We start from the raw sequence: 72,089 nt of genomic DNA, 5'->3' as shown, positions 1-72,089 counted from the left end.
TCTATGTAGAATAATTTCTTCTCAGCACACTTATGACCTTTAGTGTATTTGCTATCACAACTGTAACAAAGCCCTTTTGCTCTTTTTTCTTCCAATTGTTGTGGTTTCAACCTTATAGGTTGTGGAAGACTAGGGGCAACAACACTTCCGTCTTTATAGTTGTGAGTGGTATGCTTCCTGGTTGCCATAATTTTGCTTTCCATTTTTCTTGCTAACCTGAATGCCTTCTCTAATGAATCAGGTTCCCAAAGGCGAACATCATGTTGGATATTATCCTTTAAAGACCCTATGAACACATCAATCCTATGCTCCTCTGGAATATCTTTTACCCTTATGTTCAATTTTTGGAATTCCTCAATGTGCTCCATTATTGAACCCTTTTGTTTGAGACTTATCAATTGGCTAAAAAAAGTGTTGCTTTTTGTATCCTCATAATGTGCTATCAATTCTTCCGTAAAAATTGCCCAAGCGATGAATTGTTTACGAGAGCAAAGCCATTGATACCATACAAACTGATTTGGTTCCAAATATAAAGTTGCCATACGTACCTTTTGTGTGTTTTGCACATTATTGAGATCGAAGAATTGCTCCATCTGTAGTATCCATGTGGCGGGATCCTTGCCATCAAACTTCCTCATATCGATTTTTGGAATATGGTGGGTCTTCGATCCAACATTAGAGTCTATGGAATCATGATTAACATTTATTTTGTTCACATCATGAGTTTCCTTTACAACCTTTTCACCATTAGTAAGTATTTCTTGTAGAAAATTTGTCAAATTTGTCTTCAAATCTGCCATGTCTCTCTTCAAATCTGTCTTCGAATCATCCATCTTATCTTCCATGCCCTTTATCTTAGATTCCATGCCATTTATCTTAGCTTCCGTTAGCTTTTGTGAGCGTGACATTTGTTGCACTTGTTCTTGTAATTTTGATATATCATGTAGCATTTCTTCCTCTTCTTCATGAGTCATGCTAGAGCTTTCAGGTTCCTTACTAGGTGTTTGCATTTTCTTTCCTCGGGGCATCAGTTATTGATAATAATGCTTTACTATGCCCTTTGAATTCCTTCAAACCAAGCTTACACAAAAATTAAAAAAAAAAAACTACACACCTTTTTTCACTTTGTAGAAGCCTGATATTGAATCTGATGTATCTCTGTAAATTCAGATCCTCCAGTTCTGAAATTGCGCCCTGTAGTAGCCTTCTGCGTCTTCTTTCCAATGCCATAAGTTTGACCCAAATTGGATTCTCCAAGGAAGAGTTATGTGAAATATCCCACAGTGACTTGATTATAGACTAGTTCAGTAGAGTGAACTTGTACGACGTGCCACGAGTCACTGTTTCGACCTTTTGATCTGAAAAATACATACAAGAAACTACAGTCCGTCCTCTTTCTATACCTTCTTACAAACTTTCAATCTGATCCCCAGAGAGAAAGTTATGACGATTTTCCCCAGGTCACCTGTTTGGAATGTAATTCAGGAGTCTGCAAAAAGACTAACTTCCTCAGATCATATCTCCGCAAATATAGCGCGAAAAGTTCTGAAATTTGGACCCGAGGTTCAGCGCGATTTCTTGTCAAATGGGTTTTTTTTGCAACTTCTGAAACGTTGCAGAAAAAATTTTATAGTGAAAATGCCACGATGACCTGTTTGGAGCAGCAAAACCCTAGAATCCAAAGCTCTGATGCCAAATGTTATGAAACCAGCTCAAGAAAAGATAGAAAAGATAGATCAACGCCTTAGAATTCAGCCTCTTTGAGGGGGAAAACTCCTTTACATTACATAAATGAACAATTCTTTGATGATTCAAATGACAAAACCTCCTTTCTATATATAGGAGTCTAAGGAGTCACAATATAATCCAGCCGACCTAACAATAATAATATAAAGCCACAAAAATAACAATAGAGGAATTCTATGGGGCACAGTAATAACAATATGGGGGCAATAGGGGCACAAAAATATTAATAAGGGGTATAACTACAATAGTAATGGGGTAATCACTAGTATTATAGGGACCCAACAATGACAAAGATCATTGCCCAGTCTTTGCGAATTATGTTATAGCAGGAGCACCAATGCCTTTGAGGCCCGAAGCTTAAGCAGGGTCCGCGCTATGGTGTGTTATCTGTCAGGTCGCTGGAAAACATGTGACAGATAATTGTCACCTGCTGCAAAAATTTGTACAGACACCGCAACATCTCTTCTGCAACTTCTATCAATAAATGGGTCATGATGAGCATAACTGTCATAGCTAAGAGCTAATGATGGATAGAAAACCTGCATATCGAGTGTAGTTAGAAAATTGGCCTTCAGATCAAGCCACTAGGGAGCGTGAGGAGGATTTCAGGGGCGAGGGTGAGGTCGAGGTGGAGGAGGACCTGGTAGAGGTCGAGGAAAAGTGAGTTTCGACAACTGTGGGGGACCAGGACACTACGCACGAGAATGCACAAAATCGACGTGCCTTTAGTTCATATATTACACTCAGTTTGACCATGCGACATAAGACTACCTTGTATTATTAGCTAAGATACGCAAAAAAAGGGCACAACCTCAGCAGCCTACTCAAAATCTGTAGGTGATGAGGGATGAACCCCATGAAGAGGATCCTAATGTGAACATCGTGCTGCAAAGTGGAATGACAATTGACGAAGACAAGGGAAAGAAGCTTGAAAAAGGTGAATGGGTCCACAGAACTCCAGAAAAGGAGGCTAGATTTGATTTGGAGTGCGCAAAGGAAACCTTCATGGAAGCAAAGAAAATCTTCGCTGAAGCTTCTACCTTAGGAAGTCAGGATAAGCCAGTTGAAGAGATGGACCCTTCTATGCTTACTACTTTCTTGGAGACCTGTATGAATCTATTGCATGATAGCTAGGCTGTGAAAGGGTTCCAAGAGCTGATAAATAAGTGTGCCGAGAAAGAAAATGCTTCTGATGGACCATGTGTAGTCAGGAAGATTGGTAAGCATACGACAAGAACAGGGCGGGAGATGAGACTCACTGCGTAGATAGGAGAATATGAAATGGACCAAGTCATTCTGGATCTAGGTTCCGACATGAAATTTTTGCCTAAACAGACGTGGGAGAGAATGGGGAGACCTACACTGCAATGGTCTCCTATTCAATTGAGGATGGCGAATCAGAAAAAGATTATCCCCATGGAAAGATTACAGGAGTGAGGGTCAATATCGAAGGCGCGAGTGCGTTGGCTGAATTTGAAGTGATAGAGATTGTGGATGACAGCAATTCCTACCCTGCGCTCGTTGGGATCGACTGGGCTATCGACATGGACGGGGTGATTAATTTGAAGAAGTGGATGATTTCATTTGAAAGAAAATCACTTCGCGTAGTATTATTATTGGACCTTGCAGAAGGTCTTCACAACTACCCTCTAGATACCGGGCAACTTACCTCTTTACATTGTACGCGCAAACCACCACTTGACTTTATCCAATGCCTTTTTGAGGGGGTAGGCTTTATTTGGCTGCCATGCATGTAGATCAGGATAGAAAGAAAGTCATAGGGCTGGCAAGTGGGATCACCCGCTCGTTGCTCCACCGCACTACACTAAACCAGTCTGTGATTACAAAAGTGATGACGATTTGGACCAGATTTATAAGATAACGGCACGAGATCAAGATTGGGTGGATCCAACAGCGGATGGACATCTTGCATGGGACTGCGAAAGCTCCTACACATCAGACTCATATGAGGAATTGGAACATTGGTAGAATAGATTGCACGAAGTATCTATGCTACGATGTAACATGATGAACAAATCACTACTTTTCATATCATCAGAGGTAAGAAGTCTACCTTACTATGATGGGTTAACTAACGTTGATAATTTTCTAGATATATTTGAAAGGGAAGTGTCAGAGAAGCATCGCTTCTAAGCCTTGGACTTGGCGCTGCGCGCTACGCCTGCAAGATGGTGGGGTACACATAAAGGAAACTTCGATAATGGTGTGAATATATAAGAATGACGAGGGTGCAGTTTGGTCACCCCGAGGTATGATTGACAGAGAAATATGATGGAAGGAGTGATCTGTGCGATCACTTAGCCAAATGGACTGATGCTTATGGAGAAGAACCACAAGAGGAGTGGGTGCATCTATTCTGTCATACCTTGGATGTGATACCTATGAATTGGTACCTAGACACAGAGCTTCTCCATGGCACTAACGAATGGGATATTTTGAGACAGGGATTCTTGATGACATTTAGCTTTGAATATGGATTTGAGTGCATTGATGAAATGCTACAGGAGGTCAAAGCAACGATCTTTAGAATACCGCAAGATCCCTTGTATTTGATTCAATCAGATTGGACCACCCAGCTGAGTGCTACAATGTGACTGTTGAAGAGGAAGATGAGGATTTGAGGAACATTAATATCCCAGAAAAAGAGGGACACCACGAAGTTGAGGGGCTATGGATAGAAAACACAGATATTACTAGGCCGCTAAAAACAAGACAATTGAACATTGGGACCGAGGCGGAATCAAAGTTTACAAAGATAGGGGACTACTGGGATGATGCTATGGTGGATAAAGTCGCTGAGTTGCTTTGTGAATACCAGGACTTGTTCTCTACAAAGTTCTCAAGCTTATAGGGGATAATAGGGGACCTAGGAATTATTAAAATTACGTTGAAACCGAACGTGAAGCCGATCAAGCAAAGGCCTTACCGCTTCAATCCAAAGTATAAAGAAAGGGTTCGCTTAGAGTTGGATAAAATTCTTGCGGCAGGTATTATTGAACTAGTGGAAGAGTCTGATTGGGTGATCCCAATAGTAGTTCTGGAAAAGAAGCAGAAGGATGAAATAAGGATATGCGTAGATCTTAGGAAGCTGAATGACGCTTGCGTACATGATCCTTTTCTGACTCCGTTCACCGTTGAAGTGTTGGATAATGTAGGGGGACAGGAAGCATATTTGTTGACTGATGAGTTCTCGGGGTACCATCAAATCAAGATCGCATCGGAGGATAGGAGTAAGATGACTTTTGCAACTGAGTGGGGATGCTTTCAGTGTGATGTAATGCCTTTTGGGCTGAAGAACACGCTGACAAGCTTTTTGCGCGTAGTCATCGCGGTGTTTAAGGATTTCATTCACAAGTTTCTAGAAGTATACGTTGATGATTGGAAGGTGCTTGGGCTGGTGAATGCCATGTAGCCATCCTACGCTTGATGCTGGATACATGCCAGAGATATTAGATCACACTCAATTTGAAGAAATGTTTGTTCTAAGCTCCTTTCGAAATCTTGCTAGGCCATGTGGTGTGAACACAAGGATTAATGGTGGACCCAACTAAGATAGCAGTTATAATTAATTTGGAGGTGCCAAGAAGTGTGAAGCAGCTGCGCGCAACGTTAGGGCATACAGGATACTATAGAAAGTTCATCAAGATTTATACCCAGATTACCGCGCTGATGGAGAAGCTTCTCAAGAAGGATGCTACATTCTGTTGGAATGAAGAGTGTCAACGAAGTTTGGATGTGTTAAAGGAAAAGATGGTCACCGCGTCGATCCTAGTCTTCCCGGATTGTACGAAGGAATTCCATGTGCATGTGGACGCGTCATGTATTGCGGTCAGGGAAGTACTGACACAGGCCGGTGAGGGAGAGTTGGATCACCCTATGAATTTTGCAAGTAGGAAGTTATCCAAAGCTGAGAAGAACTATTCAACGACATAGCGCGAAGGTTTGGCTATGGTGTATGTGCTCCAGAAGTTCAGACACTACTTGCTAAGCAGACACTTTAAGATGTATACAGACCATTCTGCATTAAAGTACTTGGTTAACAAGCCTATGTTTGGGGGGGATATGCAAATGGTTGTTGTTGTTTCAATAATATGATTTCGAAGTCATTGTGAAGCCAGGACGATTAAATGCAGGGCTAGATCATCTGTCACGCATTGAAACAGGAGAGGAGCCTACTAATTTGGAGGAAGGACTGCCTGATGTGTAGTTCTTTGCAATGCGTGTCGTAGACAATCACTTTGCAGATATTATACACTTCTTCATGATAGGGATGGCTCTAGAAGGGTATACTAGTAAAAAAAAAAGGAGTTGGTCGTGCATGCAGTAGAATTTTCTGTCATTGCAGGACATTTATATAAAATGGGTTCGGATGAAATTCTACGACATTACGTGCCTGAGTTTGAATGGAACAACATCCTTGCAAAGATCATGGAGGAGTTGCGGGAGGACATTATACAGGAAAAGAAACAACGCAAAGATTTTACGTGCTGGGTTGTGGTTGTCGACGCTGCATAAGGATTCCAAGGCTTATTGTAAGGAATGTGATGCATGCCATAGGATGGGTAGGACATCGTGAAGGGATGATCTGCCTCTGAATCCACAAATGTCATTACAACCATTTGAGAAGTGGGTGATTGATTTTGTAGGACCAATTCAACCTCTAGGAAAGAAGACGGGTGTGCTGGATATCATCACCGCGACGGAGTATTTGACCAGATGGGCGAAGGTGCAACCTGTGAAGGATTGTACATGTGAAACATCAACAAAGTTCCTCTTTGAATATGTGTTGACTGGGTTTGGTTGCCTGAATATTTTGATGAGCGATCATGGTACACATTTCCTTTAATAAACAATTAGCGTGCTGACGGAGGAATTCCAAGTTTATCATCAAAAGAGCACGCCATATCACCCATAGGATAATGCGATGGTCGAAGCATTTAATAAGATATTGGCGAAAGCAGTGATGAAGGTTTGCAATGCACAAAGGAACGATTGGGACGTGTGCGTACCTGCGGTGTTATGGGCTTACAGAACTACTTGCAAAAAGCTAATGGGACAAACACCTTTCATGCTAGTTGATGGTGTAGAAGTTGTGATGTTGATGGAGTACGTTGTACCTAGTCTACGCATAGCGAAGTTCATAGGAATGGTGGATCACGGAGCCCTGGAAGAGAGGCTCGTGCAACTGATAGAACTTGAAGAAGAAAATTTTTTGGATGGATTCCATCAACAAGTTCAGAAGGAGTGCGAAAAGGCATGGCACGATCGACACATCAAATTGCGCACCTTCAAGGTAAATGATTTGGTTTTATTATATGATAGAAAGTTTGAAAAATTTCCAGGAAAATTTCAGATGCATTGGCTGGGGCTCTATGTCATAAAGAAGATTACCGATGGTGGAATAGTGCAACTGGTGAAATTGAATGGAGATCCATTTCCTGAAAAGGTAAATGGCAGCTGATTGAAGCCATACACCGGGGATTCGACCAGATGACTATATGATGGAAGCACAATCTTAGTGCTCTAGGTAGCTGAAAGGAGGCATGGACTATAAACTAAACTTCCTGGGTTGTAGGGCTATGGGACTGGGGGACTGTGCGGGATGGAAGAATGTCACAACATTAGTAGAAGTGCGAAGGGAGTTGCGTTATAGGAGGAGAGACCACACAAAGCAGCCAAAAAGTGACCGTTATGGTCATTTCTCATGATTTGACAGTGAGAAAATGGCTAAGAGGAGTGGAGGGCAGCATTTAAGATGGAATTTAGATGCAAGATATTTGAAAATCTGCCGCCAATCTAGCATTTATGAATGGGTTTTGGGGGGAATGATCAGATTTGAATTCGAATTTTCCTATAAATTATAGATGGCCACCATACGAAAAACACTTTCCACTATGAGAATTGAGGTGTCGAGCTATCGATTGCACATGAACCCTGCGAGTTTTGAGGATTTGGGGGCCAGTTCAGTGTTTGACATGTTGCCTAAGGAAACCCAGGAGCTCCTTAATAGGTTGATGTCGGCGCCCACGAAAAATGCAAGTGTGGAGGATCGATGGTCTTTGAGGGAGCTGCCCCTGAGGTTGTAAGTGTGGAGGTTCCCGTAGACATGCCAAAGTTGTTGAGGTCGCCCAGGCTAAGGCCTATGCTGAAAAGAGAGGGGACTATGACGCAGAAAGATAGACAGAAAGCAACACAACTAATGCACGAGTTGCCAAGGAAGCACCAGAAGAAAAAGAAGCCCACCACGCAGGAGAAAGGCAAGGTGGTAAACCTAGAATCCGACGAGGGCATCGATGAAGGTGCAGAGGATATTGATATTGAAGGAGTAGACCCTATATCAAAGCTACCTGAATACATCCCTCTGCATCGGGGTAAGGTGAAGGTCCCAAAGGACTCAAATGAGGGAAAATTTCTACTTAGTACACCTATTCTACCCGATCAGATCACATTTGAAGGAAGTTAGAGGATTGGGACTTGGCAGATACTGAACGATTCCCCCACCTGGCTACTGATAGTTTCATCCAGAGGTTATTCTATAAGGATTCGAGTGTCACCGCGCTGGATTCATGGGGTGGAGAAGGTAGGATTGCTGAACCTACTATGGGTGTCGCATTACCACCACGCGCCCATAAATTTGATAGTGATCAAAAAGTTGTTGTGCCTGGTGCACGATGGGTGCATGTGGTTGGAAGAGCCAATCCCTATAACTGATATGCTAATCCATAGGATCACCCGACTACCCCATTTAGGACAAAATCCGGCCAAGGCATTTTGCAGAAAGGTGGGCAAGCGCGACCTCACCAAACGAATGAAGGACAAGTTTAAGCTTGTCAAAAAGCCACACGGATACTCAATTTCAAGCATAATTGACCCCGCGGTCAAGGTAGCCACCCAGATCTTGGCCGGGAAGATAATGCAGAAGTGTCGCATAAATGAGGTGCCGGCACTAGTAGTCTCATTAGCAGCCTAGTGCGCGGAGGGCGTACAATTTAATTGGGTGCGCTACCTCTGCAGTGAGTTCCTTACGAATTGCAGAGAAGTGCAGGATCAAAGAAAGACATTCCATTACGCATGGCTATTGTTATCAATTGTGTTGGTCGCATGGAAATTGCTTGGAGGACAATTAGTTTCCTCCAATCGCAACAAATTTTCCAGAAGCAACAAAGTTTTCTTTGCTATGGGCCATGAAGGACGCTGAGCGAGCTAGCGAGAGCAAGGTCTTCTGGGTTTTTATGGAAATGAGCATCAATATGGCCATCAACATAATCCAATACTATCACCAACTATTTATGAGCACTTGTTGGGATACGTGGTATTCAAGGTAGACTTCCAATGTATCTCCATCTAGGCTTCGAAAGACCCAGAACATAAATGGTATGATCTCCCATACCTTGCGACGGATGATGCGATAGCAGTGGTCCTCAATCGTTGGCCAGTAGAATGGCGCACAACCTCAGATTTGTCCTTAGATCCTGTAAGTTTACAGGAAAGAAAAAGAAGGAGGAGGCCCAGTTGAAAATGCAGCAGATGGCCGAAAGACGGAAAAAGGAAGTAGAGGAAAAAGCCAGAGTTCAAGCAGAGTGCATCACTAAGGAGCATGCATAAGAGAAAGAAGAGGAGGAAGAGCGTGACTCTAACATAAGTCAGAAGTCTCCTTTGCCACAGATGAATGATGAGAAACAATCTAAACACGGTGGTGGAGACCAAGAGAGCACCCTCTCCTGGAAAAAGCGGAATTGGGAGTAGGAGAAAGAAGGGTCGCAAAAGAAGTCCAAGGCCTCTAAGTCATCGCTTGACCCGATCACCTTGACAGAATGTGACTTAGATGACATTGGGGATAAGGTCAGGGACACATCCACGGAACTGCTGCAGCAATTCGAGTGGCATCAGAAAAAAGCCTTGGTGGCCATTTAGATGGGTCTGCGCAAGTTGCAGATCCAAACTACTCAATTGCAAATGAATGTAGCACAAAGCAGCGCGATGTTGATTAGTTTGGTTCCTGAAACTACTGAAGCAATGGAGATGGTTCGCTCGTTGGATCCTCGGGTCATCGCGCTATTAGATGGAGCTTTGACTGTAGAAGCGGAAGATGACAGGGCTACTATAAGTGCACTAAAGCATATTGGGTTGAACTTGGCCGCACTTCCTAGTGAAGCCCTTCACACCCTACAAGTAGGTGTGATTGCAGAACTTCGGGCTTAAGTGAAACGCTCGCTGAGTGTGATCAACAAACAAAAGGTCAATGATGTGTAGTTGTTTGTTGAGAAGACTTCATCAATTGACACATGGAAGAAAGTGCAATAGAAGAATGAGCACACTACGACAGTAGTCGCTGAAGCATGCAGAACGGTTATGGAGCTGCCCAGAAGAAGCACCGATGGAAGCCAAGATTCAGAAGTTGGCTGCCGGTGTGCGTGATGTAAAGACCGAGTTGGCCAAGGTTCATTTTGATATGAACCTTAAGATTACAGAGCTTGAGTTGAAGGCCCAGCCTTCAAATCCACCAGAGGTCAAAGAACAACATGAGGCAGCTGTCAAGGATGCAGGTGCTGCAGTAGATAACACAGTGACAGATTGCATTGTTCTCTTTGAGTAGTCGTTGGAGGTACTTACCAGTCTGCAGGAAGATCCTAATCTACAGAGGTTAAATACCGAGGTGAGGGAATTGCAACAACAGTACGACGAAGAAAGAGTGATGGCATGCACCATCGTTATCACGTAGAGATTGGAAAAGCTGCAGGAAGCAAAGGAACTAAAGGAACAGGTGGAAGCAGCGTAGCGCAAAGAGGCAGTACTCAAGGCCAGATTTGGGCCTTGGCTAAATGAGGCCTATGCACTCACCGCCACCATTGAAGGAAATTTGGCCAGCCTGCAGGCAGTACAGTAGAAGATCCAGGCAGATAGCGCAGAACCAGTGACAAAGCAGCTGGTAGAGCAGGTTAAGGAGGCAGTGACGCAGTGTACCGCTGAAGTTGCAGTAGTTCAAGTGGAGCTGAGAGGTCTTAGCAACAATATCTATGTGCCAGCAGAGTGACTCGAGGGTGAGTCAGCATATTTGTGTTGGGGGCCTGTTGGGAACAGGTCCCCTAGAGGCAATTTTGGGATTAAAAGCCCAATTTTTTGTGTAAAAATGTGAAGTCTCTGCATTTTGTGGTCGCGGAGTGCGAAGATGTAAAGTGTCATAAAGGTTTTCTGCCCTTCATTTATGTAAGTCTTGTCAGCTTTAGGATATCTAGCCATGGTCCGCAGACCATGGGATTGTATAAAAAGGGAAGCCTTAGAAGAGTCTAAGGAAGTTAAGTTAAGTTCAGATTAGATTTGGTAATGGGTTAGTAAGAGCTAAGAGCGAAGAGTCTTAGCGTAGGAAAAGAGGCTCTGCAGCTGTGTGCACAAAGGCATAAGGTAGAAGTCTGCAGCTCAGTGCACGGACCCCTGCAACTATGTGTGCAGGATAGTTAGAGTCTGTAAAGAAGAACTAAAGCATTAATAAAGAGGATTATTATGGAATTACATGTGTTGATCTATTTACTTCTGTTATGAATGCATGCGATTATGTTATGAAGCATACTGGGTTTATGATTTAATGCTATATTAATGTGTGAATCTATATATTTTACTTTGTTATATGAACACAAGTAATAATACATGTTTACGAGAAGAATATCTTAATGCATGTTGAAGTTATCAGATACTTAAGCCGACTGGGGTAAATACAGAAGTAATAACATTTACAAAAGAGTGTAAGTAGATAAATCACCTATTTAGGGTCCGAAAAGGACGATCGCAGACCTTCACGAAGGTCTAGAAGCTGGGTAAGATAAGTATATTGATAAGCCCTAAAAGGCTTATCGATCTGTGTGAAGGTAGAGTTAGGGTATAAAATGACATCACTACCATCTCAGGGTGCGAAAACTTGGTTCTTGCATTCCCCCCATACTTCTTTGGGTGTGACTTCAGTCCGTGCTCTACGGATTGATGCCGAAAGGGCCAATATGTAGGGATTTTCTTGGCTAATTAATGTTGAACCTGTCAGGGCCCACTAAGCCAACAACCTACTAGAAAGTGCTTTTGTGTCAGAATCTAAGAAGGATATTTTTTATGATCCCATGGAGCCTATGGACCCCTTGGATGCTCCTCCAAATGATCCCCCTGCTAGGAAGAGACCATTGTGGCTTCATGACACATTACGGGATGTCAAGAGACAATTTTCTGCTTAAGGGACCTTTAAAGAAAGCAAGAAGCCATGCTGACACCGAGGATATGTTGTAGTTATGTGAATTATCATCCAAGTTAAGCCTCCCACCTTTGAAGAAGTCGTGATAGAACATATTTGGAAGGATTCCATGACCGAAGAGTATGGATCGATTATGAAGAATGATGTATGGGATGTTGTTTCGAGACCTAAAGGAAAGTCTTTTGTAACTTCAAAATGGACATACAAGATCAAGCATGGAGTTTATGGAAGCATTGAGAAGTATAAAGAAAGGTTTGTGGCCTGAGGTTTCTTGGAGAAAGAGGGAGAAGACTATGATGATTTATTTTCTCTCGTTTCCCATTACACTACCATTAGATCGATTGTTTCCCTTGCTTCTAGTCAAGGATAGACCCTTCACTAGATGGATGTAAAGACAACATTATTTCATGGCATACTACAACAAGAAGTATATGTTGAGAAACCTTAGGGATTTGAATTGAAGTACAGGAAGAATCATGCTTTCATGTTGAAGAAAGAATTATGTGGTTTGAAGCAAGCCCCCAGAGCTTGGTATGCCGGCATTGACAATTACTTGGTGAAGCTTGGATTCATGAGAAGCAGTGTTCCTCTGCTTCAAAGTGGTCCAAGGTATTCCTTTACTTTTGGTTTTATATGTTGATGATATATTCTTGATAGGTAGTGAGCCCTTGATCCTCTAATGTAAGAGGGAGTTGGACTTTGAGTTTGAGATGAAGGATCTTGGTTTTATGCATTACTTCCTGGGACTAGAGGTGTGGAAAATGCCCGAAGATATTTTCATTTCTCAAGGAAAATATGTTGTGAAGCTGTTGGAAAGATTTGGAATGGTAGAATGCAAGTCCCTAGCCACACCGATGGAGATAAACCTGAAGAAGTTATGCATAGATGCTACTGGACCTGATTTGGAAAAACATTTTAAGTATCAAAAGTTGATTGAGGCATTGATGTTCCTTGTGAACACCCATCTGGACATATGATTTGCAATGAACACTTTGACTCAATTTATGACTGAGCCCTTTCATGCACACTGGATTGTTTCCAAGAACATACTGTGATATTTGCATGGGACGATTAACCTCAGTCTGAGATACACTGCCATAGATGTACAAATTCATGGGTACAATGATGTTGACTGGGCTAGAAATGCTATTGACAGGAAGCACAATTGGAAGTTGTTTTAGTTTGGGTTCCACCATGATATCTTTGATGAGTAGGAAATAAAAGTTTGTAGTTTTGAGCACGATTGAGGAAGAATATATTGTTGCTAGCATGGCCAACTGTGAGGCAATTTGTTTGAGGAAGCTCTTTGGAGATCTATTTGAGTAGACCCTTGATACAACCGTGATATAATTTGACACAAGAGTTGGATCCGATTAGCAGAGAATCATGTATTTCATCATAATTTCAAGCATATTGAGATCAAGTATCATTATATTCGAGATATGGTACAAAGAGGAGCAGTGAGGCTCCATTATATTTCGAATGATGAGAAAATAGTGGATATACTCACCAATGTTTTTTCGAAAGGGAAGTTCTTGGTCTTCATAGAGCAACTTGGACTCATGGATGTGACCCTCCTGGGTAAGGGTCCCAACTAATCAGGAACACTAAGTGTGATCTCCCTCCACCCCTCCTCCCTGCTCGTTGAGCTCCTAGGGTGGGAATGTAGCAGTAAGGGCTCCTGGGGTTGAGGGACCTCTAGAAAATAGGATAGGGTGTGAATCCTTACTCCCGTGGTAAATTTATTTCGTATATTTTGCTTTGACATAGTATTCCCCAAGTGGAATCCTTCCCATAAGTTGGGCTTGTTGGATTTAAACCTCCTCATTTGGCCAATGGGTTGAGGTGACTTGAGATAGGGTCTGTATCCCTACCCATGTGGTAATTCGATCTCACTCAAGTTTTTGATGAAAGTGTTCTACCACTTGACTCTTAAGGGTCTCAATGGAGGATCAACAGACAATAGGACAGAGTGTGATCCTCAAGTCGATCTTGCCTTTTATCACTAGACAATAGGATAGAGTGTGATCCTTGAGTAGATATCACCTATTGTCCCAGGTCAATAGGACAAAGTGTGATCCTTGCCCTTGCGGTAAGTATATCTTTCCTATTGATATAGGGTGGTAGATTTATCTCCTCTATGATGTCAAATTATTCTTCTTTTAGATTCAAGAGTGTTCAGCAGAGATGAACAAATATGAGTAGTGACGACATTTGACTTGATGATGATGAGATATTTGAGATGAGACATATGTTGCATTCAGTAACTTCTCCCCAGCTGAGAGGGAGTGTTAATTTGATAGCTCAGAGACAAATTCCCTCTTTTGGACAACCTTACTCATTAATAAAGTCTCCTCCTAGACCTTGGAAGAATTTAATTTGGTTAAGGATAAATGTGTTTCTTAAGGTGAAAATTCACATGTACACAAAAGTAAAAGTCAACTTTAAAAAAAAATTGGGCACCCCTTGGAAGCATATAAATACAAGACAATTCAATCTAATTTGGACACATCACTCAAACATTCATTTTTATTCTCTTGGAGGTTCAATCTCTCTTCTTTGGATTGGTTCATGCAGGTATGAAATTGCAGGGTTGAGCTCACACTTGTGAGGAGAAAAAATTAAGCTATAGACACAAGGTTGGATCGAAGAAAATTTGGCTACAATCGCTAGGTTGATAGGGTACTCCCTGCAGCTAGAGGGCTATAGCCATACTATCTGTCACTAAGTCCCTACGGCTATGACCTATAATATTTTTTATCGTTGACCACAAACTTTGATCATTTTTGGAGACTTTGACTTTGATCAAATTTGTCTATTGGGCTCATCTCTTAGATATTATTTGGTTGGTTTTGTTGGATAGTTAAAGGATTGACTTTGACTCTTGATCGATGAATTGGAACATTGTACTCTCTTTTTTGAACATTTTATTACAATCTAGTAAGAAGAATAATTTGAAAGGGTTTTCCCCCTTGCAGGGTTTTCCCCTAGTCTTTACCAATCCTGGTGTCTATCTTTATTACTCTTGATTGAATTCTATTGTACATTGCATTTATTGCTCTATATGCAATTCCTATTTATTACTGGAAGATTGATTTGATTTCTAATTGAAGTTGAGAATTGGGATAAAGTGATTATAACAACATGGAACAGTGGAAATTAACATTCATTTCCAATATTATAATGATAGAGGTTTAAAATTGGGTCATGGTCCCCATAAGGATTATGGAATTGTGATATCCCCTAACTTTAGGATTTTATGTAATTAAATGTGTATATGTGTGTTTCATTTTTGAATGTTTAAAGTTTGGAAAATCATGTGAAGATTTTAATTATCAATACTGATAATGAATGGTTGAAAATTTGTATTTATGATGTTTTTTTTTAGATAAATAAAGATGTTTGGAAAATTAATTTTGGAGTACATTTTGCCGAAAGAGATAAAACTGCAAATTGTTGGTGAATATTAATTACCCAATAATAAGTCTTGAGCATCTAATCTTGATGATTAGATTGATTGTGAAATTATGGAATTGTCCAATTAATTTTTCCCCTAAAAGACAGGGCGTTTTCTTTGGAAGTGGGAAACAAAAGATCATTAATGAGAAAGTAACTACCTACCACCTATTGGTGAGGTGGAAGTAGTTACCAACTACCAAAATGTGTGGTAGATGGGTAATGGAAAAATGATTTTGATTTTTAGTTTTTGTCTTCTTGATAGAGAGACTCAAGTTGTATGGTAGAGAAATTGTGAGAACAACAAGTGAATATGACAAACAAAAGGAATTTTGCAGACCTATTATGCTTGGGGTGGATACTTGCTGGATTCAATAGCAAGGTTGGGAGGAGCAAAGTACTCAATTATTAGTTTTCCAGACCAACAATTTTCGATTCAGTATCCTTACCTACTGTATTATATAGATAAAAAAAAAATAGTTATTTTATGTTCATAATTATGTACAATGTATTGCAAAGAATAGAGCTAGACATAGAAGATTTTTAAACAAATATGTTTTCTTTTATCAAGCATATGGATTTAATTTATGAATTGTATTTGTCACACTTTCGAAGGAGTAAATTTTATTGATGTCGGAATATATATAGATATATAGTTTTTCCATAGAGATAGATTTGTTATAAGTGTCTCATTTAAAGATTGACACTGTATGCATTGCTTCGCTAATGCGAAGAAGTACTGCTTAGCCACCTCCTCCTTGGGCCTAAAGTAAAAGGCCCTTCAGAAGAGATATAAAGCCCTTCAGGAGGGGCGGGGGGGAGAGTTTGAACCTAAAACATGTGTTGATCAGAACATTTTCTGATGCACGTAAGTTTTTACTACTAGTCTTATCATAGGTGATCATATTAGGTTATTAATGCACCAATTGCAGTGCAGTAAAGTTTCAATTCACTAGTTATTCTAGATTTTTGCCAAATCTGTAAGAACCTAGAGGTTATTTATATCCCTCGAAAACCTCCAACTATATCCCCATTCAACCTTGCGATATACCAGACTACTCCACTAAGCACCATTGATTTATATCATATCTAGAATGGGTACACACAACCAAATATATATGTTCTTCTTCCTCACAAGTACAAAATTGGTAACCTATTGTGTATGACGAACAATGAAGATTATTCGAGTTGCAAGAAGTTTGTTCAATTCAACCTTAATGGTATGTTCTAAACTAGGGTGCATCTTCCTTAATTTCTGTTGAAAGGGCTTGGTTCGTTGTTTCATTAGGATGACATGTTGCACAATATTAGGATTACAACTTTTCATATCATCATATGTCCAAGTGAATACATCCTTGTATTCCTTGAACAAATGAATAAAATTTAATCTTTCTTTTGGGGTGCAGTATGTCCCTAAATTGATGTTATGGGGGTTAGAATTGAGTTCCCAAGTTAATGATTTCATATCTCATGGAGAAACTATTAGTTTTTCAATTTAGCACCTTTTTAATTTTATCATGCAAATCATAAAATGTTTCCAATCTCACAATAGATTTTGAGGTCGAATTTATCAAATTGAAGACTTCTTCAACTGAGCAGCTGAAGGACCTTGGGAAGGGGGGGAAGGACGTATCTGTAATGGAAAAAGGGGGATGATCGATCGAACTGATTGATAACGAACATCAATTCAAATGGAAGTGAAGGAATTAGCGAATCAATTAATGAACCATCCCACATTGAAATGCAGAGCCATCTACCAGATTGGATATATGTGTGTGTGTGTGTGATAAGATAAGTATAATTCATATACAAATTAATTCTTTGTTGAAATAGATATCAAAATATTAAAGTAATAAATTGTAATTACATACATATACAAATCGCACAATAGAATTCAGATTTGCATGTGGTATGACTAATAAGAGAAAGACAATAGTAGAGATTATAGCCAATTTTTCTAACATGAAAAGGAAATAATTGTCTAATATTTATATTCATAGATTCCACAGTACATAACAATTGCATTTGATGCAAAAAGGAAAATTACTTCACACAAGTACATTGTTTAAGAAACAAAATGAATGAAACTTCAATTCTTAAAACATATATTTATGTATAGATTAATCCTTAAAAATAAACATTCATACCAGAAACTTGTAATTAAGGGAAACAAAGCCTAAGTAATATTACAGTTAGACATACTGAAAATACTACTGAATACTAATTGTTTAGGATAACCTCGATTAAAGTAACAAGAAGTGTAAACATTGTAATCAAGTGCAGTTTGACTGAATATACGCTAGAGAATAAAAGAGAAAATAATTTATTTCATTCAAATAGGTCATGTATTAAGTTATTAAAAGGAAAAAGTTGTTAAATAGAAGTTAGAGTAAGAAATATTGACCCTAATATAATTTACATTATGGAAAATTTCACAAATTAAATACAATTACAGGTGTGAGAACCGGAGGATTATTCTCTTCTGAAGAATTGGAAGTGTATGACCATAAATACACTCAGAAAATTTACAAAAACAAATGTAACAGAATTGTGGTAGCGAAGTCACAAACACATGAACCAAGTGCAAGAGCCTATGGCTTGATAATGGATCCAAATGTCCTGTGAGTCAGAGAAGAAAATGCTTAATTAGAAACATTTAAGGTAAATAAAATATCCCATTTTGTATGAAATATAAATACCTGCAAAGATAAACAAGTATATAGGTATTAGTTCTAACAGTCTAGTTTCAATAATGGTGCAAATAAAAAATAAAAATCACTATAAAGGAGAAGAAGTCGGGATAATAAATATTTATTTAACTTAGAATAGCTCCAGTTTCCACACTCTTCAATGCACCTGTAAAGGGAATTTTAAACAACTTAGAATAGTCATGAAAAAAATTATGTGGAGGAAAAATTGAATCTCTGTTTATAATACAAAAAAGACTTAAAAAAAATAAATATAAATTATACAACCATGAAATAAGATAAATGTATCTCCAACACATAATTGGGTATACGAGGAGTATGATTGAGAGAACAAATCCGTAGCCATTAATACCCAGACAAGGTTTTCATAACATATTCACAATCAATATACTAATATATGCTAACAAAGCCACACTAGGTTCGAAGAATAAGGTCGAGACCTTAAGGAGACTGTAATTCTTCTAAGGTTAAGACAAAACTCAAAACCTTTATAACTTTTAAATATAATAGCAGAACAAAGAGGAAAGATGTTATATCACTATTAACAATAATTTCTAGCCCCATAATTAGAAAGGAGTGCAAAACTAAATGGGTACAAACCCTAAAAGAAAATATTGTGAAAACAACTAGTTAGCAAAGAAAATTTGTGATATAAGACCAAAGGATTCAATATAAATATGTGAGTGAGATAATTATACATGTATCACCTAGAATTTGAATAAGTTGTTGAATCGAAGGGTAAAAGTATTAAACCATGAAACATCGGTAATCGCTCCAATGAGAATCCACCTCTCATAGAAAGACTACAGATGAAATCAAGCCATCAATATTAAACCAAATTCTATACTTGAAGAATCCAATGAGAAACAAGAATTAATTTAGATCTTGTCATAAGAAGATTAGTTTAAAGGCATTTCATCCTCGAAGGCAAAAAGAAAGAGCTTATTATTACCAAAAATAATATTTGTAACACTTTTAAGCCATTGGCCAAAGTTATGTAGCAAACCCTCGCCAAATAAACATTGTAAATGTAATAAGAGGACATAATAACAAAAAAAAAAGAGAGGATAGTATGATCGAAGCTATAAATTATAATAATATTAGCCATAGAACAACCTGAATGTAATAGAAATGGTGTCAGAGTATAAAACTTTACCTCTAACTTTAAACCCTTGAGTGAATCAACGTACAACTTCATGTTCGATGGAATTAGCAGTAAGACGAGTGGAAAAGGTGAAACAATAGTTTTTCATTGTCATTATTTAAGATGTTGACCCTTGAGAAACTTAGTTATAGAGAAGTAATCTACATAACACAATGAGGAAATGAACACATTGACAAGAGTCGATAGGTTGTCATTACACCACAAGTAAAACCCTAAAATGCTCATCATTGTTGATTCTTTAGAGAAAATCACCACTATTTCTTTGGTAGGTCAAAAGGACCATGTGTGAAAGCACAATAGAATTGCACGTATGTGTGTGGAAGGTGTTGGAAAATCAAGGTTCTTGCAGATTATAATTGACTTTCCTTACTTGATAATTACTTGTGATGTTAGTTCGCATTTTATCACCTTTTTATTTCTTGTTCATCAAGAAATTACCAAAACAGTGAAGATAACAAAAATACAAAGTACACAAGATATATGCTCCAAGCTAGGGAAAAACCCCTCCAAGGGGAAAACCCATAAATAATACTTCTCTCCTTATAGAATCAATTCAAAATAAGACTTCTAAGACCCAAAGACCAAAGTCAAAATTCCTTCTAAGAACCAAGTCAACCCTTTAACAAGATCTCCTTCAAGTAAGATGAAATATTACAAGGTCAACAAAGATTGAACCTTTTCAAAGTCTTCTCCAAATAGTTCTTGGTCTCCACCACAAATTTGCAACTTCAGCCTACATTTTTTTGTCCTCGCAATTAACCCAGAAGCCCTAGATTCTCACACGTGTGGAAAAAATTTGGTCTGATTCCATCCTTCCTTCCTTCACTAGCTTTTTCTCCTTGCCTTCTTGTCCTTCTTACTTTCTTTTCTTCTTCTTTGATTTCAAATCAAACTTGTTGTGCTTGATGTGCCAAATGAGTCAAAGTTCCTTCTTATTTATAGTCTTCTTGATGGGTCAAATAGACTTCCTTTAGGCTGACTTCTCCTTTGTAGGGCCGACTTGGTCTTGGAAGATAATGTGACTTATTAGACTCATAAATAATATTTTTATTTTGTTACAACTAGTCCAAATGGGACTATAATACATGACATAAATTCTTTCTTGACTCAACAAGCCCTAGAAGCATGAAGAACATGCTTTGACCTATACTTTAAGCATGAAACCCATGCTTCAATTAATAAAAAATATTTTTCTCTTTTTATATATAAAATATACAATGTCATGTTTACAAAAGGCTGTTATGAATATCGAATCTAGTTGCATTCTCCAACACTCCCTCTTAACTAGGGAGGTATTCATAATCCTATCATGAGGTACAAGGAATCTCAAATTGAAGTATTCTCATAAGAAAATTTGGATTGATAATACATATTTTAAGCATTTATATCACAACCAACATTGTCAACAAGGCCTTAACTGGAAATATCTACTTATATGGGAGCCTAATTCTAGGAGGCTTTACGTGAGACACCACACTACCTCTAATGGCACATACCCCATCTAGATGTTGACTGGGTATGTCCTTTTAGGACTATTCTTAACTTGTATTCCCAATCCTCAAAGAATATCAATCCTCTTCAACTACTCTTATCTTGTATTCCCTTCCTCATCCTCAAAGAGTATTAGTCTATGAGTTCTATATTGGATTTTCTAATCCTCAAGAAGTACCAATCTAATATGGTTATCCGATCCTCCGAACCCCATTCTCTTTTCATGGCCTTCACTTAGACTTACGACTATTAATCCAAGCCTAGTGCATGACATATGAAGAAGAGAATATAATGTACATCGTCACTCCCTCTCAATCAAGGAAGAGATGTCCACCAAACCAAGCTTGCTTCTTAAGTATGCAAGTTTCTTGTTTGGTAGTGCCTTTGTGAAAATATCAACTACCTGTTCTTCTGTAGGAATGTAATACAACTTCACGACTCCATATCGTACCAAGTTTTTGATAAAGTGGTACTTATTGTTAATATGATTTGTCCTAGCATGAAACACATGGTCCTCTATCAATCTTATGCAACTTTCATTGTCATAATGTATACTTGTAGGGATTAATGGTCCTTCAAATAAATTTGATAACAACTTTCTTAGCCAAAAAACCTCTCTGTAAACTTCACTTGCAACAACATACTCGGCTTCATCACTACTCACAGCAACAATATTTTTTTTCTTGCTTATCCATGAGATCATGGAAAACCCAAACTAAACCATCCACCAGTAGTGCTTCTTCCATCTATCTCACTTCCACCCAAATCAAAATTTGTATATCCCAAAAGTTGGATTTCATTACCAACATATCAAAGGAAGTGATGCATGGTCCCACGAAGATGTCTTAGGATGTGTTTGGCTGCTACTAAATGGTCATGCTTTGGCTCCATTTGAACTTGATTGAGGACATTTACTATAAAACAAATGTCAGGTCTAGTATTTATAAGATATGTTAAGGAGCAAATCAACTGTTTATAGCAAGTAGGATCCACCAGACTAGAATATGAACTCCTCAACTTCTTTAGATTAGTAATTATAGGAGTTTCCATTGGCTTGCTATCCATCATGCCAAATTTTTGTATTATTGATCACATACTTTCCCTGACCAAGAAATATTTCACCTGGTTTCTACCAAACTTCTAGTCCCAAATAGTAATGTATAAGCCCAAGATCCTTCATTTCAAATTCGGTTGCTAATTGTCTCTTGCATTCCTGAATTTGATGCTCCACACCTGTAACAAGTACATCATCCACATATAAAAGTATGATCACAGGTTCATCCTTGACCACTTTGATGTAGAGGTTAGAATCTGCAAAAATCTTGACAAATCCAAGTCTCAATATGTATGCATCCATCCTATCATAACATGCTTTAGGTGATTTCTTCAAGCGATATAGAACCTTCTTCAATCTACAGACGTGTGTCTCCCTTTTATGGACTTCAAACCCTTGAGGTTGTTCAATGTAAACCTCTTCATCAATTGTCCCATTCAAAAAGTTGTTTTGACATCCATTTGATGAATGTTCCATCCCATAGTGGCATCCAAAGAGACAAGCAATCTAATAGTGGTATACCTTGTTGTAGGAACAAAGGTGTAAAACAACCTCTCATATCTACCCACTTTCATTGACTTGAATGAGGTAAACATGAGCTAAGGGTTACTATGACATTACTCAACCTCCTATATCACCTTAAGGAAATGGAATCGACAAACCAAAACTTTACTGAGTTCCCTCAGGTGCTGCAGGACCCCCAAGAGCTAAACCACCCTTCTAGGTGCCCAAACATTGAGTTAACTTTCTTTTTCACTGATCTGGACTCCCAGATGAAAACTGCTTGAATTTGACTGTAACCCTCTATTCGCATGCATAAGCCTGCAAGGGAGCTAATGCGGTCTTTTTTACCCAGTTTTGTGCCAGCAACTGCGAGATTTAAGAGACTTTCTCAGGGCTAGGATCCAGACCACTACCTAGAACTTGATGAAACTTTCCAGAATGATAAATGACACATGGAAAAATCCTGTAGCACAAAACTTAATCAAGGACTTGACCTAACCCGATCTAACCATGACAATCATTCCGTTAAACACATTGAGAACATGAGATCTATAGATCATGAATGCATATCTGAACATAGAGATATGGAACTTATCTGAGGTTTACTAAGAAGAACTAATGCTCTATCAGAATAGTTGATTTAACATCTATTAGTTCATGCATTCAATAATTAATTTATCAATCAAACATGATAAGAGCCATAACTTGAATTTTTCATACAACCATGCTTACAACCAACATATAAAAAAATTAATAATAATGATATAACAACCATTAAATCCACATAACAACAAGTATATTTAATCATAAAATACAATAGGAACTTAGATCTTATTGGCATATGCAAAAGCCAACTAAGTGAGGGACTTCCATGTACCACCTGACCATAGATTGGGCTGAACCAAATATTTCTTTTAGCCAATCACCCCCATGCCATATTACAAGCATGAATGTGGGATATCATGGGATAAACAAATACATAAAAAACCAAGGGAATCCATAGGTTAAACCACCTCCACCCTCACACTGCCATGATCTCACCTAAATTGATTTGAAGATCACAAAACCAAACCAAGCTTGGATGCCTCAGTATTCCTTCACCATCCCTTGAGGAATTTTCTTGTCTCCACCCAACTTTTGAGGGCTTCTCAGAGAAAACCATCTCCACCCCCAACCCTTGGGATTTTCATGAGACCACCTCACCTAGATCCAAAACCTTATGGAAATCCAAATCTCAACCAAGAATGAATCCCATCACACCATGGTTATCTAGAAATGGCAAGGCAAGGATGAAACCACTATCAAAACTCAACAAAACCCATGCCAATGACAACAAATGAACCAAATATACACATGCATATACCATGCATGCCAAAACTATCTAGGAAATCATTCATGCAATCTGTTACCTGCAAGTATTCCCTTTGAATATGATTGATCCAACTCTTCCTTGCTTGATCCTTTCTTTCCTTGTCCTTCCTTTGCTTTCCTTTGTTTTCCTTGTCCTTCCTTTGCTTACTTGCTTTCCTTCTCCTCCCGGTGCTCTTCTCCTCTCTAAAACCAATTCCCTAACTCAACTGAGAAAAGAATAAACTAGCAAAAGCTGTGAACTGATCCTCAAAATCCTTTTTATTATTGAGGCCTCTAATTTCTTCATTTTTCCTCTATTTTCCTTCAATTTTCTCCTCACATGCAATATGTGACTTTTCACCTCCCTCTTCTCCTATTTTCCTTTATTTTCATAAAATAAATGTCAATAATGTATTTTTCCTTTTCAAAGCCTTTGTCATTGCATTTTCCAATTTCCCTTTATCCATAATAAACAACAAATGATTCCCACTAGGATATTCTTCCCAACATTCACCTTGGAATACGTTTCCATCACCTTGGTATTATTTTTGCCTTTATTAACTTTTATTACATGAGATTTTAACCCGAGGTTGTTACAAAAGTTTTCTTCATAATCGATACCTTCATTTTGTGAAAAACCTCTTGCCACAAATTTGGATTTATATTTATCATTGCTCCCATCCACTACATGTTTGATATTATATATCCATTTGGAAGTGACAAAATGTTTTTCACTTGGTCTAGGAACAATTTGTGAGACATCATTCTTCATAATCGACTGGTATTCTTCTCGCACTAAATTCCTCTATTCTTTATGTTTAGCTATATCTTCATAGGAGGAAGGTTTAGACTCACCGAGCTTAGTCATATAAGTTGCATAACCATAATACATTTTAGGTCTTTTTCTTTCTCTAAAGGTTCCCTTTGCTACCACATGCCCCTTTGCCTCTTGTAGAGTTCTCCTCAACCAAGTAGATCTCTTACTAGTTTCTGGAATAACAACATGTTGCATAGTTCACTAAGTCCTTTAACATCTTCTAGAATTGATGTAGGATCTTGACCATCGTCATTTGTAGAGATTTCTTCAAAAATGGGTACCTCTTCTTCATCATAATCAACCAGAATATCTTTAGATCTCTTGTAAGCTACATTTTCGTCAAAGATGATATCCCTTCTTACTTCAATGTGACGATCCTCTTTAATGTAGATTATGTATGTCTTTGATGAAGCACTATAACAACCAAAGATGCCTTTTGTATTGGTAGGATCCAATTTCTTCCTCTTGTCCTTTGGAATGTGCATGTAAATTGGGCACCCAAATATTTGAAGACAATCCACACTCAACTTCTTTCCTGTAAATGCTTCTTCTATAGTCATATTATTGAGAATCTTGTGAGGAATTCAATTCTATAGGAAGACAATTGTTATAGATTCTTCTCCCCATAAGAATTGAAGGATATCTTTATCATGAAGCATGTCTCTAACACATTATTGGAGTGTTCTATTCTGCCTTTTAGCCACACCATTTTTTCTGGATTATAAGGAAAAATTAACTCCCTCTTGATCCTTGCTTCCTTGCAAAATGTTATAAGCTCCTTGGAGGTAAATTCTCCACCATTATTTGACCTAAGTTTTTTTTATCTTCTTTTCTTTGAGATTTTCTACTTCATTCTTGAATTCTTGGAATTTCTCAAATACCTCATATTTATTCTTGAGGAGGAATACCCACATTTTCCTAGAGTAATCATCAATAAATGTCACATAGCATTGATGTCCTCCAAGATATTTTGTTGTCATAGGTATACACACATCATAATGTATGAGATCTAGGATTTCATTTAATCTGGTATCACTTTTTGCAAAGGGTTTCTTCACATTCTTGCCTAAAGCACGTCCCTTATAGATTCCTTCATGTTCTTCCTTCAATTCGAGGATGTCAGTGACCATTTGATTTAGAGATGGAAAAAATTTGTAGTGAAGGTGTCCATACCTTCTATTCCATAATTTAGAAGGGCTCACATCTAAGTGTACTAGGTCTTGAGGGAGAGGTGTAAGAATTCTATACAATGTCCCTTCATGAATCCCAATTATATTAGCATGAACAATACTATAGACCTTTTGTAACACCCTCCTCCGACATCTACCCAAGTAACCAACCAACTGGGATAAACAAGTGTCTAAGAGTTACTATGATATGGTTCAACTCCCTATGTGTTAGTTAAGGAAGTGGAACTGACAGAACACACTACACATACCTTCCAAACATATTGTAGAACCCCTGAGATCCATCCAAACCTTCCAAGTGACTAGCCCCTGATACAAATTGACCTTTTACTGCATTAAACCCTTAGCCTCTGCCATAAAATGGGCATGTGTGTGACTAGAACCCTATAGTCGCTCCCATAGCATGGGAATGCTGCGATCGAAGAATTTCCTAGGTATTTATGTGCTCACAACTCTGAATTTTGTGCCACTTTTTGAGGGCCAGGGCTCAAGTCACTTCCCAGAACTTCGTGAAACTTCTATAAATGAAAGATAACATTGGAACAATGATACAAATGCAATTAATTGAACAAGGACTTCACTGGACCCTTACTAGCCATGATAGGCATTTCATCAAACATGTCACAAATATGCATTCTATAGGTTTAAACAACATATCTAAGCATAGGGGTCTCATACTTATCTGAGAATCACTAAGAAGCATTGGCGTCTCATCACTATAACTGAATTACCATCTATTCATCCATATATTCATTATACATTCAATGATTAACCAAAACATGATGAGAGCCATACATTTTCACTATCATAAAACTCATTCATAACCAACATATAACCAACATAAATATCAAGGATATAAAAACCATATGAGCCACATATAAACAACTATATTTACCCATAAAAAAACAAGGAGAAATGGAGCTCTTATTTATGATTTCATAAGTCGACCAGGTATGGGACTTGCACAAACCACTCAATTGTAGACTAGGATGAACCAAATATTTCTTTTAGCCAGTGATCCCCATGCCATATTCCAAGCATGAATGTGGGATCTCATAACACAAACGAATTAAACCATCCAAGGCTTCCAGAGGCCAAACCACCTCAAGCCTCAACTAGTGATTCCACCTCACAATGGGACATCACTAACCATCACTAGACTGGTCTCTATCCAAGTTGTCCAGGGCTTCAGAGCATTTGTTCCAATCATGGCTTCCAGGATTAGTAACTCATCCCATATCTACCACCAGGCTTCTAGATAGTTTGTCCAACTAAAGATTCTGGGACTAGTATCTCAACCCACCTAGGGCTTCCAGAGCATTTTTCCAACCAAGGTTTCTAGGACTAGTAACTCAACCCAAGTTGTTATAGGGCTTCGAGAGCGTTTTTCCAACTAAGGCTTTTGGGAACTAGTAACTCAACCCATAGCCAAAGGAACATGAGAAACAACTAGAAAACAAAAGAAATGAACCCACAACACCATGACTATCAAGGAAATGGCAAGGCTAGGCAAATCCATTGTCAATCTAGGAAATCCTCCACGCCAATGATAGATCATGACCAAGAAACCACATGCATATGTCATGCATGCCAAAAATAGTGAGGAAAGATATATGCAACTTAGTACCTTCAAGAAAAATCCATTACAGTTGTTGATCCCTATGTCTTCTTGTGCTTTCCTGCTTTTCCTTTGCCTTCTTGCTCCAAACTCCAAGTATACCACACTCCTCCAATAGTGCTCCAAGAAAACTCTAAGTGTCCAAGAGTATCAGAGAGAGATAATAGAGAGAGCTCCAGAACTAAACTAAAAAAGGTACCAACTGATCCTCATAATCCTTTTTATCAATGAGGCCTCTATTTTCTTCATTTCCCATTATTTTCCTTCATTTTCATCCTCACATGCAACCTCTGACCTTTCACCTTCCTTTTCTCATAATTTCCATTATTTTCATAAATAAAATGCCAATAAATGCCTCATGCCTTTCCAAATCCTTTTCCATTTTCTTTGCCAATTTCCTTAGCCATTAATTAATCACAAGTGATCCCCATCACTATGTTTTTTCCCAACATTCATCTTGGAATACATGTCCCATGACCAAGGTATTATTTTACCTTTATTACCTTTTACATGGATTTTTGACCAGGGTTGTTACAGAACACTCCCCCTTGGGGGAACACCGTCCTCGGTGTTCAATGAAACCTACAACCAACAAGACTGATATAAACAAAACATACTACCCATGGAGCTTTATAACTTAGCTCATTGCAGTATTTACAATGATCTACCTGTTGAGAAGAAAACCAACATGACAACATGACAAATATAACATCATAATGACACGACACCCATACCGCTTATTGGAGCTTTATAACACATCTCGTAGTAGTATTTACATAGATATACATATGTACATATACAAAAACATCATATCAAGCATATATGAAAGACATATATCAAGGACATTCGCTCAACCAACAAATAAAAAAGGATACATAACCTGCATTTGATCTTCCATCTCCCATGTAGCTTCATCGGGCCCAAAGTGCTTCCACTGCACTTTAACCTGCTTGATTTCTTAGTTTTGGAGCATGAGCATCTTTCTCTACAATATACACTGAGGTTCAAGCTATAATTCACCTTCTGGATCCACTTGCAATACAGACCAATCAATCACATGATCAACATCTTTAACATATTTCTTAAGCAATGACACATGGAAAACATCATGGACTTTCACTGTTGGAGGCAGTGCGAGTCGATAGGATACTAGTCCAATTGTCCACAAAATTGAGGTTCCATCTTGGCACATGATCCAATACGCAAGGAGATATTATTCAGCTTGATGTGCAAGTACACCTGCTCCCCAACTTGAAACTCCTTAAAAAACTTATTCTGATCTGCATAGCTTTTCTGTCTATCCTATGCCGCCTTTAAATTCTTCTTCATTACCTACATTTCATGTTCCATTTGCACCAATACATCCAGTTCAATCAACACCCTGTTAACTAGATCACTCCAACTGATGGGAGTATTTAAACTCCACCCATATAATGCCTCAAATAGACTCATCCTCAAAGATTATTGATACCCATTGTTGTAAGAAAACTCTACCAGTGAAAGATACTCTTCCCACTTTCACTATTGATGCATCACATACATCCTCAACATATCCTCCAATATCCTATTGACCCTCTTTATATGTCCATCTATTTGTGGATGATAAGTTGTGCTAAAGGCTAACTTTGTATCTAAACCTGCAAATAACTCTTTCTCAAACCTAGAAGTGAACTTGGAATCTCTGTCTAATATGATCTTCTTTGGCACACCATACAACCTCACTGTATCCCTGATAAATACTTTTGCTACATCATTAGCTGAATAAGTAGACTTCACTGGAAGGAAGTGCGCTACCTTACTCAACTTGTCCACCACAACCATGATGGAACCATGATGCCTATATTTTCTCGGTAAACCTATGATAAAGTCCATGGAAATTACCTCCCATTTCCACTCTCGAATTAGAATCGGTTGTAGTAGTCCACTTGGATGCTTACACTCCACCTTCACCTTGCTAACAATCCAAGCACCTAGCCATGAACTCTGCCACGTCTCTCTTCAATTTGGCCAATAGTAAAACTTCTTCACCATTGTCAGTGTCTTCTGATATCCTGGGTGACCTGAATATAGTTTCGCATGAAACTGGCTCAAGATAAGCTTCTTGAGCTCACTTTCATCTGACACATATATCATGTCCCCAAATATGATAAAGTCATCTACCCTGAGATGATAGACTGCATCCTGTGCACCTGTACCTTTACTTGTACCTATACATGTACCTGCACTCTATTATAACTTGTACCTGAGCTCCATGTACTTGTTATCTTGCTGACCTGCTTGTAAGATCTAAGCTAATAAATATATCCCATAGGAGCTCATAGCTGCTATATGATTCACCTATATCCACCTACTAAGAGCATCTACAACCCTATTCTCTTTACCTTTAATATACTTGATCTCAAAATCAAACTCATTGATTGTGGCCAACCATCTAGCTTGTTTGGCATTCAAATTTGGTTGGTCAAATAGATACTGCAATCCACTATGATCATTCATCAATACAAATCAACTGCCAAGGAGATAGTGCCTCCACATAGTTAATGCATAAATGATCGCTTCCGAATCAAGATCATGTGTCAGATAGTTCTTCTTGTGCTCATTTATTTTATGTGATTCATAACATACTACTTGTTCTTCCTTCATAAGGACTCCACCAAGTCCTCTCTTGCAAGCATATGTACATACCACAAACTCTTTTTCTGGATTTGTGACCTTTAGCACTGGATAAGTGTCAAAAACTGCTTTAACTGCTCAAAATTGGCTGCACATTCCTCTTTCCATTCAAACCTCTTTCCTTTCCTTTGCAATGATGTGATAGGATAAACAATCTGCAAGAAGTTCCCAATGAACCTCCTGTAATACCCTACTAACCCCATGAAGGATCTCACCTCATCCATATTCCTAGGAGCTGCCAACTCCATGATAGATCTCACCTTTTCTGGGTCCACTGCTATGCCTTCCTTGGAAACCACATGTCCCAAGTAATGTACCTCACTCTGAAAGAAACTGCACTTGTTAAGCTTAGCGTACAACTGATGCTCTCTTAACAATCTCAATACTACTGCTAAATGTTCGGCATGTTCTTCTTCTTTTTTAGAATATACCAATATATCATCAATGAACACAATAACAAACTTGTCCAAATAAGGATGAAACACACAATTCATCAAGAACATAAAAGTAGCTGGAGCATTAGTCAAACCAAATGGAACTACAACAAACTCATAATTCCAATACTTGGTCTAGGAAGTAGTCTTATAGATTTCCTCCTCTTTAACGTGTACTTGATGATATATGGATCTGAAATAAATCTTTGAGAACACTGTTTCTCCCTTCAATTGATCAAACACGTCATCAATCCTCGACAACATATACTTGTTCTTGATGGCCACTTTGTTCAACTACCTATAATCAATGCATAACCTGAGAGTACCATCCTTCTTCTTTACAAACAATATCGGTGCACCCCAAGGAAATACACTTGGCCTAATGTATCCCTTGTCCAACATTTCCTTCAACTGCATCTTCGACTCTACCAACTTTGATGTGCTCATCCTGTAAGGTGCCTTAGATGTTGATGCTGCCCCTGATACCAACTCAATAGAAAAGTCTACTTCCCTATGAGGTGGCAACACTAAAATCTCTGTGGGAAATGCATCCTGAAACTGTTGTATAACTGGGTACCTTCTCAAAAAATTTCATCCTCAACTTCCTTACCTTTGTCACTAGAAATATGCACTGCAAATAACACACACCCTTTCCTATGACTACACTTGGCCTGCATAGATGTCACCATTCTCATTGGTGTTTATTTATTCTTACCCTGCAAGACTCTTTGTTCCCCATTTTCATCTAGGTACTCAATAGTCGTGTCATAACAATCCACCTTGGTCCTATGAAGATACAATCAGTCCATACCCAAAATCATGTTATACCAACCCAATGGAAATACATTCAAATGTGTTGATGTAGACATACCATTCAACTCAAATGCACACGCTCTTACCCAATGATGAACTCGCTTCTTTGTACCTGTAGCCAACTGCACTAACCAAGACTATGCATGTACTTCTTTACTCAAACCAAACTTATCCACCAAGTCAGGAATAACATAAGTATAATTAGATTCAAGTTCAATCAAAATAGAAACAACTTGATCACATAGCTTACCATCCTTCTTGATAATAGACGCCCGATGATTTGTTTGCCTATTATCTAGCATTGCATAGATCCTAGGAATACTTTGTCCAACATCTCCCACTGTCTGTGCCTCTTGGGAACTATAGATCTTCGGTCTACCAACCTGATGCTGTGGACAATCTCTCCTGTGATTCTCTCCTACAAAAGTCCAACACTGTAAAGGATCCCAAACTTCATCCTTATTCTACTCCTCAAATCGAAGTCCTTGTCCTATGTCATATGCATTTAACATATTAGATGGCATTGCATTCTCTTTATTACTTGTACATTGAGGTCGTGCTCTCTTCTTGTCACATTTTCCTTTTTTCTTTGTATTACCTTTCCAGTCTATATTAATCTCAGATATGCGCTTTGATTTCTCATAACAATGCTTTAGTTTCTAGATGGCCTCCTCCAATGATCTAGGCTCATCAAACTCAGTCATGTCTTTGAATTTTATCAACAACCCACTAATGAATCTTTGAATCTTGGCCTTCTCCTCCTTGAGGTAAGGCACATACGTCAACAACTCTAGAAATCTGATAGTGTACTGCTCATCGGTCATAGAGCCCATCTTTAGCTCAAAAAACGATTTTGCTTTGTCGTCATAGTACCTCTCCAACAGATACTTCTTCTTGAATAGTATTTCAAATTCACTCCAAGTCAACTCCTCCTCATAAATATCTTTGACGTTCTTTACATCTTCCCACCAGATATCTAGTTTACCTTTAATATTGAGTGTAGCTATTATGGCCTTCATGTTCTATGAATAATCGTGCAATCTAAAGAACTTATTCATTCCAAGAAACCATGATTTTTCATCCTATGACTTCTTCACTTCCCCATCAAATGTAGGTGGCTTTTCTTTCTTGAACTCATCCAGAAAATATCCCCTATCACTCCTCCTATAAGGATGATAACTATGATGACCATGATACATGTCAGAACTAGAACTAGAATAGTAATTGTGTCCATCACCTCTCCTATCCAGAGTATCCACAAACCTTCCATCTCTGATCATGTCATCTATATCTTACCTGTACCCACCAAGAGACCTATTGCATATACCCCATTAGTTTTTTCCTCCTTCCCATTGTTGATCTAAAGTGGTCGCTGCCTTTGAAATTCTAACAAACTCTAAATGATTACTGCATTGACTTATGCTTGTGTCTCCTATGCCTACATGATTCCGTCATTACCTGCTTTACAACTCCTTATTTTTTCCTTAATGATTCTCAATGTGTCTGTGAAGTCAGAATAATTCCCAACACCATGATTCTCATATGATCCATAAGGAGAATCTCATGAGTTGTAATCTACCATCTTGCTAGTCATCTTGATCTCTTTTCTGCAAGGCATCTTATGTCATCTAAACCAAATCATAAAGAAACAAACATACCTTAGCATAATTCAAGGAGGATACCTCATCTAAAATATCAACCAATTTAGCATGATACATGTATAAACATAATCATAACAACATATAGACATATAGCATATAGATATCATTCTAACCATAGTCCAGTCATCAATGCATGACCACATCAACTACACATTATGACCTCATGTATGACAACAAAAAACATATCAATGTACATTTGACAACATGTAAGCACTAACTTGCATAAACAACACATAATCAATCATACACTCAAGATGACACATTCCACGAAAACACCATCAACCTTCATAAGGAGACATCACTACAACCATGATCAAAACCATGCATATGCAACAAGCACATAGACCTAAGTAACACATATGAAATCGACATGAATGCATGACTAACACACCACCCATCAGTTCCTATGGGTAAACCATGCTCTGATACCAATCTATGGTATAAAATATCACATAAACATAACAGGAACTAGACACCACCCAAAGAGAATGAAACTCGCTCTGGTACCACTCTATAACACCATCCTCCCACATCTACCAAAGTAGCTGACCAATTGGGGTAAACATGTGACAAAGAGTTACTATGATATGATTCAACTCCCTATGTGTCAGTTAAGGAAGTGGAACCAATGGAATGCACTACACAGACTTTCAAGACATACTGCAGAACCCCTAGGATCCATCCAAACCTTCTAGGTGACTAGCCCTTGAGATAAACTGGCCTTTTACTGCATTAAACCCTTAGTTTCTCCGATAACATGGGCATGAGTGTGACTGGAACCCTATAGTTTCTCCCACAGCATGGGCATGCCTGTGATTGGGGAGTTTCCTAAGTAGTTTTGTGTCTGCAACTTCAAATTTTGTGCCACTTTTTCAAGGCCAAGGCTCAGGTCACTTCCCAAAACTCCATGAAACTTCTAGAAATGAAAGGTAGCATTGGAAAAATGATACAAATTCAATTACTTGAATAAGGACTTGACTGGACCCCTACTAACCATGACAGTCATTTCTTCAAACATGTCATAAATATGCATTCTACATGTTTAAACAACAAATCTGAGCATAGGGGTCTCATACTTATCTGAGAATCACTAAGAAGCATTGATTCCTCATCGAAATAACTGCATTACCATTTATTCAAACATATATTCATTGTACATTTAGTGATTAACAAAAACATGATGAGAGCCATACATTTTCATTGTCATAAAACTCATTCATAACCAGCATATAACCAACAAAAATATCAAGGATATAACAACCATATAAGCCACATATAAAAAGTTATATTTACCCATAAAATACCAAGGATAAAGGGATCTCTTATTGATGATTTCATAAGCCGACTAGGTATGGGACTTCCACGAACCACCCGACGATAGACTATGCTGAACCAAATATTTCTTTTAATCGGTCACCCTCGTGCCATATTCCAAGCATGAATGTAGGATCTCATAACAAAAATAAATCAAACCATCTCGAGCTTCCAAAGGCCAAACCACCTCAACCCTCAACCATTGATTCCACCTCATGGTTGTACATCACTAATCATAACCATATTGGTCTCTATCCAAGCTATCTAGGGCTCCAGAGCATTTGTTCCAACCAAGGCTTCTAGGACTAGTATCTCAACCCACAACTGTTGTCGCGCTTCCAGAGCATTTTCCAACTAGGGCTTCCAGGACTAGTAACTCAACCCACCAAGGGATTCAAGAGCGTTTGTCCAACCAAGGCTTCGAGGACTAGTAACTCAACCCAAGTTGTTACAACGCTTCCAGAATGTTTGTCCAACCAAGGCTTTGTTATGAAACTAAATCACAAAAATATAGATCAACGACTTAAAAAATATCCTCTTCGATGGGGAAACCTCCTTTACATTACATAAATGAACAATTCTTGGATTAAACAAATGAAAAACTTCCTTTCTATATATAGGAGTCTAAGGGGTCACAATATAATCAGAGCCTACATAACAATAATAATGTAAGGCCACAAAAATAACAATAGTGGGCTTCTATGGGGCACAATAATAACATTATGTGGACTACATGGGAAAAACAATAATAATAAGGGGGATACACTAAGAATAACAATAAGGGGCTACACTAGTATTATAGGGACCTAACATGTCACTCTCCTTCAAAAAAGTGTAGTCCTTAACACTTGGGTAGCTTAGGATGCTTCTATATAAAATTCTCATCCTCCCATGTGGAATCTTTAGTGGGTAAGTTATTCCACTTGATGAGATACTCTGAAATTGATCGATTTCGTAGCTTTTGGGTTCTTGTTTCTGTGACACATTCAGGTTCCAATATGACTTTTCCTTCCTTGTCAAGTTCTAGAAATATTGTTTGAACTAGGAGCTTGTCACGTATAACCTTCTTTAAGCATGAAACTTTGGAAAATTGGGTGCACTCGGGAAGATGTAGGAAGCTCTAATTTGTCTTCCATAGTACCAATATTTTACAACACCTTGTAAGGACCATAGTAATTTGGTGATAATTTAGTATCCTTCTTAGTTTTCTTGAGGGGCATTTGTTTGTATGGATGTAGCCATAAAAATACCCAGTTGCCTACATCAAAACTTCTTTCGATGCAATGTTGATCTGATTGTTGTTTCATTTGATTATGCACCAAAGTGAGGTTATCCTTTAAGAGTTGGAGAACTTTTTGTTGATTCTCGATGTGATCTTCCATTGCTTGAACCTTAGAATTTTTTCTTAAAGATTATGTGATGGACAGTGGATTGTATCTATAAAGTGCAATAAATGGGGTCACTTTTTCTACAGTATGGAAGGAAGTGTTATACCACCATTCAGCCAAAGGTAACCACTTGACCCATTATGTTTTTTTATCGGATATGAAGCAATGAACATATCCTTCCAAACATTTTTTCACTATGCTAGTTTTTCCATTGAATTTAGGATGATAAGATGAGCTATGAGCTAATCGAGTACCAAAACAATAAAATAATTTCGTCCAAAAATTTCTAGTGAAAATTGGATCTCTGTTGCACATTATGGAGATCAAAATATTGCTCCATTTGTATATCCATGTTACCAGATACTTGCCATCAAAGTTACTCATATTGATCTTTAGAATATGGTGAGTCTTAAATCCAAAGTTAGAGTCTATGGAATCATGATTAACATTCATTTTTTTCTCATCTTGAGTTTCATCTAATACCTTTTTGCAATTAGGAAGCATTTCTTGTGGCAACTTTGTCAAACCTTCCTTCAAACCTTCCATGTCTACTTTTAAATCATTCTTCAATTCTTCCATGTTGCCTTTGCTTTTTGCTTCTATACCATCCATCTTAGCTTCCATACCATTCTTCAAACCATCTATCTTAGTTTCCATTTTGTTCTTGGTTACTCTTTGCGAGAGTGCGATTTGTTGCACTTGGTCTCGTAATTTTGATATTTAATGTTGCATTTATTCCTATTCTTCATGAATCATAGTAGAAATTCAGTCTTGTGGTATCCCTTGGTATCTTCTTTCCAATGCCACAGGTCAAACCAAATTTGGATTCTTCAAGATAAAGTTATGTCCAATCTCCCATGATGATTAGAATATGGACTCGTTCAGTAAAGAGAAATTGCACGGAGTGCCACATGTCCTTGTTTCGACCTTTAGACCTGAAAATGATACTAAAGATACTACAATCCATTAAATTTAAGCCAATTTCTATGTACTTCAAATCTGATGCTCGTAGAGGAAGATATGCTGATTTTACCAAGGTCACTTATTTGAGACGCAATTATGGAGCATGAAAAACCCTAACTTCTTCGGACCATATATCCAAAAATATAGTGAACCAATAAATGAAATTTTTATAAAAAAATCATCGGGATTTCTTCTTCTTTTGGTAAAAATTTCAGCTTCTGAACCTTCGTAGAAAAAACTTTATAGCGAAAATTACATGATGACCTATTTGTAGTAACAAAACCCTAGAATCCAAATCACCGATAGAAAATGTTATGCAACTAGCTCACAAAAAGATAGGTCAACGACCTAATAAATATCCTCTTCAAGGGGGAAACCTCCTTTACATTATATAAATGAACAATTCTTGGATGATACAAATGACAAGACCTCATTTCCATATATAGGAGTCTAAGGGGTCACAATATAATCAAAGCCTACATAGAAATAATAATGTAAGGGCACAAAAATAAAAATAGTGGGCTTCTACGGGGCACAATAATAACAATATGGGAACTACATGGGCACAATAATAATAATAATAATAATAATAAGGGGCCTACACTAAGAATAACAATGAGCTACACTAGTAGTATAGGGACCTAACAAGCTTCCAGGAACTAGTAACTCAACCCAAAGCCAAAGGAACATGAGAAACAACCAGAAAACAAAAGAAAGTAGCCCAAAACACCATGGATATCTAGGAAATGGAAATGATAGGAAAACCCACTATCAATCCAGACAATTCTCCATGCCAATGATATATCATTACCAAGAAACCACATGCATATGCCATGCATGCCAAAACTAGTGAGGAAACATACATGCAACTCGGTACCTACAAGAAAAATTCGTTGTAGTTGTTGATCCCAATGTCCTCTTGCACTTTCATGATTTTCCTTTTCCTTCTTGCTCCAAACTCTAAGTATGTCATACTTCTCCAAGAGTGCTACAAGAAAACTCTAAGTGTGCAAGAGTATGAGAGAGAGAATAGAGAGAGAGCTCTAAAACTAAACTAATAAAAGGTACCAACTAATCCCCATAAGCCTTTTTATCAATGAGGCCTCTATTTTCTTCATTTTCCATTATTTTCCTTCATTTTCCTCCTCGCATGAAACTTGTGACCTTTCACCTTCCTTTTCTCCTAATTTCCATTATTTTCATAAATAAAATGTCAATAAATTCATCATGCTCTTCCAAATCCTTTTCCGTTGCCTTTGCTAACTTCCTTATCCATTAATTAATCACAAGTGATCCCCATCACTATGTTTTTCCCAACATTCAGCTTGGAATATGTGTCCCATGACCAAGGTCTTATTTTACCTTTATTACTTTTTACATGGATTTTTGACTAGGTTTGTTACACCTTTCCCCAAACCATAACTTTGCCATTAGCAAAAGAAATCCTATCACCTTTATATTCTAGGCAATAAATATAAAGTAAATCTTTCTTCAAACCTAGAACATATAGTATATTATTGGGATGAATGTTTCCATTGGTTTCTGGGTCCAACGAAGTAGATTCAATTCCTTTCATTGGATTTCTCTTCTTTTCTCCAAGTTCGACTGAATGAGAAGAGGTTCCTTTTGAGAAATCCTGGAGTTGACTGCATTCACCTTTCATATGTTTGGAAGATCCACTATCAATAATCCATACATTATCATCCTTGAAAGTGCCTGAGAGAGCGGAGAAGAAATTTCCATCCGTCACTTCTTTTGCTAGCTTGGAGATGTTCTTCATGATGTATTCCTTGAGAGTAATATGGAGGCTTTGAAGAGACTTGAAACCTTTCTTCATAAATATTGCCATAAAAGTGCCAACTAAGATGTGATCTTCAATCTCCTTCTTGCCCCATAGCTTTGAAACCATAATCAAGGTTCTTGTAGATTATAGTTGACTTTCCTTACTTGATAATTACTTATGATGTTAGTTGTCATTTTATTACCTTTTTATTTCTTTTTCATCAAGAAATTACCAAAACAATGAAGATCAAAAAAAGATAAAGTACACAAAATATAGGCTTCAAACCAGGGGAAAACCCCTCAAAGGGGAAAACCCAGAAAGAATACTTCCCTCCTTATAGAATCAATTCAAAATGAGACTTCCAAAACCCAAAGACTAAAGTCAAAATTACTCCCAAGCACTAAGTCAGCCCTTCAACAACATCTCCTTCAAGTAAGATGAAATATTCTAAGGTCAACAAATATTGAACCTTTTCAAATTTTGCTCCAAATTGGTCTCAACCTCCACCTTAGATATGCAACTTCGGCTTTTGAATTTTCAGCCTTGAAATTAGCCCCAAAACCCTAGGTTCTCACATGTGTGGACAAAACCAGGTCTAATTTTTTCCTTCATTCACTAGGTTTTTCTCCTTGCCTTCTTATCCTTCACAATTTATTTTCTTCTTCTTTGATTACAGATCAAACTTGTTATGCTTGATGCGCCAAATGAGTCACAATTCCTTCTTATTTATAGTCTTCTTGATGGGTCGAATAGACTTCCTTTGGTCCGAATTCTCCTTTGTAAGGCCGACTTGGTCTTGGAGGATAATTTGACTTATTAGACTCACAAATAATATTTTTATTTTGTTACAACATGTTGAAATGGTACTATAATACATGACATAAATTCTTTCTTGGTTCAACAAGCCCTAGAAGCATGAAGAACATGCTTTGACCTAGAATTTGAGCACGAAACCCATGATTTAATATCTATATCTATATATATATCTATATATATATATATATATATATATATATATATATATATATATATATATATATATATATATATATATATATATATATATATATATATACATATATATATACATATATATATACATAATATATTTTTAAATATAAAATATACAATGCCATTTTTACAAAAGGTCATTATGAATATTGAATCTAGTTACATTCTCCAACAAAAGAGTCTAGAGAATACTCATATAGACTTTATAAACTATATTGAAATTGTTACATAAACCCCATAGTAAATACCACATTGAAACTGTGATTGCGAAATGAGAGTACTAATATGAGTGGATGTAGTGCATTATAATCAAATCAAAATATATATAGAATATTCAATGCAATCAATATATGACATACATTTATGAGATCAAAATATGAAAGGCCTGGCTAAGGTTAAAATGATGTGGATGATGGTTTTATTATAAATTTAGTCTAATTATAAGAAAGAAACAATGTATATAATTCAAATGGTTAGGAATTAAGAAACATATTTTTATTAGATAGATCCCAAGGATTTTAAATACATTGTCAAAAGGAAACTTTTGATCAGTGGTAAATGTGTTTAGAGTAGATAGAACAAACTCAATGTGAGTACTAAAATAATTATATTAGTAATATAGGAACTTGAAACATGAATCCATGAAATGTTATAATCTTGTATGAAACTTGTGAAGAGGGAAAATCCTTGGTATAGCTTACCGAAGACCCAAAAATGAGTATATTAATGAGTAAGGGACTAGGGTATTTAAATCAAGACGATGGTGGTAGTATAGAAAATAAAGTATTAAAAAATAAGTTTCAGAGAGAATACTGAACAGGGGAGAATTCAATATTAGAAGGATTTTTACTGTCTAATATATATAAAAAAATATGTAAATATCTATATTTTTTGAAGTAAATATGTTGAGAAGGAAGGGTTAAATGCTTCTATATAGTTCATTGATTTCTTATCGTTCTTATTTAAAAAAACAAATGTGTTAGAAGAGGTTCATTATAAGTGGTATAAGAGTTGTAGGTTACAACAATGAGCCTTTTATGGGTCCTAAAAACAAAAACTAATATTTTATTTATGTCGTGATAAAATTTTCATAGGACTGTTAAAAAAGTTTGAAGTATGGTTGAAGAATACAATGGAAAGACTTCCATAGGATCACCTAGAGGTGATGAGGAGCCTAATACTGAGATTGGAGTGTTTGGTGGAGGAAATAATGATATAGGACAACAATAATTTGATTTGTTTCTAGTAGTACGTATCTTGAAGGAAACTTAGATAACATAAAGGCAAATCAAGAAAGACTGTCCAAAGCTAAAGCAGAATGTGAGGAGATTAAAGGTAATCTATTGAGAAAATTATAATAAGATAGAGTCAATAAGAAAACAATAGAAAATCACAAGAAGATAACTAGGAGTGAGTCAATGGACACAACAGATTCTAGAACTTATAGTGGAAGTTAGTCTCATGAGTTTGATGAGGAAGAAGAACAAAAATCTAAAGTAGTACTTCCGCATCTAGGAAGAAGAGGACTACATCTTAGCTGCAAGGGGAGTTTAAAAATATTAGGCCTCCAATTTTTTATCATGAAACCAAGGAAGGAGGATAAGCATGGATTCTTAATATGTCCAAATATTTTAAGGTCTACAATTATCCAAGTAACTTGAAGGCCATATTGGAAACTTATCAGTTGACTAGTAAGGAAGCCTTATGGTGGGAGGAGAACAAAGTTGTTAAAATAATCAAAAGTAAAAATCTAACTTGGAAACTCTTTAGAAAATAATTTAAAAAGAAATAGCTATAGGAAAGGTATTTTGATAAAAACTAAAGAGTTTCATGTAGGTTTTAACCCTGTACAAAAATTACCTACATACGAATTCTAAAACATAGAAAATAAACACTGCGAGAGCATAACACATAAAACACATATACACAAAGATTTTCCCCTGGATCCCAAAACTGGGACTACCAGCTTGATTTTTCATTATGTTCCTTTCAATGTTACAATACATATTTATCCATGCCGAGGCATCCAATACCATGGACCGAAAAACCGTCGCGTCCAAAACCATGTGCAAAAACCATGCACAAAACCATAGGTAGGTCCGCCCAACCTAATATAGGGTCCAAAAGTTTTTTCCCAAACCCCCTAGGAAGGGGGGGTTGTCGCCCCCCCTGTGACCCCCGCTGCACAATTGGCACAACGAAGGAGGGTTCCACCCCCCATCTAACCCCTTGGTTAACTAGGGGAGCTAGTCGTGGAAAGAATATAACTATTGGCATTATGATGCATGTGTTGTACTTGATGGCAACCCACTTGTAGTAGAACAACTCACTAATATATAACTAGATGGATCTACAGAAGAGATATCAGATGCGATAGAATACATGGGATGTAGGGCAACTCAAAGGAATCAGTTTAGATGTAATGTACAATGGCAACTCATTAAGATGACAGTTCTTAGTATGGCAAGTTAGCTTTGCCATCAAGTCCAAAGGGGGAGATTATTGGCATTATGATACATGTGTTGTCCTTGATGGCAACTTACTAAGATGACAGATCACAGTTTAGGCTCACAGAATGAAGAAAAAGAGATATACGCAGGTTCCCCTTGACCAAGCCACGTATACACGCGGGTTCGACGACCAAAAGGTGCGTATATGTATACACGCACTCTAATGCAAGGGAAGGCGCGTACATTGGGTTTTGGTCCGTGGTATTTGGACCATGGTATTGTGATCCATGGTATTGGTCTAAGGTATCTTGTTCGACGTGTTGACCCTAGGTATTTGGTCCAAGGTATTGGTTCTAAGTGGTTTTGGACCATGGTATTGAGTAAGGCCTAAGACTATAAAAGGAGGAGAAGATCATTAGGCAAAGGCACTTAGAAAGTCTCAAATATCTAATGAAGGATGAGATCTAGTATGCAGGTTATGGGTTCATAATTCTTTTCTTGATCTGAGTTAAGGAGGAATCTCAGTGGTTGATGGAGAACAAGATCTAAGGATAAATTGGGATCTAATGGCTTGGAATGAATCATCTCTATACGATTTGATCACGCTTATTCTAGATCTGTATATTGATGCATGTAATGTTCTGTAAATATTATGATCTCGGTATAACTCAAGTTTGGAATAGCTGCACATCATGAATGAATATTTACAGATGTATACACTAGTTGAATATGATAAAAGCGTGTACATACGCAGGTTAGATACATCTAAGTAGCATATACCATATGAATTATGATGTTTGAAGTTACAGGTGGTTCTGATTGTTGATGAGTTCTGATGACTGTTTATTGGTGTCAGTATTCTACATATTTAGTTTGGTTGATTGTGTTTAGCTTCAATGTTGATGGATGAGATCTAATAATGGATTAGGATCATAATGACTTATCTTTATGTGATCTTATGGACTAGATCTGGTGGCTAACACACGTATTATCCTGTATATGTAATGATCTGGGTATTTCTAAAGTTAGTAAGTGCAGCAAAGTCATAAGTAAGTGTTTGATAACATATACGCTGGTTCGCCTTGGTGAAGTTGAGCATACACGCTGGTTCGGCTCTTCCAAGTAGCGTATGCACTCTGATGCATGATTTCTAATGATACAGTTGGATTTGAATATTGTTGCAGAGTTCTTTGTTCTACTCTATGTTCTAGTGACTACATTTTGTTGACAGGATTTCAGTGATTGAATATTGGGTGATTCAGAGATTAATGATGCAAGTAGTGATTGATTTTGTGCTTCAATGATATTTATGGGTCTAGTATGAAAATTGGATGAAACGTGGCCTTCATATTATGATGTTGTGTTCCATGAGTATCTAGTCTGAAAATTTATGAAACGTGGTACCTGGAGGAAGAAAGAGAAGGTTGTAGCCTTCTGTAGGTTGGGACCTACATACTAGTACATCAACTAGTAAAAAAGCTAAGGGGGTTGTAGCTCCCTTCTAGTAGTAGCTGGAAAATGAGTGAAGGTTGGAGCATTCAGTAGGCCAGCGTTTACATACTAGTAAAAGGATCAGCTAGTACAAGAGCTAAAGGGGTTGTAGCTCCCTTCCAGGAGAAGCTGGAGAACAAGAGAAGGTTGTAGCCTTCTGTAGACAGAAGCCTGCGTACTGGTATAAGACTGCTCCAGTACAAAAATATTGTAAAAAGAAGTTTCTTATTAAAGGAAGATAGAGACGAATTGCAGCAGGTGGTTTTCACCCACATTATGTTTCCACCTTACATCATGGTGTTCATGTGTGATTCTTGTGTGTGATGATCTGTTCTATTTTACTGCTCATATGGTTAATAAAGTTCTGATGCACTAACTAATGATTAACATTTAATGGATTAATTGAGTCATAAGTTTACTAGATATATGCTAGTTTTATTAGACACAATTGCGTGTACACGCAGGTTCCCTTAACTGAAGTAGCGTATATGAATCTGAGAATGGAAATGAAAAAGCTAGTGATTTGATAATACTGATTCATCCCGCCCCCCCTCTCAGTATTCTTTCCAACAATTGGTATCAGATCAGGTCCTTTAGTGGAAGCTTGATCGCTTGAAGGAGATCCATAGAACAATGGGAAGGAAGCTAAAGAAGAAAGCGCCTCAGAAGAAGAAAACATCTCATAGGAACTATGACAATGGGAGAATCAATTGGGGAATATGTGGGAGAAGTGCTTAAGATTCATAATCACTTCAGAGTGAAGATGAACAAGAAAAAGAACTATCAGGTATGAATTTCTTATCCTCTGGTGATACATTTCTCCATCCATTTGAAGATGATGAAAGTGATAGTGAAACAACTGAAATTTATCTTATGGGTGAGAAAGAAAGATATCAAATAGAGGCAGAATTTAAAAGGCTTATAGACAAAATTAGAGATCAACAAGATCTATTGCACAAAAGGGAATGTGTCTCCAAAGAAGAAGTTACCAAACTAAAAGTTCAACTAGAGGAAGGAAACAAGGTAAGGAATCTATTCAAGGAAAAGGAAGAACGATGTCGAAAGTTGCAGGATGAAGTAACATCATTAAGAAATGAAGTAAATGAAAGGATCACAACAAACAAGAAACTCAGAGAAAGATCCAGTTACTATGAAAGTCTTGAAGCTAAGATCCTCTCGCTAAAAGAAGACCTTGAAGAATCAAATAAGCAGACTAAAGAACTACTACAAGCTCTTGAAAAACAAGAAAATGAATTTCTTGAATTAAGACATCAGTTGGAAGAAGGAAGAAAAACAGAAGGAATAATGAAGAAGCAATATCTTGAAAAGGAAGAGCAACATCAGGTTGAGATAAATATTAGAAGAAAAGGATAAGCTCTTACGATTTCAAGAAAGTACTAATATCTTGGATGATATTCTTAGTAGTCAAAGGTCTCCTGCTATCAAAATGGGTCTTGGTTTTTATGAATTTGTCGCATCTATCTCATAAAGTGAGGCAAGGAACTATAATGAGAAATATGAAATGATCAACAAAGAGATGAGAGGACAACCCCATCAACAGCCAAGGAAAGAAATTCCTCAAAAACAAACTTTTTCTCCTAACTGTGGAAGTGATAGACACTTATTTCCTCCAATGAATAATGTTGAATGTCATGTATGTCATAATCTTGGACATGTTGCAGCTAGATGCAGAAGTAGAATGGTTCAATACCGTCACATAGAAAGATCATCATGTTCCAGGTACTTTAAGGGATATTGTTTTACTTGCAATATGTTTGGTCACAAATCCATTGACTGTTATAAAAGGAATATGAAACATGTAAGATGTTATGCATGTAACAAGCTTGGACATATAGCAAAGGAATGCAGGAAGAAAGTATGGGAATCATACCAAAAGGAGAAAACATAATCACACTTGAAGATATGGAAGAAGAAGGAAGTATAGTCAGAAAGATGTGGCATAGCACAATGCACATATATAACAGACTCAGAAGGAGTTGAAAGTGTAAAACTTCAGTGTTCTAAATCTCATATGCAAGTTACATGAAGAGCAGTCGCGTATATACACGAGTTAGACACTGCACAATCACGTATATGTTAGATTGAGGAAAAGCAGTGGGACAGGCTCAAGAAAAAGGGTTTGATATGATTCAGTCCATTATTTGCTCTATTTGATAATGGTTACAATCTACTGATGATGTGTGGAAATGCCTTGATACTCATAAGATGTTTAGAAGTGTTTTTGATTCTAATTTGATGATGATGATGCCTTGATACTTCTTTCTGATATATGCATGATCATATCTAATAGTAAACAGATGGCACAGGTTCAGGGGGAGTTTATGCTTTGAATAATGCATTGTTGGCATTATGGTTAGTAGTCCTTGGTGATGATGCTTATATGGCTAAATGATACATATTGCTATGAAATGGTCATGATTTGTCCATGACAAAATCTCATATGATTCTTCGGGTTGCTTAGTTGGTGTTCAGATCATATTTGTGGTTGATTCTCTTATGATGCATATATGGTGTTTACATGATGCATATATGGTGTTTACATGGTGATCTTCCTAAGGATAAGGAGAAGTACAAAGCTTGAATACACAACTTCATTACTTGATGAGTCACTCATATGCTATTGTCGACATATAATACAATTATGATGCAAGATTCCTATAGTTCTTGGCACTTACATGGATGAGGATTGTTGCTGTTGATGATATCAAGAAGTCTTGACAAAAGATCTTGAGCTCAAGATACATAGTGCTATATACAGTGTGCTGGATACATGGATGATTACTCAAAGTTGCATTGTTGGAGACATGATGATAATGAGTTCTTACCTATATGATGATAGGTTGATGCTTACATATGATTGATTGATGCAGATAAGGGATGTTCCCGAGTGATGATACATGGATGGTATATAAGATCATGCAGATCTTGATGATGATGAGATGACTATGGTGTTTTTTTCACATATGATATAATGTGAATGATTTTGTATGTCATATACAGAATTCATTCATGGAAGGCTATGATGATGTTCAAAAGGATGAGTTGATATCTATATGCAAACATACCTTGTTACAGGTTGATGACTTCTACACTAATGGACATATACAGGTTGCTAATCTGGAAGCAGTTGATAGATGCCTATGGAGCAGATCATACAGTGCTGATGATACTTGCTAATGGCTATCATAGTCTTGTCTTAGATATTTAGTCTCTATGTCATGTATTTCTTTTATTATCAAGGTCATGTAACGACCTATCTTGTTTCCCCACTATGCTTGGGATGGATGATGTAATGTTCTTGCATTAGCATGTATAAGATTTTGGTGTATCCCCACTTGGTTGGGTGGATGAGTCAATATTGGTATATCCTAACTTGGTTGGGAGTTATATGTATGTATGAGTCTTTGGTGATAGGAAATTCATTTATGAAGTATAGAGTAATGTTCTTCTTGTAGAACATCCTTTCGTAGACCTTGCTTATAGTCAGGGGTAGCATGAACATCACTCTTCAGTAGAGCAAAGATTTCAGCATGGAATTAAAGGGAGCATGGACGGATTGGTACATCTTGGCATATACAAAGGGGGAGTTCAATCAGAATTTTCAGTAGGTACTTAGGGGGAGTATGGACAGTGGAATGTATATCAAGGAAGAGAATATCTTGGTTCGCCCTTTGCCCTTGATGTCTAAGGGGGAGAGTGACTTGGTGCGTTTGTTTCCATCAAGTCTAAAGGGGGAGAATTTTGGCATCATGATGCATGTGTTGTAATTGATGGAAACCCACTTGTAGCATAACAACTCACTAATATATAACTAGATGGATCTATAGAAGAGATATCATATGTGACAAAATACATGGGATGTAGGGTAGCTCAAAGGAATCAGTTCAGATGTAATGTACAATGGCAACTCATTAAGATCACAGTTCTCAGTATGGCAAGTTAGCTTTGCCATCAAGTCCAAAGCAGGAGATTGTTGGCATTATGATATAGGTGTTGTCCTTGATGGCAACTTACTAAGATGACAGATCACAGTTCAAGCTCATAGAATGAAGAAAAAGAGATATGTGCAGGTTCCCCTTGAACTGCAATGCCCATTTTTTCTCTACACCAAGAGAAATTCTCAAAGCTCACAGATTTTGTCAATGCATTTGCAGTATTCTTCAAAGTTTCCACCTTTACCAGCAACACCTTTTTGTCTTCTATCATATCCCTTACAGAGTGATACTGAAAATCAATGTGCTTTGTCCTTGAATGGTAAGCAGGGTTCTTTGCCAAGAAAATTGCACTTTGGCTGTCATAGTCTATCCATATAGCTCCCAGTACTAACCCCATACTTGAACACAATCTCTGCAACCAAACTACTTCCTTGCTTGCATGAGTCGCTGCCATGTATTCTGCCTCTGTAGTTGATAGTGCCACTACAGATTGTTTCTTACTCATCCAACTGACTGAACCTCCAAATAGGTTAAACACATACCCACTTGTAGATCTTCTCTGATCCAGATCTCTAGCTTGGTTTGCATCAACAAAGCCATGAATATCCAAAACTCTGTCCAATCCTGGTCTTCCTTGATAGCGCAAACCATAATCACTAGTGCCACACAAATAATTGAAAACCCGCTTCACTGTTGTCCAATGCTCCTTCCATGGTTTTGACATAAACTTGCTCAATACTCCCACTGCATGTGTAATGTCTGGTCTAGTACAGACCATCGCATACATTAGGCTACCGACTGCACTTGCATATGGAACACGGGACATGTCCTCTTCCTCTTCTTGTCTTGGGACATTGTTCAGCAGATAACATTACACCTACAAGAATAGAAACCTTCACAGGTTTACTATCCTGCATATTAAACCTCTGAAATATTATCTCAACATACTTCCTCTTGTTTAACCAGAGCTTCCTCTTTGCCCAATCTCTTTTAATTTCCATGCCCAAAATATAGTTTGCAGCACCAAGATCTTTCATGTAGAATTTGGAGGACAATTGGGTCTTTAAATCCTGGATAATTTATTTGTTGTCATCCACATACAAGACTAGATAAATAACACAGTCACCAATTAATTTGAAATAAACACAGTGATCTTCTTTTCTTCTGGTGAAGCCAAGTCCCCGTATAAATGTATCAAATCTCTGATACCACATCCTTGGTGACTGTTTTAGCCCATACAGAGACTTCTTTAACTTGCATACCAGTTCTTTCTTACCCTTCACCAAAAAGCCTTTAGGTTGCTTCATGTAGATCTCTTCTAGATCCCCGTGGAGAAATGTTATCTTCACATCCATCTGTTCTACCTCAAAATCAAAAGCAGCAACAACAAATAAAAGAAATCTAATAGAAGCTATCTTGGCAACAAGAGAAAAAATATCACCAAAACCAATTTCTGGCACTTGGGAATAACCTTTTTCTACCAGCCGAGCTTTGTATTTCTCCACCTTTCCTTCTACATTTGTCTTCTTCTTGAACACCCATTTACTGCCAATGGGTTTCCTTCCAGCCGGCAAATCCACCAGATCCCAAGCCTCATTTTTGTGCAAATATTCCATTTTATCATCCATGGCCTCTTTCTAGAGTTTTCCATCCTCTGAATCTATTGCTTCCTTCACAGTTCTGGGATCATCATTAGTAATAGATAAAGAAAAATTTGGATAGAAAGCAGATGGAATATACCTGTCTGGCTACCTTCTTTCTTGAACTGATCTTCTTACAACTAGAGTTTGTGGCTCTTCATCTTCTGATTCCTCTTCTGTTGTAGAGTCTGATTCTTCCTCCTTTAGCTCAAACTCTATCTTCTCAGGTTCTTTTGATGGGACTTCATGTTTAATAACATTTTTCACCTCTCTGAACACCACATCTTAGATGTACACAACCTTCCTTGTTACTGGGTTCCAAATCTTATAACCCTTTAAACCATTTTTATACCCAATAAAGATGCACTTTTCAGATTTACTATCCAACTTTTTTATTTTCTCCTTTGGAACATGTACGTATGCATCACATCCAAATACCCTCAAATGTGAAAGAGAGGGTTCTTACCAGTCCATACCTCTTGTGGAGTCTTATCCTCCAACGCTAATGAAGGTGATCTGTTGACCAAGTAACATGTTGACTCCATCGCCTCTGCCCAGAATTCCTGTCCTAACCCGGCACCACTGAGCATGCTTCTTGCCCTTTCCATCAACGTCTTCTTCATTCTTTTTGCAATTCCATTTTTCTCAGGTGTGTATGGAGTAGTCTTCTATTGTGATATACCACACTTCTTACAGAATTCTTCAAATTCCTTACTTCAAAACTCTCTACCATTATATGTCCTCAACAACTTTATCTTCTTCTCTGTCTAGTTTTCCACCAGAGCCTTAAATTCTTTAAACCTATCAAAGACTTCAAATTTCTTCTTGAGGAAATATTGTCAGGCGGAAAGAGTCGATTGTGCGGACACAACCAACCTCCCTAGGAGCCTAAGACTCTCTAGTGACAAACAAGACAAACTAGAACTATCCTTCTCTAAACATGCATTATAATATGAGAAATCAAGTGTTTTGTTCTTACCTTTGTCCAAACGCTGTTGTAGAAGTCCAAGCTTTGTTGATCTGGATGAGCTCCTCCTTTTCTCCAAAACCTGCAATCACCAACAGTCAAACAATTAAATAGCACCTGATTATAACATAAAACAAAGCATATTCAACATATAGACCAAGGAGTACATGAAATAACTCATAAACAACAAGTTATTGAGAAGAATGGACCAATTTGCATTAAAGGTAATCAAAAGGAACCATTACAACCTGAGCCTTGGTGTTGTGCAAGCTCCTTCCAGGGTCCACAAGAGTCTTCCTTTACTTTGACAAAGCTCACCCACTTCCAAATAGAACAAGCAAAGATGGCAATCTCTCCTCACAAGCTTCTAAATGGGAGTCCTAATTCCTGCAGCATTTACCCTTAGAAATGTATAGCTTTCAGCCCCCTCTCCTTCTGGCCCAATGCCTGTACTTATAGTGCTCAAGAGGAAGTTAATCAGGTCCACCATCAATGGGATAATCCCCTCTTTGGATGGGATAGCTCCCCTATTGATGGGATAAGTTCCTCTTTGGTAGGAGTGCATGAACCATCTGGAGGCGCTCAATACACGTCGAACAACCTTCTAGAATGCTCTAGAAATAACCACAAGTGACTTTTTAAAGATGAAACTTGCGCATTTTAACCTTTTCAGGGGGACGCACCTGCACCTTTACATACAGAGCGTCCAAAGACGCAGCTTTGTGAACATTGGGTGCGTCCCCGCAGGTAAGGTTGAGAGAACCTGCGTCCCCAGAGATAAATACATTTAGAAAGACTTTCTCTCTTTTTTGGAGTTTGACATGGAAAGCAGAGGCATAAGACTTTGCCTAAGAGAGTAGCATGACTGTTGATAGAGTCATCCTAACTGTAAATGGTCATGGTGACATTTTTTAGTGTACAGATTGCCCCCTAAAGTGCGAAGCCTGAAATAGATTAGGGTTTTTGTATTATCTAGGAAGGGTGAAGCACTTTATCATTTCAAGGATTATCTCGTGGAGAGCCTGGTCAGAACCTGCAATTTTCAACACAAAATACATGTATAAGATTTGTATCATCACTGAGGTAGGCATTCCCATACTCAGATTTAAAACTTTAACTAACAGACTAACTACTCTGATACAAGAATGATCTTGCAATACATCATAATCATAGACTTTTGTAGACACAGTATGGGCGCAGCCATCTGTTTGTGATTAGTCTACTTAGTAATGAATACAAAACTCCTCGCAGCCTGGATGGTAGAAAAACTAGATCCAGGGTCTTCATTTCTACTTCTGCGAATTGGTACGATTCTAGCCATGCGAATAAAAGAGTTGATGTCGAACATGTAATCAAATTCACGTTCCAAGAGACGCACTCTCAAAAACAACCTTAATAACACAGGTTTCTAATGGCATAAACTCTATTAAGCTGTAATACAACAAGTTCAGAATCTAACCTCACTATCAAACGTCGAATTCCAAATGAAATAGATTCGGATAATAATTCAACCACTGCACTGTATTCTGCAATGTTGTTCGTTGTTTGACCGAGGCTTACCCCATGCATAGAAACTAACTCGTCAGAGGGTGAATAGATAACCCAAGCTGCGGAAGAGATATTCCGTGTACTACGACAAGCACCATCAGCAAATCCAATGTATGTTTGGAGAGGCGTCGACATCTGCAATATCAAGAGTAAAACCAAGATAAGCCAGAATAACGACGAAAAACACACTCTCTAAGCTAAACACACTGACTAACTAACAACATACTAGCTAGAAAGAAAACCTAACCTAACTAAAAAATTCTCCATACCCACCATTTAAGCATAATACCTCTTTAGGTAAAGTCCATTTCTGGGTTTACCCAAAGAGTCCCCATCAAAATCACCAGCTCATAAGCCCCTTTTGCTAGCTTTCGCTTTACAATGTAGGGTCCATGCCACATAGGAACGAATTTTCCAGCACCTAGCTTATCGTTAGCTTGATCATATAATAGCACTAGGTCTCCCTCCGAAAAACTTCGAGGGGTCACATTTTAGGATCATACTGAGCTTTCATTCGCTTCGCGTGAGTCTCGATTGCCAATGTAGCGTCACGTCGAGTCTCATCTAATTTAGCTAAGTATAATAAACGTTTCTCCTCTTCGGAAGTAGCTGGGAGTAATTCGACAGCCATTTGAAGTGATGGGATTTCGCATTCAATGGGTAACACAGCTTCCAAGCCATAAACTAGCTGGAAAGGAGTGAACCCTGTTGAATTTTCACTGAGGTTCGGTATGCCCATAGCGCTGAAAATAACATGTTGTGCCAATTCGACCGATGAATACCAATGGTTCGTCGGATCATGATAACCAGAACTTTGTTGATAGACTCAACCAAACCGTTGGCTTGCGGATAATAAGGAGTAGAGCTATCGTGGCGCAAACCAAGCTGGCTTGTAAGCTCAGTCATCATGATGTTTCGAAAATGGCTCCCATGGTCAGTAATGATTGCTTGTGGGACACCAAACCTAGTTATGATATGATTGAATACGAAAACTGCAGCTGTTTTGCCGCTTGCGTCGAATGTAGGCATCGCCTCGGCCCATTTAGTAAAATAATCAACCGCGAGGATGATATACGCATGCCCCCCGGCTGAGTGAGGGTTACAAGTAATAAAGTCGATACCCCATTTGGCGAATGGACCAACGACAATTATAGGGTGGAGAGGAGCAGGTGGTGCGCGCATCTTTCGATCAAACACTTGGCAGTTGTGGCACTTCCGGACTGCAATGATACAATCTTTAAACATAGATGGCCAGAAGTAACCAGCGCGCAACACCTTCTGAGCTGTGGCATACCCAGACATATGACCGCCACATGCTCCAGAGTGACAATCATTCAAAACCCTCTCAGCCTCTTCGTGAGTTAAACAACGTCGAAAAACTAAGTCTGCCCCCCGCGATAAAGTGTATCTCCAATAATTTTATATTGCTGGGATTGAAACCGAATTTTTCGACGTCCGCTTTGGAAGCTTCAGGCCGAAAGGTTTGGGTTTGGAGATAGATGATTATATCCCCGTACCACGATCTAAAGTACTGATAAGAAACAAAGATTCGTCCGCAATGGACTCCTCTGCCACAGTCTCTGTGTCAGCACGCGGGAATCACACATCAATTCCGCAAAAACTAAGGATTTCTTAGACTTGGACTTCTCGAACTCCAAGTCGAACTCTTGCAGGATAACGATCCATTTAGAGTACTTGCCCCCTAGCAGTTGTTTTGTCAAAATATAAATCATAGGGTTGCAATCCGAAATAACTGTAGTTTTACGGAGAAGAATGTAGTGACGAAAACGCTGGACAGCTTGAACGGCTGCCAGGGCCAATTTCTCCACATGCGAATATTTAACTCAGTGGGATTTAAGGTCCTACTAAGATAATATATCACATGTTCCGCTCCGAATTCATCTTCTTGAACTAACACCATTCCAATGGTGGAATGCGAAGCTGCGAGGTATAAGAAGTAGTCCTGGTTGTAGTTGGGAGGATGCAACAATGGTGCATGGGTCAACGCGTGTTTTAGTGCATCAAAAGATTGTTGGGCAATCTCGTCCCAAAAGAATTGAGCGTTCTGTTTCAACAACCGTGTAAAACCTTTAGTGACCTCGGCGTAGTTTGGGATGAATCGGCGTAAAAAGTTCGCTTTCCCTTGCAAACTTTGGAGTTGGCGCAAACTCGAAGGAGGAGGCAATTTGATGATAGCTTCGACCTTCGAGGGATCGACGCGAATGCCGGCTTTTGAAACAACAAATCCCAGCAATCGACCTATTTCTATACAGAAAACACACTTGTGGGGATTCAACCGAATTCGATAATGCCTACACCTCATAAAGATTGCTCGTAAGTGGACAAGGTGATCAGCTCGATGTAAAGAATGAGCAGGCAAATCATCGAGACGGTTGCACAATGTGCTTGATGTCATGAAATGCGTAAGACATCGCCCGTTGAAAAGTGGCCCCGGCATTCTTAAGCCCAAAAGGTAATTTGCAATAAGCAAATGTCCCCCATGGACAAATGAATGCCGTTTTTGGTTGGTCGGCAGGTAGAATATTGATTTGATTATAGCCCGAAAAACCATCCATAAAGGAAAACATTTCACTTCCGGCACAATCATCAATAATTTGATCGATATAAGGCGTAGGATAGTTGTCTTTTGGACAAGCTCGATTGATATCCCTATAGTCGATACAGATTCTTATTGTTCCTTGTTTCTTGTTGACCGGAACAATATTCGATACCCAATCCGTTAACGGGATCGGATATATGAAACCTGCTTTCAACAGCTTTTCGACTTCTGCTTTAATCGCAGCCGCTTTTCGAGGGTGAATCTGACGCAACCGTTGCCGGACGGGTTTAGCATCCGGGTAGGTCTTTATTTCATGAACAACAATGGCAGGATCGATTCCCGGCATTTCCTCGTAAGACCAGGCAAACACATCGCGGAATTCTTGGAATAGGGCCTTGTAAGTTTGGATTTCATCTTCTGTACATGCGGCACCTATATGAATGTTTTCCTCAATTCCGGGCTTCACTGAAATATCAATGGGAATAGTACGAGAAATATTCCCTAAATTCAACTCTGAATCAGAATGTTTCGTTGGATCCTGAGCGTCTTTGACATATTCAGCGGTAAAGATAGATGAAAAATCATTTTCAAAAGCATCATCCTTAGGTAAAAACGAAGATCTGTGATGGAGATCTTCCCATGGTAGATCGTCTACACTTAGGATTTCGCGAAGTTGTTCGTCAGATGACACGACTTCGGGAAACGCTATCCGTTCTAAGGTTGAGGTGAAAAGTGATTCTTCACTGACCACATTCATTTGGTCGATTTCGGTTGAATGCGAGTCGGTAAAAGACATGACAGCTTCATAAGCAATTTCATATGGACTCAAAGGCATAGCATCACCGAATGAGTCTATCTCAGATTCAGATGGGACAATCCAAGGATCATCATAAATAATGTTTTCTGATGTAATCATATGAATTGTTGCAAATGAAGGTTCTACGCTGAGTGGAGGGAGAGGAAAAGTTCCCAGTAAACCGGAATCTTTAACTAAACCTACACCAACGTCCCTATAAGGGATTGTCGTCTTACCGACATGCTGGATACTCTCTGAAGAGGCTGGGTCGGATGAAAAGTATGTCAGCTGATCAATAGTCACGATCTTACCGTTATGTGGAAACTTAATTACTCTGAAGACCGATGAAACGACCGCTGTCATAGCATATGACCAACTTCGACCCAAAAGAAGGTTGTAGTCTAGAGGGGCATCAACCACCTCCACATCCAGACTAACGGTTTTACCTTCTACCCCTATAGGCAATTCCTGTAGAATACCAAACGGACGGAACCCACGGCCATCGAAGGCCTTAAGGATGGTGGGGGATTGGTTCAACGAAGGAGAACCAAGAGATCTCCAACATTGAATCGACATAATACACGTAGAGGCTCCCTCATCAATCACAGTCCGATGAATAGGCCTGTTTTTGACTATCACTGGATTTGGAAAGCCATTTGATGGGGGAGACGTGGTGTACTATTTTCTAGATCGAAGATTATCAGGTTCGGGTCCTGAACATCAACAGCTCCGATAGCCGACAAAAGTAATTTTCGTTGTGCTGGGCATGATTGCAGCACTTCTAACACCGACATTGCTGAGGGTGAAACAGCTAAGTCCTCAACAATGTTGTAATTCTGGGCTGCTCTCGCATGTGGATTGAAAGCAGACCTTCGAAGTACACCCTTGGCGGGCGGTTTAATTACTAAGTCCGGGTTAGGTTTTCGATCTGTAGTGGATCGGAACCAGGAGCTGAGGTTGATGGTTAGAATGAGAAGATTCTGCTTCCTTACCATCAACAGGAACCTTACTACCATAATCTTGCGATCGAGTCGCAATCCTCACATGAGACATCATCAAAATGGGTTCTTCACTGGCATTCGAGGAAGAACCTATCATCTTATTCTCCTGCTCCGGAAATGGATTTTTTAACACAGCAGGAGTGGGAGAACCTTTGACTATTTTCACAACCTCGGCCCGATGAGGGCAATCTCTCGTAAAATGATCCTCTTCACAAATAAGACAAGGATATCGAGGTTTGCGCTTTTCGTCATTGGTTTCCGACTTTTCCGTTTTCTCCTTCGGAGCCTTGTCTGCTTTAGCCTTCTTCTTTCCTTTCTTCTTTCCACCGTTTTTTGATTTGGCCGTAGATGTCTCTACAGCGTGAATATCGGCGGTAAGTTCAGGAGAAGACTCTCCTGTCGGGGAATCAGGCAAAGTGATAATAGGAGTAGTTGAAGCCTTGGAAGACTTCTTCTTGCTCTTTGTATTCACGATACCAATCATACCATCAGCGGCATGAGATCCCGAAGGAGCAGCAGCAATTTGATTCGACTTTGGAAGATCCGGAATCTTCTCGTGTAACGTACCCGACTGAGTGTAAACTAAGTCAAGGTATTGCGCCTGAGCAATGACTTGCTCCTCAGTAACTACTCCGGCCTTAGCTACATCTTCAGTAATCTTCGGTAATAATGATTTAACAAACCATTCAACTAAGATTTGGTCCGGGATAAAAACTTTCACTAGCCTTCTTCGACGTCTCCACTCATGAATGTGATCAGAAATATACATGGACGTTGATTGTTTTAGTGAAGTTAATAACTCCGTGCCGTTATCGTATCTGACCGGCAACTGAAAGTGAGTTAAGAACGAGGTAGCTAACTGGCTAAAATTGTAAAAAGAGGCCCGTGGTAACTCAATGTACCACTTGGCCGCGAGACCAATGAGTGTACGCTGGAAAAGACGTAAGCGGATCGAATCATCCGAGATAGAATTTGAAGCACACCAGAGGTGGTAAGTCATCACGTGATTGGACGGATCCTCTCCAGACTTACCTTCGAACTTGGGTATATCACTGGGCAACTTATTTGGCATTGGCGGCCAGAACTGAAGATATTGAATTGGATCGTTCGTTAGGCGCGTCAAGTCTGGTAAATCCAAAGTTGCGATAAACGGTAACTGCCGGTTAGGATCTCTAAAACTCTGGGTCACAATACCGGCCCCAGGAGGAGGATATCCAAGATAACTAGGAACAGGAGTCGCATTTGGGATATTATATCCTCCTGGAAAACCAGGATTAACCGGACCGTACTGGGGTTGTTGAGGTTGTTGATAAGTGTACCCAGGATACGGTTGATACTGGTAAACCGGTTGTTGGACAGCTTGCCCAGGTTGGTACTGTCCCTGGTACGGTTGGTGAACAAATTGAGGTTGAGTAGTGACAACCGTACTTATACCAGGCTGACCTACAGGCATCTGGACCGTGGTTTGAATCGTAGATCCAGACAACGGTAAAGATGTCTGAGTGGTTACAGAGACAGTAGAAACCGGAGCCGTCGATACTCCAGAAGTAAGTATGGTAGATGTGGCGGTAGTTGCAGCAGCCGTTTGAGATGGAGTACTAGGTGCAATTGGCGGCTGAGTAACTACCGAAGTTACAGAAGTTTGAACATTTGACTGGACAGGTTGCGGTTGCTGGGGTGGACCAGAAACTACGGGTTGTCCAGCTTGAGGTACCAACTGTATACTTGGCTGCAACACCTGTTGACCCTGTGACGGATCCCACACTAACATTCCAGGGTATTGACCCGTAACAGGTTGAGGATACTGAGATCCATAGCCGGATTGAGGATAGGATTGATAATTGTAAGGTGTAGTTCCCACATTTTGACCATATGATTGACCTTGAGGTGGTTGATAACCTTGACCTGAGTATTGACCTTGAGGTTGATAACCTTGAGGTAAATACGGATACTGGGGTTGACCTTGACCTTGAGGTTGGTACCCTTGAGGTTGATACCCTTGGGGTTGACATCCTTGAGGTTGCCATCCTTGAGGTTGATATTGATACTGAGGTTGACCTTGGGGTACATATTGAGGCTGGGGTTGACCTTGAGGTATGTATTGCACCATAGGCGCGTACTGACCTTGAGGTTGTCCCCCAGACACAAATGATGTACCTTGAGGTTGCCCCCCAGGCGGTAATTGGCCACCTTGAGGTTGGGAAACGGGAACTGAACCTGACATCATGTAAATGTCTCCTACACCCAATGGTATATTACCACTGTTTCCAACTAATAACCCATGATCAACGGGTTGAGGAGATGCCCCCGCAAAAGTACCAGAAAGAGATTGATACCCGGTGGGAACAGAAGGACCGCCGTGTAAGAAAGATTCAGGACTTTGAGTAAACACGGACGACTGACCAGACATATTTACAGGAGTATGAATACCTCCAGGTGGAAAAGGAGTACGAGGTGTAGAAAAACCTAGCCCAAAGTTGTCTAAATAATTGGTTAACGAAAGGTACCAAGTAGTACTTCTAGGAGGACTGTAAAAGATAGATTCACGCTCCCTTAGATCAATAGTAAGTTGATCTTCAAGGTTAGAGACGCCTATTTCTTCCTCTGGAGCAAGTTCTTCAATAGCAATCAAACCAGTAGGAAGATTTTCGGTGATAATTCTTTCTATTCTCGGTGAATCAGGAACACTAGAAGTCGGAGTAACAGGTTCAGATATTTCTGGTTCTTCGCCTGTATCACTAGCAGACGAAAAACTACCAACAAGCTCAGAAACTGTAACAGCTTCGGGATTATAACCTGTCTCTAAACTTTGGTAATCTGGATGGACTACCAAGGAAGATTCTCCTTCTTCAGGTGAACCTACTCTACTGCCACTAGGAGGAGTTACAAGGACCTTCAACCCTTTGTACTGACCCGGAACGTCTTCAGGAGATCCACCCCGCGATCTACGGAGTTTTCTTAACAAATCTGTTCCGGTAACAATTCAGGTGACTTGCCCCGAAGTCTACGGGACTGTCTCGGTAATTCCGCCACAGCTAAAAACTTTTAACTACTACACACGAAAACAAAATAAAATTTCAAATCAAACCACCTAAAGTCTCTAAAGAACCAAACAAATTTGAATCACACGCCTAAAGAATCTAGGGCGTCAAACCAAGCACAAACAGTAGCCTTCCAGACCGAAAGCGCTAGTTGGTGATGAAGCCCAACATCGCTGGATTCAGTACAGAAGTGGCGGGTGGAACAGTTACCCCGACAACCTGCTTAATGAATAGACTGGACCAAGTTCCTCCACTTTAACCGTCTCGAGTGAAGTGAACCCCCCAGAAAATCCAAGTGAGTATAGCCGACGTCTGCTCCAGGTACAGTGGGACCTTCCCTCCACCGTCACCTCGGTAGAATCCTAAAGATAATGGTCACTAAGGTTACCAATCGCAACAAATGCACCTGGGGAAACAGTCTAAACTCCGACAGCACGCAAGGGCAGAGTAGCAAGCTCAATCCCCTTGCCGGCTCCTTGACAATAATCCAAGGTTTACCGACAAGTGACCCCTGGCTCCTCGACAATGGTTAATCCGAGGTTTACCGTTTGTAATACGTGCGTGTCTGGCGTCGTTCCCAACGAGGGGGGATTGATCCCCTCACTGGTTTGGACACGAGCTCGTGCTTCTCCTTTAAGAGGAGCTTTCCCAGAGTACAAATGAGACAATTGGATTTATTCTATCACAAGATAAGCTACTTGTTTGGTTTTGTTGTCTTGGAGAGTTAATTACTCACCTACTCCAAGACACTAGCCTGATCTAAATTGGTGTTTCAGAGCCCTAGTAAATAAAAATTACTACGTCGATTTTACTTTAAGCGTTAATTTTATGGTTTTTCTTAAATACAAAAGGTAGCGGAAGTGAAACCAATGGTGTGTAGACTCGACTCAAACCACTACAAAGATGCACCTAAGATGATTTATGCTACTTTTTCCTTTTTTCAATGAAATTCTTAACTAAGAGAGTTGAGAGAATGCAAATTTTAGAGAAAGCAACTTTCTTAATAAAGACAATCAAAGAAACAATTCTCTTTTCTTTTCAAGCATACAAACATGACCACTCCTTACGTGCACGAAAAACTCTTTTTCTTTCAAAACTTTTCAAAGCTATTTGAAACAAAACTTTTCAAAGGAGATGTTTTTGTATTTTCTCTTTTTAATAAAGCATATAAATCTATTGTAACGAAAATCAATCTTAAAAGCTATAAAAACTATGAAAATTGACTCACAAGCAAATCAAAAAGGAAATTACTCTAAGCAAACCTAACAAGGCAAAAGCTCACAAAGATGATTCTAGGTTGTTTTACTTGATCAAAATCAAATCAAGGACCAGCTAATGCAGAATCAAAAGACTAGTCAAAACAAAACTCAAATCTTTTTGTTCTTTTTGTAAAATGGAATTCAAGACTTAAACAACAAGCACTTCGAAATTTGCCCAAAGAGACAACTCAATAGTAAGTTGCTCACACAGGTAGACTTTATGACAGGTCTGACTTCTTAGAATGCTGACAAAACCAGGGAGATCTAAGGCTTGACAACTTCTACTGCCAAAGTCACTACAAGACCTACTCAAAAATCAAACCCTAGGGCTTAAACTTCCATGAAATCCACTAAAACACTCAATGCTATCGAAACAAGTTCAGGTGAAGATCTCTGACAAAGGACTAATGAATCTGGGCAGTAAAAACTAAGAAAAAACTAAATCTAAGAGCAAAAATGCAAAAAATGGAATTTTCTCAAATTTTAGCAGGGGACGCAGGCGACCCGTTAGCACAGGTGCCGGCCCGCTCTGTGCACACAGCGACAGTGCGTCCAGAGACGCACTGTGCAACACTCAGAGGGTGCGTCCTACTGAAAAACTCAAGAAAAACCAAAATGAATCTAATCCTAAGCTAACCCACCCACAGACAAAGTCACAGAGCCAAAACCAGAAAAATAAACCAATTTTCTCAGAGCAAAGTTCACACAAAGCAAAAGACTTTTCACATTAATGGAATCCCCAGCGGAGTCGCCAATTTGTCAGGCGGAAAGAGTCGATTGTGCGGACACAACCAACCTCCCTAGGAGCCTAAGACTCTCTAGTGACAAACAAGACAAACTAGAGCTATCCTTCTCTAAACATGCATTATAATATGAGAAATCAAGTGTTTTGTTCTTACCTTTGTCCAAACGCTGTTGTAGAAGTCCAGCTTTGTTGATCTGGATGAGCTCCTCCTTTTCTCCAAAACCTGCAATCACCAACAGTCAAACAATTAAATAGCACCTGATTATAACATAAAACAAAGCATATTCAACATATAGACCAAGGAGTACATGAAATAACTCATAAACAACAAGTTATTGAGAAGAATGGACCAATTTGCATTAAAGGTAATCAAAAGGAACCATTACAACCTGAGCCTTGGTGTTGTGCAAGCTCCTTCCAGGGTCCACAAGAGTCTCCTTTACTTTGACAAAGCTCACCCACTTCCAAATAGAACAAGCAAAGATGGCAATCTCTCCTCACAAGCTTCTAAATGGGAGTCCTAATTCCTGCAGCATTTACCCTTAGAAATGTATAGCTTTCAACCTCCTCTCCTTCTGGCCCAATGCCTGTATTTATAGTGCTCAAGAGGAAGTTAATCAGGTCCACCATCAATGGGATAATCCCCTCTTTGGATGGGATAGCTCCCCTATTGATGGGATAAGTTCCTCTTTGGTAGGAGTGCATGAACCATCTGGAGGCGCTCAATACACGTCGAACAACCTTCTAGAATGCTCTAGAAATGACCACAAGTGACTTTTTAAAGATGAAACTTGCGCATTTTAACCTTTTCAGGGGGACGCACCTGCACCTTTACATACAGAGCGTCCAAAGACGCAGCTTTTGTGAACATTGGGTGCGTCCCCGCAGGTAAGGTTGAGAGAACCTGCGTCCCCAGAGATAAATACATTTAGAAAGACTTTCTCTCTTTTTTGGAGTTTGACATGGAGAGCAGAGGCATAAGACTTGCCTAAGAGGGTAGCATGACTGTTGATAGAGTCATCCTAACTGTAAATAGTCATGGTGACATTTTTTAGTGTAACAGATTGCCCCCTAAAGTGCGAAGCCTGAAATAGATTAGGGTTTTGTATTATCTAGGAAGGGTGAAGCGCTTTATCATTTCAAGGATTATCTCGTGGAGAGCCTGGTCAGAACCTGCAATTTTCAACACAAAATACATGTATAAGATTATATCATCACTGAGGTAGGCATTCCCATACTCAGATTAAAACTTTAACTAACAGACTAACTACTCTGATACAGGAATGATCTTGCAGTACATCATAATCATAGACTTTTGTAGACACAGTATGGGCGCAGCCATCTGTTTATGATTAGTCTACTTAGATAATGAATACAAAACTCCTCGCAGCCTGGATGGTGGAAACTAGATCCAGGGTCTTCATTTCTACTTCTCGAATTGGTACGATTCTAGCCATGCGAATAAATGAGTTGATGTCGAACATGGTAGAAACCACTTGATTACCAGTCGATGATGTAAACTGTTAACAAGCGTGAGAGAGACCACCAGTAATGTCAATGGTTCTCAAAGTACCCAGTACAATCCATGAGATGTGAATGAATGAGTTGATGTCGAACATTTCACGGAATCCTTTGATCGAAAGTCAATGATGTAAACTGACGTCAAAGGCGAGAAACCTGCCATTGATGCATGCAGACTTCAAGGTACTGACGATTTCTAAGTCATCTCTCTAGATAATGTGCTGATGTCGATAGAAAGCGACTCGTTGCAGGCAAGCCTGCAACACGAAATCATTGTTCAAGTTGAAGAAATGTTGCTGTAAGGACTGACTCAGGGATGGTCAAATGGATGACAAGTATTTTGCAGATGAAAGTTTTGCTTGCAGACCTCTTGAACACATAACGACACGACAGATGGCTTGGTGATGAATAACTCAAAGTTAATCCCCGGAACCCGGTTAAAGACTTTCAAAGTGGTTTGATCAACTGTGAGGTAAGGATTTCCCAACCCAGGTGAATGAAAAGTGTCGTGTTCAAGAGTGGTAATAAAGTTTCTTCTGAGACAAAAGGTAACAAATAGGCTCATTCTTCTCTCTTTTCCCCACCATTTCTGGCAAGTACCTCTTTATTTTTAACAAGCTTGAGGAGGATAACATATGCTTGATTATAAGCTCATCCTTCGGATGAGTCCAACCTAGTTTTGATTCGAACCCTAGGAAGGAGTGGTTCGTTCCTGTTTGTAATTGAACAGGTCCTTTACTGTGAAATGTTTAACGAGCCCAGTATAGGAGAAACTCGGCGTTTTTCAATTTTAGAGAGTCTGAAAAACTTAAGAAGACTCCAAGTTGAACTTTTTCGTAGATTTGTGTCCCTCAAGCCCGAAAAAGTATAAAATAATACCTGGGGGAACCGCTTGATCTTGCGACCAAGGAGTACTTTCATAATTAGTGTCACTGACCTGAAAAGTAAAAAGCGATCAAGGACACGTCGTTTTATTTCCGTATCGAGTTTGAAACGACAAAAACCCGGCAATCTTTTCCTGATTTTACGGTCAGAAAAGAGCTATAAGGGGACCGTCTTTTAATTCCGTTTTAACGAGTGTAAAAGAAACGCTCGGCAATCTTTTCATTTTTTAGGAGTCAGAAAAGGGCTTAAAAGATGACTCTGATATTTTGGTTCGTGAAAAATGACAATTTTCCCTCTAAGTCCCTTTGTCCTGCACAAAAGCAACACATTACTCATACCTGTTTAAGATAGGCAAAAATACATCGAAAAACATCTTTCCATGGTGAAAAATGAACAAATTCATCCAAAAAACCTATAAAAAGACTTTTTACAATGTCATTTTTACCATTTTACTGTTGAGGTTGAAAAAAGGGCTTTTGGCAAGAAACTTCCCGTGGTTGCTGCGGAAAATCCGACCGTCAGAATCGAACGCCGTCTCTTCCAGGTATTTTACAACATCCTACTCTTCAATTTCATCCGATTAAAATTGATTTTTAGGTTTTAGTTTTGATTTTTGGGGGGTTTTAGGTTTCAAAATGCGCTCTGCGGTGGACGCAGGTGCCCTTCGGGTGACCTGCGTCCCCCGACTTTTTTCTATACAGAAAAAGGTCGGGGGACGCAGCCCACCTTCAGGCCAGCTGCGTCCCGACGCCCTGTGTTATAAACGCGGGGTGCGTCCTCCGCAAAACGCGGATTTTGAAACCCCAAACTCCAAAATAACCATTCAAATTTCCCAAAATTAATTCTAATGCATTTATTCATTTTCTTGGTGTGTAGGGCACTCACCATGTTGGATTGGAGAGAAAGAGAGCACGAGGACGTTGATTTAGCTGCAATTGAACATCAACCTTCCATTGATGCCCTAAAAGAATGCGGGCTATATAAATACTGGGCCATACCTGGCATGAGGGCTCAGGTGAGATTCTTAGAATGGCTGGTTGAGAGATGGAACGTTCAAGAGCAATGCTTTTACATAGGAGGGCACCAGCTCGAGATAGAGCCCTCGATGTATACTTTCTCACTGGCTTGCCAAATAGAGGCGAGCAACTCAATCTAGCCGGGACTAGGCCGGGTGGCCAATCCCTTGTTAGTCTCCGGGAAGATTGGTGCACACCTGGTGCACACCATTCGAAAGGCGTGGAGATCAAACACATCTCTCTGCGTGAACTCAAAGTTATAGCGTTCACGGTTACCAGAATTTGCGGCGCAGCCGCTTTACACATTGCTTCTGGGTCCCAAATGCGGATGGCAATTGACTGTTACCAAGGCACCATTTTCAACTGGTGTGATGCTGTGTCGGCTAATGTGAAGAGCCAACTGACTAAGGCAAAGAACGGACGACTGAAAACTTTTGGATATGGGCCTTTAGTCGTGAGCTTTGCCTTAGAGAGAGTTCCGATGCTGATCCCTCAGCAACTCACTGTTGATATCTTGGGTCCTCGGGAGCCAAAGCTGGTACGATGGGTTGCGGTGATGGCCCGGCATCCTGACGAGGGCGCGGCAGTTGTTCGATTTTCTGATAGTTACTTTCACTGGTTGGAGGACCAGGTTTTCTCGATCCAGGACTTTCCGTATGCCGGAGTAGATTTTCGACATGATCCGGACATGGTTCTTCCACAGGGAGAACAATGGGATGACAGAGGTACTTTATTTTTCACAAGTTTTCAAATTATGTATTTTTTTTTGTTTTTATATATATCGTCTCAAAACTGACAGTAAAATTTTTCAAAATGCAGATGTTGGTCCACAGCGCCCAGCCAACCTCCGGCCTTTTGAGAGGAGACATCCAGTTGCACCGGTACCGGCCCCACAGGACGCGGCGGCTGCAGAGGTACTGGCTGAGTTGGAGCATGATCTAGAGCGTCTGACGGCGGATATGCCTGAGACTACCATGGATGATATTCCTATCAGGCTTCAGCGCTATGTAGTCGCGGTCCCTGGACCGTTTAGGAGATTTTTGCGCAAGGTAGCCCGTGCAGTGGTGTCGTACAGGGAGCACCACCAGTGATTGGCTAGTCACTTTGTAGACACATGTGACATTTTTGACTTTTTGTACTCTATCATTTTTGCCGATCATAAGGTGTTTTTCAACCTATGATCGAAGACGATGTATATTTTTTGACACACTCCTATCTATATATATATCACTATTACCGGCTTATCTTGTTTAACATATGTGATGAAATGTTTTTAAATTTACTTGCATGATTATCGTAAATGTCTGTCCAACATTCGAGAAGCAATTGCATCTGCTAATGTATTTAAAGACCTTGGAATATGCTGATATTCAATGTAATCAAATTCACGTTCCAAGAGACGCACTCTCAAAAACAACCTTAATAACACAGGATTTCTAATGGCATAAACTCTATTAAGCTGTAATACAACAAGTTCAGAATCTAACCTCACTATCAAACGTCGAATTCCAAATGAAATAGATTCGGATAATAATTCAACCACTGCACTGTATTCTGCAATGTTGTTCGTTGTTTGACCGAGGCTTACCCCATGCATAGAAACTAACTCGTCAGAGGGTGAATAGATAACCCAAGCTGCGGAAGAGATATTCCGTGTACTACGACAAGCACCATCAGCAAATCCAATGTATGTTTGGAGAGGCGTCGACATCTGCAATATCAAGAGTAAAACCAAGATAAGCCAGAATAACGACGAAAAACACACTCTCTAAGCTAAGCACACTGACTAACTAACAAACATACTAGCTAGAAAGAAAACCTAACCTAACTAAAAAATTCTCCATACCCACCATTTAAGCATAATACCTCTTTAGGTAAAGTCCATTTCTGGGTTTACCCAAAGAGTCCCCATCAAAATCAACCAGCTCATAAGCCCCTTTTGCTAGCTTTCGCTTTACAATGTAGGGTCCATGCCACATAGGAACGAATTTTCCAGCACCTAGCTTATCGTTAGCTTGATCATATAATAGCACTAGGTCTCCCTCCGAAAAACTTCGAGGGGTCACATTTCTATCATACTGAGCTTTCATTCGCTTCGCGTGAGTCTCGATTGCCAATGTAGCGTCACGTCGAGTCTCATCTAATTTAGCTAAGTATAATAAACGTTTCTCCTCTTCGGAAGTAGCTGGGAGTAATTCGACAGCCATTTGAAGTGATGGGATTTCGCATTCAATGGGTAACACAGCTTCCAAGCCATAAACTAGCTGGAAAGGAGTGAACCCTGTTGAATTTTTCACTGAGGTTCGGTATGCCCATAGCGCTGAAAATAACATGTTGTGCCAATTCGACCGATGAATACCAATGGTTCGTCGGATCATGATAACCAGAACTTTGTTGATAGACTCAACCAAACCGTTGGCTTGCGGATAATAAGGAGTAGAGCTATCGTGGCGCAAACCAAGCTGGCTTGTAAGCTCAGTCATCATGATGTTTCGAAAATGGCTCCCATGGTCAGTAATGATTGCTTGTGGGACACCAAACCTAGTTATAATATGATTGAATACGAAAACTGCAGCTGTTTTGCCGCTTGCGTCGAATGTAGGCATCGCCTCGGCCCATTTAGTAAAATAATCAACCGCGAGGATGATATACGCATGCCCCCCGGCCGAGTGAGGGTTACAAGTAATAAAGTCGATACCCCATTTGGCGAATGGACCAACGGCAATTATAGGGTGGAGAGGAGCAGGTGGTGCGCGCATCTTTCGATCAAACACTTGGCAGTTGTGGCACTTCCGGACTGCAATGATACAATCTTTAAACATAGATGGCCAGAAGTAACCAGCGCGCAACACCTTCTGAGCTGTGGCATACCCAGACATATGACCGCCACATGCTCCAGAGTGACAATCATTCAAAACCCTCTCAGCCTCTTCGTGAGTTAAACAACGTCGAAAAACTAAGTCTGCCCCCCGGCGATAAAGTGTATCTCCAATAATTTTGTATTGCTGGGATTGAAACCGAATTTTTCGACGTTCCGCTTTGGAAGCTTCAGGCCGAAAGGTTTGGGTTTGGAGATAGATGATTATATCCCCGTACCACGGATCTAAAGTACTGATAAGAAACAAAGATTCGTCCGCAATGGACTCCTCTGCCACAGTCTCTGTGTCAGCACGCGGGAAATCACACATCAATTCCGCAAAAACTAAGGATTTCTTAGACTTGGACTTCTCGAACTCCAAGTCGAACTCTTGCAGGATAACGATCCATTTAGAGTACTTGCCCCCTAGCAGTTGTTTTGTCAAAATATAAATCATAGGGTTGCAATCCGAAATAACTGTAGTTTTACGGAGAAGAATGTAGTGACGAAAACGCTGGACAGCTTGAACGGCTGCCAGGGCCAATTTCTCCACATGCGAATATTTTAACTCAGTGGGATTTAAGGTCCTACTAAGATAATATATCACATGTTCCGCTCCGAATTCATCTTCTTGAACTAACACCATTCCAATGGTGGAATGCGAAGCTGCGAGGTATAAGAAGTAGTCCTGGTTGTAGTTGGGAGGATGCAACAACGGTGCATGGGTCAACGCGTGTTTAAGTGCATCAAAAGATTGTTGGGCAATCTCGTCCCAAAAGAATTGAGCGTTCTGTTTCAACAACCGTGTAAAACCTTTAGTGACCTCGGCGTAGTTTGGGATGAATCGGCGTAAAAAGTTCGCTTTCCCTTGCAAACTTTGGAGTTGGCGCAAACTCGAAGGAGGAGGCAATTTGATGATAGCTTCGACCTTCGAGGGATCGACGCGAATGCCGGCTTTTGAAACAACAAATCCCAGCAATCGACCTGTTTCTATACAGAAAACACACTTGTGGGGATTCAACCGAATTCGATAATGCCTACACCTCATAAAGATTGCTCGTAAGTGGACAAGGTGATCAGCTCGATGTAAAGAATGAGCAGGCAAATCATCGAGATACGGTTGCACAATGTGCTTGATGTCATGAAATGCGTAAGACATCGCCCGTTGAAAAGTGGCCCCGGCATTCTTAAGCCCAAAAGGTAATTTGCAATAAGCAAATGTCCCCCATGGACAAATGAATGCCGTTTTTGGTTGGTCGGCAGGTAGAATATTGATTTGATTATAGCCCGAAAAACCATCCATAAAGGAAAACATTTCACTTCCGGCACAATCATCAATAATTTGATCGATATAAGGCGTAGGATAGTTGTCTTTTGGACAAGCTCGATTGATATCCCTATAGTCGATACAGATTCTTATTGTTCCTTGTTTCTTGTTGACCGGAACAATATTCGATACCCAATCCGTTAACGGGATCGGATATATGAAACCTGCTTTCAACAGCTTTTCGACTTCTGCTTTAATCGCAGCCGCTTTTCGAGGGTGAATCTGACGCAACCGTTGCCGGACGGGTTTAGCATCCGGGTAGGTCTTTATTTCATGAACAACAATGGCAGGATCGATTCCCGGCATTTCCTCGTAAGACCAGGCAAACACATCGCGGAATTCTTGGAATAGGGCCTTGTAAGTTTGGATTTCATCTTCTGTACATGCGGCACCTATATGAATGTTTTCCTCAATTCCGGGCTTCACTGAAATATCAATGGGAATAGTACGAGAAATATTCCCTAAATTCAACTCTGAATCAGAATGTTTCGTTGGATCCTGAGCGTCTTTGACATATTCAGCGGTAAAGATAGATGAAAAATCATTTTCAAAAGCATCATCCTTAGGTAAAAACGAAGATCTGTGATGGAGATCTTCCCATGGTAGATCGTCTACACTTAGGATTTCGCGAAGTTGTTCGTCAGATGACACGACTTCGGGAAACGCTATCCGTTCTAAGGTTGAGGTGAAAAGTGATTCTTCACTGACCACATTCATTTGGTCGATTTCGGTTGAACGCGAGTCGGTAAAAGACATGACAGCTTCATAAGCAATTTCATATGGACTCAAAGGCATAGCATCACCGAATGAGTCTATCTCAGATTCAGATGGGACAATCCAAGGATCATCATAAATAATGTTTTCTGATGTAATCATATGAATTGTTGCAAATGAAGGATCTACGCTGAGTGGAGGGAGAGGAAAAGTTCCCAGTAAACCGGAATCTTTAACTAAACCTACACCAACGTCCCTATAAGGGATTGTCGTCTTACCGACATGCTGGATACTCTCTGAAGAGGCTGGGTCGGATGAAAAGTATGTCAGCTGATCAATAGTCACGATCTTACCGTTATGTGGAAACTTAATTACTCTGAAGACCGATGAAACGACCGCTGTCATAGCATATGACCAACTTCGACCCAAAAGAAGGTTGTAGTCTAGAGGGGCATCAACCACCTCCACATCCAGACTAACGGTTTTACCTTCTACCCCTATAGGCAATTCCTGTAGAATACCAAACGGACGGAACCCACGGCCATCAAAGGCCTTAAGGATGGTGGGGGATTGGTTCAACGAAGGAGAACCAAGAGATCTCCAACATTGAATCGACATAATACACGTAGAAGCTCCCTCATCAATCACAGTCCGATGAATAGGCCTGTTTTTGACTATCACTGGATTTGGAAAGCCATTTGATGGGGGAGACGTGGTGTACTATTTTCTAGATCGAAGATTATCAGGTTCGGGTCCTGAACATCAACAGCTCCGATAGCCGACAAAAGTAATTTTCGTTGTGCTGGGCATGATTGCAGCACTTCTAACGCCGACATTGCTGAGGGTGAAACAGCTAAGTCCTCAACAATGTTGTAATTCTGGGCTGCTCTCGCATGTGGATTGAAAGCAGACCTTCGAAGTACACCCTTGGCGGGCGGTTTAATTACTAAGTCCGGGTTAGGTTTTTCGATCTGTAGTGGATCGGAACCAGGAGCTGAGGTTGATGGGTTAGAATGAGAAGATTCTGCTTCTTTACCATCAACAGGAACCTTACTACCATAATCTTGCGATCGAGTCGCAATCCTCACATGAGACATCATCAAAATGGGTTCTTCACTGGCATTCGAGGAAGAACCTATCATCTTATTCTCCTGCTCCGGAAATGGATTTTTTAACACAGCAGGAGTGGGAGAACCTTTGACTATTTTCACAACCTCGGCCCGATGAGGGCAATCTCTCGTAAAATGATCCTCTTCACAAATAAGACAAGGATATCGAGGTTTGCGTTTTTCGTCATTGGTTTCCGACTTTTCCGTTTTCTCCTTCGGAGCCTTGTCTGCTTTAGCCTTCTTCTTTCCTTTCTTCTTTCCACCGTTTTTTGATTTGGCCGTAGATGACTCTACAGCGTGAATATCGGCGGTAAGTTCAGGAGAAGACTCTCCTGTCGGGGAATCAGGCAAAGTGATAATAGGAGTAGTTGAAGCCTTGGAAGACTTCTTCTTGCTCTTTGTATTCACGATACCAATCATACCATCAGCGGCATGAGATCCCGAAGGAGCAGCAGCGATTTGATTCGACTTTGGAAGATCCAGAATCTTCTCGTGTAACGTACCCGACTGAGTGTAAACTAAGTCAAGGTATTGCGCCTGAGCAATGACTTGCTCCTCAGTAACTACTCCGGCCTTAGCTACATCTTCAGTAATCTTCGGTAATAATGATTTAACAAACCATTCAGCTAAGATTTGGTCCGGGATAAAAACTTTCACTAGCCTTCTTCGACGTCTCCACTCATGAATGTGATCAGAAATATACGTGGACGTTGATTGTTTTAGTGAAGTTAATAACTCCGTGCCGTTATCGTATCTGACCGGCAACTGAAAGTGAGTTAAGAACGAGGTAGCTAACTGGCTAAAATTGTAAAAAGAGGCCCGTGGTAACTCAATGTACCACTTGGCCGCGAGACCAATGAGTGTACGCTGGAAAAGACGTAAGCGGATCGAATCATCCGAGATAGAATTTGAAGCACACCAGAGGTGGTAAGTCATCACGTGATTGGACGGATCCTCTCCAGACTTACCTTCGAACTTGGGTATATCACTGGGCAACTTATTTGGCATTGGCGGCCAGAACTGAAGATATTGAATTGGATCGTTCGTTAGGCGCGTCAAGTCTGGTAAATCCAAAGTTGCGATAAACGGTAACTGCCGGTTAGGATCTCTAAAACTCTGGGTCACAATACCGGCCCCAGGAGGAGGATATCCAGGATAACTAGGAACAGGAGTCGCATTTGGGATATTATATCCTCCTGGAAAACCAGGATTAACCGGACCGTACTGGGGTTGTTGAGGTTGTTGATAAGTGTACCCAGGATACGGTTGATACTGGTAAACCGGTTGTTGGACAGCTTGCCCAGGTTGGTACTGTCCCTGGTACGGTTGGTGAACAAATTGAGGTTGAGTAGTGACAACCGTACTTATACCAGGCTGACCTACAGGCATCTGGACCGTGGTTTGAATCGTAGATCCAGACAACGGTAAAGATGTCTGAGGAGTGGTTACAGAGACAGTAGAAACCGGAGCCGTCGATACTCCAGAAGTAAGTATGGTAGATGTGGCGGTAGTTGCAGCAGCCGTTTGAGATGGAGTACTAGGTGCAATTGGCGGCTGAGTAACTACCGAAGTTACAGAAGTTTGAACATTTGACTGGACAGGTTGCGGTTGCTGGGGTGGACCAGAAACTACGGGTTGTCCAGCTTGAGGTACCAACTGTATACTTGGCTGCAACACCTGTTGACCCTGTGACGGATCCCACACTAACATTCCAGGGTATTGACCCGTAACAGGTTGAGGATACTGAGATCCATAGCCGGATTGAGGATAGGATTGATAATTGTAAGGTGTAGTTCCCACATTTTGACCATATGA

The sequence above is a fragment of the Pinus tabuliformis genome, chromosome 6 (genome assembly GCF_031772625.1).
Source record: "Pinus tabuliformis cultivar Carrire ecotype Pingquan chromosome 6, CPIR1, whole genome shotgun sequence".
NCBI classification, from domain to species: domain Eukaryota; kingdom Viridiplantae; phylum Streptophyta; class Pinopsida; order Pinales; family Pinaceae; genus Pinus; species Pinus tabuliformis.
Note: the sequence above shows the minus strand (reverse complement) of the source record.